The sequence below is a fragment of the Lipophrys pholis genome (genome assembly GCF_963383615.2).
Source record: "Lipophrys pholis genome assembly, chromosome: 6".
NCBI classification, from domain to species: Eukaryota; Metazoa; Chordata; class Actinopteri; order Blenniiformes; family Blenniidae; genus Lipophrys; species Lipophrys pholis.
In genome coordinates this window covers 17124347-17185294 of record NC_137629.1, presented here as the reverse complement: position 1 = coordinate 17185294, position 60948 = coordinate 17124347, and the positions used below count along the sequence as shown (strand labels likewise).

Genomic DNA, 60948 nt, shown 5'->3' with positions numbered 1-60948 from the left:
CTGTGGACGACCAGGGACCCACGACCATTCCGGTTGGTCCCCCTTGACCCAGAGACCTGTGGCTTAGAGAATGGACAGTCTGCCACCAAGCGGCCAGTTCTACTTAAAATGAAAACCGTAGCCGGTTGGACAGCGTCGCCTCAGGATACAGCGTAAAGGTTTGTTACCTGAAAAACTGGAAAGTTACCCGTTGGAAAAACTCCACTTCCAAACGGGGAGCATTGAAATAGTAAACGAGCTTCATGTCAGTTCTGCGTCTTTGTCACCTCTTATTGTTCGACGTACTTAAACACCAAAGGCTGGACTGGGAGAAACTTTAGGTTCACAAGGTCGGATATCTATTATGAACCTCACTTCTACACGTTTGGAGCAAACAAAGTACTGTGTGCATCATTTATCTCACATGGATGCAAAATGCCGCCCTGTTGCTGCTTAATGCTTTTCTAAATTCATGGTTTGACGGTGTTCATGAGTATTCCTTTCTCTTGGTTGCTGGAACGTCCCTACTCCCCCGTTAATAGCGACCGTAAGCAATGTTGCCTTGTCGGGAAACACAATGCAGAAGTAGTATAATCATGTACACTTGTAAGTATTCCAGTGAAATCTGAGATTTCCGGATCATTGGACAGTGTGTCTAAAATTCAAACTCAACATGTTCATTTCATTGACATAATATTCATGTTTGATAAGCGTTATTGTAGCGTAATATCTTTGTACGGGACTTCTTCTTTTTTTTTTTTTGTATAATTCTGAATCAGCTTCTAAAAAATTTTCAATCTTGTATCTCAGTGGCTTCCCACCGCAGATAAATGTCTCCAGGTTTAGTTTGCTGGAATTTAGATGAGCAAATGCCAAAGAAAACCCAAAATGAGACGCTTTTCTCTAATGTAGAGGGAAATTGAGAAATTGTTCATAACTTATATTATGAAGGCTGGTGCTTTTATATGTTGATGACAGTGGGCGTGTCCACCAGGGTTTGACATCTCGGAACATGTCTGCAGCCTATATTTGGGGTAATGAAAAAAAAGAAGAAAAAAAACCCCACTAACCGACCACCATTTATAAGGATGAATTCCGCTGAGTGAATATCATGTTTATTAATTTCACACTTGGACTTTATGCACAGAAAACTTTTGGACTAAATTTCAAAATATCAAGGCATCCTTTTAACAGCAAACATAGATTATAAAAAAAAAAAACCAACCAACAACAGAGAAAAAAAAAAAAGAGTCAAAAGCACGACGAGTTAGAAAACATTATTGTACTAATGAAAGGAAATACAAGCACATACTGTAACTGTTGGATCTGTGTAAACCGGGCGCTTGTGACATGAAATGACGAGAAAGCTAGTCGGAAAGCTTTAAGTGAAATATTGATGCTGAAAATGTTATTTTTCCATAGAAATGTGTTCGTAATGTGTTCAGAAATGCCGTGTTTTTCTTAACTCCGAACTCAGAAAAAAGAGTTTTTAGCTTCCCAACGCAGCTGGAAAAGCTGTTTTTACTCAGGAACCAAGACGTCAATGCACACAGGCAACACAATGGCCGACCTCTACGTATGATCGACTCAACAGTCAAATGCTAAATAAAACATTGAGGTTACAAGTCACATTGTGTGCAAACATATTTGAATAGCAACTCGAGGTCTTCGAAATTCTTCAAATTAGAAATCAGAACCGTTTTTTTTTTTTACAACTTCTCCACGTCTCCGAAGACAACATGGAATTCCAACGGAAACACATCAAAAGTAGGTCAAGTTGGCAAATCACACCCTCCTTTATTCAGCCACTTGAAGCCAAGACGTTCAGATTTTAGCTTCACGATTCACATATTCATATTTTTCTTTTGTTTTAAGACGAGCACGCACTTCCCACAGCGCCTGAATGGGCCCGGTTATGCTGAGATTATGGTAAATGGATCCAAAGTCGCACGGTCCGCCGCCACCTGCAACCCTCAGCAGAGTAAGCGGTTCAGAAGATTGATCACTGGTTGCTTCTCCCAGAGTTCCTGTGTTCTGTTGCCGAGCTCCGATTGAGCTCAGGCGTTGTTTGTACAGTGAAAAGCAAAAAAATGCAAATCTCCTCTTGAAGTCACAGATTTGCCGACACAGTTACATTGACTACAAATCTTCCTGCGATGTTACGGTAATGTCAATCGACTCATGTGGACCAGCTGGCTGATCCTTGCCTTTGTAGAGCTACACGTCTCCTGAGAAGACAGATCATAAATAGATATCAACGCCTCAGACAATGGCTCTCTGGGTTTGCACAGTGTTTGAACTGAGGTGATCAGGCATTCTGACTGTCAGCCCATCTTATATACGGATTTCTTTTCTTTTTTTTTTTCCACATATGGCGTCCAGATATATTAATAGCGTCGCTCAAAAGGGGGCTGCAGTGATAAAATGTGGTTAAGTGTGCCGCTCTATCAAAATGACAGCATCGTACCGGGATACTGGATTGATGCCTTATTACACAAAGGCTTCCTCGCATCGACGCTGAGTTATGAGCGGCGTATTCTTCCACTTGCAGCCCAGCAGGGAGCGGCCTGAGTGAAAAGGCACGCTGACGCTCTCCACACAGTAAATAATGCATATGACTATCTAGTATTTCATGCAGCCTCTATTACCAAGAACTCGGGATGTACCTGGACCTTTCTGAACTCAGGTTTGCTCATACTACAAGTCCAGGCCAGGCGGTACAGCATCACAAAGGACTCTCTACTGTCTTTATATACAACGATCAACCAAATATATTATGACCTTATGGCCTCATTATAGTGCAGATTCCAGTTTTTCATTGAGTCAACATGAAATCTGAAGGAGTGTTGCGTTAGGAACAAAGAAGTTAGCTCTGGATCCTGTGAGGACTGGGCGTTCTGAGTTCCACCATCTGCATTAATGAGTCTTGGCCACCTGTGACCCCGTTGCTGGTGGATCAACTATTCCCTCCTTGGACCACTGATCAGTAAACACCAGGAACAGACCACGAGAGCTCCAGTGTGGGAAATGCTCTGACCCATTTATCCAGCCATCATAATTTGGCCCTCGTCAAACTCGCCTTTATCTTTACTCTTGCCTGTTCTTCTTCTACCACACCAACTCTGGATGGCAGAATGTTGCTATAATGAAGGGATGATCTACGCTTTCCACGTCACCTTTGATTGGTCATCATGTTACGGTTGATTGGTGTATGTTTATACGCTGATATGTACAGGGGTCACAGTATTCTCGCCCGCGCTTTCACACTAGAGGCAGTGATGCTGATTCGGACAGCACATTGTGTAAGGCAGCCAAAGGAGGGCCTCTCGTCCTTGAGAAATAGATAAGGTGAGCGGGAGCCATTTGGGAGTCGTGTAAGGCTGACAGAGGGTGTTTCAGCGTTCATACACGAAAGGGAAAGCCAGCGAAGCAACTCTTGCCACAGGAAAAACACAGAGAACGCGTGTTTACATCAGGAGTGAGACAAGAAAGGGGAGCCTTGCCTGCGCTTCTTTGTAGAAGAGTGCATCTCTCCTGCAAACCGGTAAGAGGATCTTCAAAACTCAATAGGTGACACAATGTCTGACAACCTATAGATGGAGCACTTTCAGGAATTCTTGTTTGTCAAGGTTGTTTACTGGGGGGCCGACCTTGCACGCAGTTCAAAAACATACATATTTATCATTGCCCTCCAATTCCCCTTCTGTTTGACAAAAAAGGCATCTGGTGGGTGTAATTCGACACCAGACTCAATGCCATTCTACTGGGGCAGACATATCACCCCTAAAACATGCTGCTCAGTTCCTAGTTTGCCTCTTTGACTGCAACATATGTGTGTAAAACAGAGAGGAAAAGTTATATAAGGCCCTTTTCAAATTCAACTCTAAGCTCTGTCGCCATCTTTATTCAATTAAAAAATGTCCACTGAGGTTTCCCATAGATTTGCGAAGTCACCATGATCTGGAGGTTACTCTCCTTCTCGTGAGAGGTTGAAACAAAGACAGGTCTCACTAGTTCCCTGGAATAGTCCGCTTAGGAGGCTGTCGAAGTGTTTATTGAATAAGGTCACCCCAAGCAGGTAAAAGACTTGGATATGCTACTTGCGCCCCGATAGGCCATTGACGCTATGACCGAGGCAGCTTCTTAAGGCAGTAGGGAGAAGGTCGAGGAACGCTGGGGAACACTATTACAAACAGAGATGTGGCTGAACAAGAAAACAACGACCTGTCAGTATGCTGCTGCTGCTTCTATCGACTGTGATGACCGCCGAGCCAAGGCTGCTTTTGACAAAAACCTCAGTAACATTTATTCAGATTGTGATTAAGCTCAAACGCGTGGATGATTCCTTTACATATATTGCAGTTTAAAGGGCGACTTCATCACATGGTTGGATTGTTAACAAATTCCCTCGTTTCCTTGAAGTGGTCTTCCTCCAGAGGAAGACTCCCGATGATGCTTCTTGCACCAGCAATAATCTCTTGCTCCAGACCTCCTCCACTTCTTCAAAAGACATTTCCTGTCGTCTGAGCGTCGGCTCCCCTCTCCTCCTCTCTCCTCTATCATCCCTCTACACTTCTTCTTGACATGCACGGTTACTCTTCTCTCTTCCCTCTTGCATTTCGCCTCCCACGCTTCCTTTCCCCCTCAGCAGGGACAGTTGCTCTTTGTCTCGGTCTCTTGTGTGAGTCGCACTCTCCCGTCCTCCCTCTCCACCTCCCTGTAGAGCAGGGACTTCTGGGCCTTCAGCCGGCAGGCCAGCGACATGAAGATGGAGTCCACGTTCTGGCTCTCCCTCGGGTCTTTCGCCGACGTCTCAAACAGCAGCATGTTGTGGGAGTCGGCAAACTTCAATGCCATGTTGGAGGGAACCTCGGGAAGTCAAGTCGAGAGCTTTATTGGTCACAGGCAGAATTATACACGGTAGAACATGCAGTGAAATGTGGTTTTGGCACCTGATCCAGACCTGAACCCACGAGCAATACACACCAACCTGTATTTGGTCCACCAGGTCACACTTGTTTCCCACCAGGACTCGAGGTACTGATGATGACACTCGATGGCCATTGCACTCCTGCAAACAGAACAGGGAAAAAAAGAAAAAGAAAAATTGCAGCCACATTTATGGGATACTCTTAAGAAGAAAGACTTTTCTTTTGTTTGTTTTTTTAGTTTGAATTTCTAAAAAGCTACTAGTCATGAGACGTCAACAAACTGCCATCAGAACGTCTGTGACGCCTCTGTTTATTGTCAGTTCCGATAAAATTAGATTTTTCCAGTGATGGAAGCTGTCAGATCATTGCTTATGGATTTTATGCAGCTTGGAAACATATTTCCCAGATATTTAAAGTCAGTGGGCTATTCGTGAAACTTTCTGACATGTGTCAGTGATACCCGGTCTGCTATGTCTGGTTTGAAGTCGATGATGCAGTCAGATCTGGTTGTATGATGGTGTAGTAGTCAGTACTCTAAAGTGGCTGCTGGCGATACATTTCTCAGGTGGAGCTCTTCATTATTATTCAATTTCAGCCAATGTTAACTACATTTAAATACAGTGCGTTTATAAACCACATTACAACAGATTTGACTTTTTTAGATTGAGAGAGGCATCAGTGATGAAAAGTATTGTACCTTTAAACAGCTAGTGAATAGAGGGCACTTATTAAGAGGACTTTTTAAATAACATACTTGTAAACAAATACAAGCAGATACTTCATTAGTCAATTTTAGAATATGAATGTGTTTTGGGGCTGGTTTACTTGAAAGGACAGTTAGTCTGAGTTTAGTGGGAGGGCTCCATGGCATCCTCTATTGGCCTGCCGCCACAGGTCCTCTCACCAGGTTTCCTCCAGACACCCAGTTATTTTTCTGCAAGTTGAAGCCTCTTCATCCATAATGTTGAGTCCTCGTCATGCGATGCTTTTATATCTCTACATGTAGAAGTTGGGAGATTGACGTTTGCCTTTAGATTTCGTGTTTCGATTCACATCGGTCCTCGCGGACATACATCGTAGACTCTAAGATGTCTCTGTCTGAGATCGGCTGGGTACCGATCCTCTTCTCGTGCCAGTTTCGCATTTGCACTCAATAAAAAAAATCCATCCTCCGTTTGTCCTTCTCCCGATGTGCCTGACCCTTTCCTCGTCAAGATCAGGTTGCCTCGTCTGGTGTTATCGTACCAAGTCCAATCCTCCGTATCCACCCAGACTGTGATATTTTTATCCTCCCTTGTACCTCTGAATGACCACTGGTGTAGCGATTAATCAGCTTTCCTTTTGCTGCTTTCTTGTCCTGAGTCATGTATTTGGGTCTGTCTGTTTTGATTTGTGACAACATCCATAGATTGTGTCTCCCTGTGGTATAAATAATTCAGCAGGAGAGGGGATATGTAGATCAGAGGGGGTAGTACCCGGCATATGGAGTGTTTCCCTTCTGGCAGATGGCATCCTCGGTGAACGCACAGCACATAATGAATGATTTTTTTAATATTTCATAACATGTATGTTATCGCTTGTTATTGTATGTATTAGGCCCATTTACAAGCTTGAGGGTTAAAGGGAATGTTTTGATTGCGACTGGATCTTCCATTCAGTTGATTAGTCATGAAGTAAAAAAACAGCGGCAATCATAACTCATTCGTCTCTGAGTTTAATTTAAAGGACAATCTGGACAATCCAAAGCTCCAGTGTCCTTCTTTGCCGAGACAACCCTGGTTATTTGTCCTTCTTTTGGTGCTTTATGCTTATTAAGTCACGTTAAAGTGTAATACCAACCTCGATCCACGTCTGCAAGTTGCGAAAGGAGGTCATCTTGGTGACATCGTAGACAAACACCACTGCGTGGACGTTGCGATAGTAATGTTCCACCATGGATTTGCGGAAGCGCTCCTGGCCCGCTGTGTCCCAGACCTGCACCTGCAGAAATAGACGAGATACGGCAGGTCTTAAAAACATGAAGATGACACAAGTGAAAATGATCACAAACTGTATTTTAAGCTTTGAGTGGACTTCAACCATCGACGACGTAAGAGGAAAATACAGCGCACAGAATGACAGGATCCAGACGTCTCACAACAATCCCAGTTAGCAGGAAGCCAAGTGTAAGTATGAATCTGGCTGCATTAGATTATCAAAGCCTGTAAGTCCTTACAGAATCCAGCAGCGGCACTGCAACACGTCAACAGGAAGTGGTGCAGAGTTATTCCTCACTACACAGCCTCAGGAGGGAGCGGTCCAAACGCATGATGCGCTTCTCTACTTAATCATTAGCAGAAGTTTAAGGTGGCGTTTACAGCAAACAACCAAATGATCGGTTGCGGGTTGAAGCATTGTCAGTGAAGTAATTGATTTGCGATTTTTTTTTCCAGTATATTCAAGAACGGTATTACACAGCCGTTTCTCAAAGGCATTCTAAGCAGTGGAGCACATGTTTCTGTGGACATCATTTTCAAAGCGATTCCACACAAACGCATGACTTTTCTGAAATGATGTAAAAACGATGCATTTCCACGTTGTAGTGTAAACGGGACCTACATCTGCGTGTTCCTCAATCCGATGGTTTCGATTTGACGAAAAGGACAAATTTGCAGCAGGCATTATTTTCTCCACCACATGTAAAAAAAAGCCTCTAAAACGTTCAACGTTGCTGGATGTTTCTTCTCGCTCTATAATCGGTAGCACTTTGATTATTAACAAGGGACGGTCTCATAGCACTCAGCTGTGGCCTGCAGCGTTAAAAGACCAGTGAGGCATCTGCTATTACCGTCTGAAAGCGATCGGTCCTGCTGTCAAGCAATCACAGAATGAATGCAGAGCTAATGCTGCGCACAGCTTCACAGCTCAGCGGGTGACATGCGAGCGATTAAATGTATTCAGACTGACAAACAAATCAAAGTGTTTATTTTGTCATTTGTAGTGTGTATAAGTTGTCTGCCTTGGTAATTTCCCTCAGATCAGGCGTCGGTAACCAGCGGCTCAGGAGCCACAAGTTCTTCTGTAACAGTGACCTGAAGCGCTCACAACATACAGTATGTCGAAATAAACGTATTTATTGCTGAGCAATTTTGTTGAACACATGACCAACTTTGAAAAAGACTTGGTTGGAGAGGCTTTTCATAAGTTAATCAGGGTAAAATTTGGAATAACGTAAAATAAAACAGCTATAATACAGAAAAATGGCTCAAGAAGTTAAAAGAGCTAAAACTGCTAAAGACAGAGTAAGTATATTTGTAAAATTGTTTAAACTGTTGAAAATGACTGAATAAGGCAAATATTCAAAAACCAAAACAAGAAAAAGCAACTCCTAAATAGTTTTGAGGTAAAATGTCTCAAATAGTTAAAAATGAATAAAACGTGTAAAAAGGCTTAAATAGAGAAAAAAAAAAAAAGATAAAAAGGTAAAATGGCTACAAAAGATAAAACAGTTAAAAAAGAAAAATAGTTGAAATTGCTAAAAACATTTAAAACTTGGAAAACTAGCTTGGAACAGCTAAAACAACAAAAAAATATTTAAAAAAATAAAACAGCTACAGAAGGATAATCACACAAAAATGGCTAAAGAAACAAAAAATGGCTTGAACTACTTTAAATGGCTTTAAAGGTAAAAATATCTCAAATGTTAGAAATAACCAAAACAGTTAAAAACCATCAACTTTTTTTTTTTTTTTATCGATCTGAATTGAAGCTCTTTAAATTTTCATAAATGTCCCATCATCTTAAGTTTTGGTAAATATTGCAAAACTATACATTCAGGTTGTTTTCATTTTCACTAGTGTTGTAGTCCAGACCAGCTAACCAGTCATAAAGGTTTGAAAACCATTTCTCTTGACCGAATGTTTCTTAGATAGAAATAAAATCTTCCTTCACTTTGAAATCATGCAGGTGATTTGACTCCATCTGAATCCATGACCAGTATTTAATTCGTGAATGTGAAATACTTAGAAATGAGTGGCCGAGTCAGTAAGTGAAGCGAAATATCTTTTTACTGAAATGCCTCGCTGTGGTTTAATCTTACCTTCAGTTTGACACCTCGCTCTGCTCATCTATACTTAGTGTCCCTTTTTTTCTATTTATAGTGTTTCGCAACTCCTCGCGTTTGTCGTTGCCAGTCTGAGAGTGTCACTTTAATTCACCTGCCAGAAGAACTAAAAAAAGAAATAAGCCAGCGACACTGAATTATTAATACGTGTTGTTCCTCCTTTGAGCTGTGACTGAACAGTTCAACATGAGGCTGGTTCATAACCTTTTTAAAAGACTGAGGAGCATTGTTGGTACGTTTGGACACATTTCTCCACAGGGTTGTTTAGAAGAGGTTATTATTTATGGTAAATCAAAGGTAATCCATTCATTAAACTTGGCAAACCGTCATCACCAGGTTGAGTTAGTATATGCATGTAGTGTTTTCATGGTAACCATAAGATCAGTGCTGTTGCTTGTTTGTGTTTAAGAAGACAATCCACTTCAACTGCATTAAACACATACATTCTGTCTAAGAAACCAATAACATTTACTTTAATATGAGACTCGGCTCTCCAGGGTGACAGTCCTGCTCTCAGGCGCTTCCTTCTAACGTTTTCCTCGGCTTCTCTATATTACTTCTCTACATTTTTACTTATTGCTCCCATCAATTTACAGTTGGACTCTTCTATCTTGACCTGTGAGTTCATAACCAAACCAGAGATATAATCGCTCCAGCAAGCATAAAGAAAATACAGTTGGATTTTGCAAGTTGACCTGTAGATTACGATCTCCCCTGGTAGAGTCTACAAGAGCGGCTGGGTTTTATACATTGAAGTGGCCTGGGGTGTTTGGATGCATCAATCTCAGAACTTCAATGTGGTAAGTCCCAAACCTATGAAAACAATATAGTACATTCACAAAGAGAACAGCTTAGTACAAGTCTGCATCTCACGGCTCTGGAGGGACTCTCTCAAACTTTTTCATCTTCTCTTAAATTTGGGATTCCTAAACATTTGTTTTATATTTTAGCTGTTTCAGCCATTTTCAGTCATTTAGTTTGTTTGATTTACTTTTACCTTTTGTAGTCATTGAAGCTGATTTAGCAGTTTAAGCTTCTTTTTTTTTTCCCAGACACTGTTTTTTTTGTTTTTCTTATTTTAGCTGTTTTATCTTTTTGAATCAAGCCACTTTAACCATCAGAATTGTTTCAGCAGTTTTAGGTGTTGTGAGTCTGTTACTCTGCAGCTATTTCTACCAAGTTTAGCCATTTTGGCTTTTCCCCCCCTTGATACCTTTTCGGAGGGTTGTAACTGTTTTGGACATTTGAACATTTTACCTTTTTAAAGTAGTTTCAGTCAGGGGATTGGAAGCAAAGTAGGAAACAAGCTCCAGATAAATACTAGGTGGTAGAACGTGGCAGAAAGAGTATGTAGCAAGACCGTCTCAATAATTACAGTCGTGTCAAGTGTACTGTACTGTACAACATGGGCTTTTCAAGTAGTAGGATCAAGGGTATAATGTTCATGTCATTGTACTGGGGTACTCGGGTTCATTGTACTGATCTCCCATCAACCGGGATAGACCAACCAGTTTCCTCAGGACGAGACACCTCACAGGACTTCTTTGTGTTTTTCCTCAACAAGCAGGGACAAACCACCACAGACTGAGCGACCGGCTCCTCCAGTCTGGACAAGGGGACAAACCAGGACGCTGCAAAGGAAGACTCTCCTGAATCACCAGCTTCGTCTTCCTGTCCTCAGCCTGCAGAACGCCAAGCCAACCACGGCTAGCAGGAGGTGCTAACTGCTACAGAAGCTAGCAGCGTCTCTCCAGCCCGGACAACAACTAAACTCCTCTAAAGACATGAAGGAAGCGGTACCAAACAACGGGGCTATGCTATGCACTGAACTGTTTAACTCTGATGAAGATGTGTTGATTCTATTAATAATGATATGAGGACTAGTTATCAACCTGTAAACCAACGTTAGCTCTGCCACACACACACACACACACACACACACACACACACACACACACACACACACACACACACACACACACACACACACACACACACACACACACACACACACACACACACACACACACACACACACACAGTGCCTGCATGTTAATCTTCGCTTTACTAACTTGTTAACTAACAATCCTACACATTTCACATCAAAGACAACGTCACACCCAGTAACCGAACACCGTCTGACGACTCCAGACGTTTTACAAAGCAAATCACCTTAAACATCAACTCATTTTAGAAACGGGCCTTAAACAGAGACACACAGGAAGCAATGCTAAAGACGAGCTTCCCTATTGTTCTCCCAACACATGGTGGAGACCGAGGACAGCCTTCCTGCCTCTCTGATAACCACCCGTCTGAATGGAGCTCATTGTGAGCCGCCATCTTGGTTTGTAGTTCCATCACACGCCCCCCCCCCCCCCCCCCTGTTAAACAGGTGGTGCCCCTGAGGTAAATATGCCAATAACATAATTAATAACCATCTTTGATAATTATTAATCATAACTGCTGCCCTGAGCCCAAACTGCACTACATAAAAGGAACCGTGTGATCCTTATGAGGTAAGAAATCCCTACAGTTATGGGGTAGTTAACCAATTCTGTCATTTCAGGACATCAAGTGAACTGATAGTCTCTATCACGGAGTCACGACACTCTGGAGGCAAACATTGTTGTTACTGCCCATCTACTGAGCATATGCGGAAGAACTATTTACTACAGTCGTGGCGCGCACGTGCAGTAGCAGCATTTCGGAAAAGTTGTGTTTTCCCTCCGTTTCCATGGAGATGGAGTCAGAGCATTTTCAAAAAGTTTCCCCTTGGCAGCTTGGTTTCAAAAAGTTGCATTTTGAGTGGCTCCAAGCACCACTGTCATGTAAACGGCGAACCCGAACGCAACACGTTTTCTGTTTTCACACGAAGATATTAGTGTGTAAGCGGGACGTAAATCTCTCCTGACATTACCAAACCAGTTGAGAAGGCAGAAAGGCACAGAACAGTGCAAACAGAACAATCTACTTGGATTACAAAGGGATGAAATTTGTCTTTTCTAAGTCCGGCCCGTGTGGGTGCAGGTCTATTTTAGGCGGGTGAGTCAATGTTTCATACACTCTGACCTCACAGGTAGAGTTAATGGTGTTTGTGAGTCAGCATTAGGGGGCATCTGGAGGTTGCAGACGGATTGTTCTACTGAAACAGAAAAGGGGGAGGGGAGCGCACCAAGAGGTATACTCAAGTCTGCTGTGGTGGTTTAAGATGAGTGAGGAGAGGAAACGTGTGCAAATTCCTCAATACGTGAACATATCTCAAGAAAACCGACTGATAACTCTTCCTACGTCAATGAAATTATTAGAGGAGGGTGTTCCTATACCTTTCTAATCACAATTAACCCTATTCACCATCGTACTTCGACTCACATTGATTTTTCAGCATCTGCTGGTGCACCTGATGATCTGGGGAATCATTCATACTTAATTTCAAGATCAACATTGTACCATTACAGTACTCTCGCCATCATTTACACTGTTTGGGAGTAGCTTCAATGGCAAATAGACAATTTTGAATTTAAGGGTTGAAGCAAATCTGTCACATTGTTTTTTTACTATTAAAGAGGCTCACATTCTGCAACCAGCCTTGTTTTCATCTAATAGTTTTTTTGGTGATTTTCAATGAGCTTCACATAATCTGCAGAAATGTCTTCTGGTACAGAGAGTTAATCAAATCAATCATCAATGAAGAAGCCAGATAGATGCAATGCCATGATTTTCTTCTCTGGGCTATTGTTTAGATGTCAGGACAAAGACTTTGCTGTCTAAGAACTGGATCTTTTACACTGAGAACCAAAAGTCTCCTGTGACACGAAAAACAGCTCGTGAACGGACTAAATGGAAGAAATGGTCCGGTTGAGTCCAGCTCTGGGAGACTTTAATCTGCTGCTGGACGACAAAAGGAGCGGAGGGGGAGGAGGAGGAGGAGGAGGGGGAGGAGGGGGAGGCTGGGAGGCAGGAAACACCGTCGATCGACCGTCTTTACCTTGATCGTCTCCCCCTCGATCTCCACCGCCTTCTCCCGGAAATCCACGCCGATGGTGGCCTCGGTTTTGTCGGGGAAGCTCCCCCCCGTGAAGCGGAAGGTGAGGCAGGTCTTCCCCACGTTGGAGTCCCCGATGACGATGATCTTAAAGATCCGCGTCTGGATGCTGAGCTCCAGGGAGGAGGTGCTCAGATCCACCGAGGAGGTGATGCTCGCTCCGGCCGCGGCCGCCGCGCCGCTGCCGCTGCTGCTGCCGGCCCGGCTCCGACCGGGACCGGCTCGCTGGAGGTCCATGGAGGACGTCAGGATGGTCACATTGTCGTCCGCCCGGTGTCTCCGTGCGACGCCTCTCCCAGCACCTCCTCCCCCTCCTCCTGCACCCGGAGCTCGGGTCTCCTCCTCCGGGGAATCGTTGGTCATGATGCCGGAGGAGGCGATGCGCAGATCGGTGTGGAGAGGAGAGGAGGAGAGGAGGAGAGGAGGGGAGAGGGGGTGGGAGGCTGGATGGATGAGAGGAGGAGGAGGAGGAGGAGGAGGAGAGAGGGAGGAGGAGACCACGCTGGTTCACTAGCAGACTGCCGCCTTAAAGGGGGAAGCAGCAGAGAGAAGATTACTCAATCATTGTGTACAAAGCAGAAGTTCCGCTTTTAAACACCGAGGAGTAACGCGACACATTGTGCTTAGTCACATCATCCTCACCAGAAATATCTGCCCGCTAAGCTCTTTATTACAGACACAGCAAACTGGGACGAATCGCAAATGACTGCGATGAACCCATTGGGGTTACTGGTAAAACATTTTATATGTGAAGATTCATCCGGATCATTTACACACAATCTGACAAACTTGAACATTATAAAACATTTCAGTAAATTCATCCATCTCCCATCATTTGTTTTGGATTATGTGTCAATTTAAAGATGAATTACTGCAGAGTTATCAGCGTCTTTCTCACAGGCCTAAAGATAATATATTCTAAAAGATTTAAGCCAAAATGCGGATTCAACCATGTCAATATGTGTTTAATCATCCATCCATTCGTCCGCCCATCCATCCATCCATCCATAATCCATAATCTATAATCCAGACACTAATGCATGTAGAGAAGGAGTCCCCCAAGACCTTGTTTCCAAACTCACTTCCCAATGGGCCCATGTTGCTGTCAGCACACGATGGAGTCAAAAGCAAACAATTGCTGTGCTTCTATCAGTGGAGCTATTGTTCTAAAGGCCTAAATTAGTAGGTTAGTATTGAAAGACAATGTAAAAGGCACTGTTTTGTTCTGGACAATGTTGCTTATACTTTTGTAATTGAGTGTTTCATTCAAAAAAACTTCTATTTACTTGCTAAAGTAAATGCTAAAACTCATTTGCTTTGTAGGTTGAAGAATAATGTCTTAAATACAGTTTACACGTCAAACTATTATTCAGTTTGAATACCTATGGATCAATGTAGATGCATCTCCCCTTTTTTAATGTTGCAACAAAGAGACGAAGTGAATCAGATCACACACACACACCTCTGTGGTCATGTGATCTCACCAGCCAGTGACATTATCACATTCCATTAAACAGCATGTCCATCGTGCAAAGGATTTCAGCATTCCTAGAGTCCAGGCCCAATTTAAAGGTGGACCGAGGAACAACAACACCCTTTCAAATTAAAATTATTACAGGTAAAGTACTGCAATGAATTTGAGGCCCAAAGCACCTGCCCTTCATGGTTACTATTTCACTAAACTCCGGTTCCCTTTTCACGAGCTGTCTGCATGTTCTTTTGTTTCTTCTCTTTGTCATTGGCTCTCATACAAGGTTTTTTTCTAATATCCATCCAGATTAGGGATGGACAACCTTCGTCAAGGTGAAGGCCACAGAAATGTTGTCCGCTCTAGCAGAGAGTCAAATTGTAAGAGATTATGTCGATTGGAGCTCAGAGTTTAATGTATATATATCCAATGATAACAATTTTACCATATTAAGCCAATACTTGCATTTGATATTTGGGTTCAGATGTGACCTTCTTCCTTGCTTGAACATAATTAAGAAATTGTAGGAGGGATTCACATTTTGTTTGTCCAGATTATAGAGCAGGGGTGCCATAATAAGGCCTGTAGGCCAAAACTGGCTCGCGAGAGACTTTCATCTGACCCAACACCCACCCAAACAAATAGATAAGAATTTCAAAGAAGACATCAACAGTTTGATATTATTTTCTTAGCAGTAATGGACATAACACATCACTGAGACCCGAGCTGACATATCAACGAGGCAGCCCTGAAAGACAGCTACTTTGTTGTGAGCAAACGAGCATCAGCCTCAAAAGCACTGCTGTCACTACAATTAAATGGTTATGTGAGAAGTTTTTGGACGTTTCACTGTATTTCGCACCAGAAGTTTTCATTAAAAATTGTTGGCAAAATCTAGACATTTTTATCAAGTATAATCTGCACCACAACTTTAAAGTTTAAATTTAAACGTTATTATGACACAGGTTTACCGGTCTGACCCACTCAAGATGAATTTGGACTGTATATTTACCCCTGAATTAAAATAGATTCGTTGGATCTCGGTCAGTAATTATTTTTAAAAAAAGTCAGTCATTACATTTTATTTTTAATGACAAAATAAAAAAGAAACTTAATTTCAATAACTAATCCTCAGCCACGTAAACCTCCCCACAGTGCCCTTATTAACACATCTCTCACTATGATCACTATCTCTGAAAGCGAGTGCAGATTCCACTCTATTCATTTTGAAGGAGCTGAGAAAACAATATCAAATAGAACGTGACGGCTTTTTCCCGAAGTTCTAATAACGCATGAAATTCGAAGTTTGGACCATTAAGCAGGATGCAAGAAAAGAAGGGTCTCTGTTTACTCACCGTTTGAAATGGAGCCTCACGAGGAGACGCAGTGTGTCTGAGCTGCTCTGCTACCATTTTGACTCACAGCTCTAAGAAACACACACGCATACACGCAAGCCTACACGCACACACACACACTCTTGTTTGCACTCCCTGTCTGTTGATATCAGACTGAAATGCAGACAAAATTACCAAACAGTTGTGCTGTTTTCTTGCTCTAAAGTCAACACACACACACACACACACACACACACACACACACACACACACACACACACACACACACACACACACACACACACACACACACACACACACACACACACACACACACACACACACACACACACACACACACACACACACACACACACACACACACACACACACACACACACACACACACACACAGGCGTGCCAATCTCTGTGTTCAACAGACCGTCTCACACACAGACACAATCGTGCGCACTCTCTCATACTCAAAGGGACACACATAATCTCCTGTCGGGCACACGCGCGCACGGCGAACACACACTTGAACAATCCCGACGCTTCTGTCTGACAAAGCCGCCTTCATCCTCAGTAAAAGGCCCGTTTGTCTGCGAGCGATGCTCAGTGGGACATTCATATTCTGGTGAACACAAACCCAGAGTGAAATATAGCAATGCACTTACATACTGACACACACACATTCAGATTCACACACACACACTCACACAACTCTTTGGTGGTTTTAAGACAGGGGTCTTTAATCTGCGATGACACTGTGCAGAATGAGTTTTAATAGCAATAGATTTGACTTTAGCCTCTGTTTGGCTCACGCCCCCTCAGTAATCAGCCCAACATGGCGGGGTAAGTGGATTTGATTGTCATGAGGCCACTCCTTCAGTTTCTGTCTCTTCTTATCAGGCACACTGATACGAGATGGTGGGGTTTAAACTGCACCTCCTGAAGACAGAAACAAAGATTTGTGATGTAGTGATGACAGAGAGAGCTGTGTTAAGGGGCCGGGGACCGACAGCAATAAGCACGTGGGAAATTCAGCGTAATGATGAGTGCTGGTGTGCGAAACAGCTGAGTGTGAAGATGTACAGTGTCTGTTCGGTTCGCCTTCGGGCCCGTTTACACGGCAATGATTTGAGGTGAAAACGCAAAACTTTCCAGTCGTTTTGGGTGTCGGTATACATGACAATGATTCTTGGAGCCACTGAAAACACAACTTTCTGAATTTGGCTCCCCGAGGTGAAACTGTTTGAAAACGCTCGGGCTCCATTGCGTTTTCCACTTTCTGGAAATGCTCGGGGCCCATCTCCTTGGTGAAGGTGGAAACGCTGCTACTGTGCATGCACATCACGGCTGTGGTCAATAGTGCTTTTGGACATGTTTGAGTAGATGGACAATAACAATGTTTTCCTCCAGAGTGTTGTGACTCTCAGTCCATATTCTCCTGGTACTTGGTAGTTTTATAGTTGACAGTCACCGTAATAATAATCCAACTTCATCGTCCGTCCATACGAATGTCTGTGTACTCGCCATTGTCAATGTTTAGAATGTATTGTCCTCTGCGCACAAGTGTGTGTGGTTTCATTACAAAAACAAACTACAGTATCCACTTGTGATCCAAAACTACAGTTTTTCAGTAGTTCTACCATTGCTGTATAGACAAACATTGTTTTCAAAACGCTGCAGTTTTCTGAAACGAAAACGCAAAAAACATGCATCTTCACTTGAAACAACGTTGTGTAAATGAGGACTTCGGCACCAAAACTACCCAAGCACCTGTTTTCCTCCAGTAGGTACAGTAGTGTCCTACAATCCCATACTGCTAATTTACCAACCGACCAATTTATTTCATACGTAGGCTGATGACCTCTATATTCACCTATAATATAATCTATGGCTCAGCTTGGAATTAGCAAAGAGGACACCACTGACTGATTAAAAAAGACAATACATATCTGTATTTTTATTCTTTACTTATAAATTACATACTTTTTTCACACTATTTTTCATGTGCATTGATAATCGCTCACAGCCTACCTGTTAGAAATCATTCCTTCTCACCATAATTGAACATGAATACATAATAATGGTACATACATTAATTAATTTACTGATACACAAGCTAAAGCAGCAGTGGGGGGGGGGGGGGGGGCGTTTATGATATCAAGGAAGTTAAACACGGGCAATCTTTAAAATATGGCAGCCTTTCAGGTTATTGTGGACCAGATCTATGTCAATCCTGATTTTGTCTTTTGATTAAGTGCCAACTTTTTAACTATTTGTGATTAATGTCTCTTAAGTGTCTTATAACGACAATACTTGTATATCTGACCTGAAAAGTAACAATACTTTCTGAACAACATGCAGATATGAGGTGCAAACGACATTCGGTAATATCAATCCCATCCGAGATGACTTATTTCAATTATAGAACAAGTCATATAAAAGGGTAATGGGAAGTAGAACTATAATCCCGAAAGGAGACTGTGGAGAATGAGGTCAAGAAAGCAGAGTTATTAAACTTGAGAAAGAACGTGTTGAGTTTAGAAAGTTCAGACACATCAAAGAGAGAACTGAAGCTGTGTTGCAAACGGTGACTGTTCACGGAGGCTTTCTTGTTGGAACCTGAAATGCACTGTCTAAATGTCAGGCTGGTCTGAATCTTCTTCTTTTCTGTTGTGGGGAATTACCAGTACAAGTTCAATGTCCCTCAAACAACCTGCAAGTACGTGGATTTGAAGTCTGTTCCGAGGGCGTTCTTTGCGTTACACTTGTAAATACCAGAGTTCATGAGCACAGGATTCTGTATGATCAGACTGCCGTCCTCGCTCATATGAATTCCTCCTTGCACTGTGTACCGATTTTGTGGAAGCAAAGTCGTCCGCCCAGGTAACGTCCATGAAATGTCTGGTTTGGGAATACCAGTTGCAATACACTTCAACATCACTGGTGATCCCCGGTTGACCCTCGTGATGGACAACATTGCACTGGTGATTTGGGGAGGGAACACCATCACTGCGACTGGGTAGGACAATGTTGATGAACCAAAAGAGTTGGAGGCTTTACACATGTATGTTCCTTTGTCGAAAGTGGCAACCTGCCTGAGCTGCAGGGTCCCATTGGTGAAGAAAGATATCCGACCGATTGTCTGTGGTTTATCCAAAACAAGACCATTGGGTAGGGTCCATGTGACCGTTGTCTGCGGCCACCCATCCACAGTGCATGGCAGGTTAAGATTAAGGCCATAAGTTATCTTCATCCCACCTGGACAATGGAAAAATCGACAGAAGGTAAATTTCAAGTAAGAATGATAAAAACAACAATTGATCAAGCAGAGATTGGATGGTGGTCTTGCTTCAGCTTAAGTCTAGCCACAACTAAAAATGAAGTGCAAGAAGAATTGGTTCATTTATGATGAGACCATCTGTCAGTATGGGTCAGATCCATCTACATATTCCACTATCAAGCTAATGAATTTGAAGCTAGTTCTTATACCATGACTATATGGGTCTTAAGCAGCTAACCAAGACAGCACCACAAAGTATAATGTTTAATTCACAATTTGGCCAACTGAACCTTCTTTGGGACTCTATTGCTCCCATCCCATACTGTTGTAATCCATTAGCAAAATTTACTTTATAAAGATTGCAAATTTTCTTTTTTCTTCTGTCAACAAACTCAATTTTCACCAATTCTCTCAACTCAAATTTGCCAATAACATGTTGAATCCGGCCACAGTTTTGACACAGTTAAGTAGATTTTGGCTTCATCATTGGAGATATGAATACATACCTGTTAATCCTCTGATCAGTGGCTTTCTGCCTTCTTCCAGGGCATACCTTTTCTCTGCTTGCCCTGCCACATTTTTGGCGATACATCGATACACTCCCTTATCAAGAGCAACTGGCTGCGAGATCCGTAGCGTTCCGTTACCTAAGTGATGGTGGAAGCGTTGCAGTCTGATACCAGGCGTTAGCATTGTCCCGTTGGGTAGCACCCATAAATACTCGGGGTGTGGTTTGCCCCGAGCAGGGCACTCAAGGAACAGCTCCAAACCACCTTGCTTTAATGGTAAGATTTCAATATTGGGGACAGCAAAGCTAGGTTTCTCTGCTACCGAGGCCACCTCGAGCTCAACCAAAAGCGAAGATTCGCCCAAATGGTTTTTAGCTACACATATGTACTTCCCCTGATCGGTTTTCCTCACCCCCCTCAGTTCCAGGGTCCCATTTTGGTGAACTTGAAATCGACCTCCCAGATAAGGTGTTGTAAGGGAGAGGCCAAACGGAGTGACCCACCACACTCTTGGTTCAGGCTTTCCTTCCACTTTGCAATGCAGAGGGGCTGTTTGGTAGGAAATACCCAAAACCTTTGTGGCACTCTTTCCTTTCATGCCATTGATGAAGGGTTCCTGGGACTCCACTTCAATTTTCATCTCTTTAACATCATCACCAGCAGAATTCCGTGCCACGCATGTGTATTTCCCTTCATCAGCCAGGGTAACTTTCTTCAAAATTAGTGTTCCATCATTGGTAATCTGGAATCTTCCCGATGATACTGGTATCACATCCTTGTGTGGTGAAATCCATATGATTCTTGGTGCAGGTTCACCTGTTGCTTGACAGCTCAGTTTAGCTGATTCTCCCAGTTTTACCATGAGCACCGACTGTGATCTATATCCAATTTTGGGAGCATTTGGCCCAACTTTGACATTCACTTTTCTTTCATCTTTGCCCAGCTTATTCTTGGCATAACAAGTGTAGTCACCCTCGTCCTTTTTACCCATCTGCTGGAGGAGTAAAGTGCCATTGCCAAAGATGACGTAGCGACGATTTCGCAAGCCGCTGTCATCTGACTGAAGAGCATTGTTTATTAAAGTTCCGTCTGGCAGACTCCAGGAAACCTCTGGATCAGGCAGGCCCGTTGCAACACAGTCCACCTAAGTAGTAAAATACAAACAAAAACAAACAAAACAAAACCGTAAGTTCCTGCCCAACAGTATGAGCCGCCAAAGAGTCAAAGCAGTATTCGTCTGTACTAGCACTCCAACAAACTGCGGTGTCTTTATAAAATGAAAGCTTTATGCACAGAGTCAGGTAAGTTAACTAAATACTGGGTTGGCACCACAAATATACCTGGAAATTTTCTCCGAAGGTGATTCTGGTTTGTGTCGCCCTCACTTGTTCAATCCTGGGAGGGGTCATCAAAACCTCCAACTGATGAAGCAAATCCACAAACAATGGTATCGTAAAACGGAACTTCATGCCACACATCTCACCAAATCTTGAGTTCAATGCATCATGTCAGCTTCGTACTTTTAATCCTGCAGAATGCCTCGTTGAAACGTCACTTCACTTCAAATATAGTAATGGCTTGGATTTATATAGCACTTTTTTCGAGGTGACTCAAAGCGCATACAGAAATCATTAATCATTCACACCAGCGGTGGTGAGCTACGTCGTAGCCACAGCTGCCCTGGGGCCTGCTGACAGAGGGGTGACTGCCATTACGGCCCCTCTGACCATCCATTCACACCAGGCAATGTGGGTAAAGTGCCTTGCCCACAGACACAACAATAGTGACTTGGATAGAGTGGGATTATTGGACAACCCACTCTACCACTGAGCCATGGTCGCCCCAATATCTGTCATCAACTGCGTGGCTCATATTGCTGTAGCCAGCCCATTCACAGCAGTATGTCTTTACTCTTTTTCAATGAACTGAATGATGATGGAAGGTTTATAATATGCTTTAAAATGACATTTTCTTAGAATCAATCCCAAAGCAAGGATTCCTACTGAAACTACCATTTGTGGGGAAAAGAAAAAACCTGTCATGCATCTTTGTCTCAACTACCTGGAAGAGCTCCATGTCCTCCCCATTGGGTCGCTGAAAGACACACAGATAATTCCCACCATCCACCTCGGTTAGCTGAAGAATCCTCAGAGTCCCATTACGAAAAACCTTAATTGGTCTCTCCGGACTGGAGGCAGAGGAGGAAAGAGATGAGATCAAGATTTAAGCAGCCAGTCAACTTTACACTTATCACACCTCTGGGCTTGTGATCCATCTCTTATTCACAGCTGGGCAGTTTCATTTTGCTGAGTCACAACAGGAATTTCAGTTACCTGTATCGATGCTCCAGGATGCTTTTGGAGGGCAGCTGCCAGGTGGTCCCTCTGGTGGATTTGCTAGACTCTGGACAGTGGAGGTAGACAGAGGAGCCGTACATTGCTGAGACGGTGTGTTGACGTGATGGAGTAGCATGGCGGTGGGGTGGAGGGATGGGACGAGGAGGAGCTGCAGGAGGAGGTGGAGGAGGAGGAGGAGGAGGAGGAGGAGGAGGAGGAGGAAGAGGCTGGCGGGAGGACGAGCCAGAGTCTGCCCTAACTTCTAGCTGGACTGTTCTCTTAGCCATTCCCACTGCATTAGTGGCCAAACACTCATACCTGTGAAGATTTAGAGCAGCTTAGTGACATTCTTTAAACAATCGACTGATGAAAAGAATCAAAGATTTGTGATGCTTGGATCAGGAAGTGATGATTGAAGTCTATAAGAATGATAAACATTATACCACGTCTCAGCTTTTGATCAATATTGGGCTCTTTATCTGCTGTTTGAGACAATTGTTTGGGAAAAGCAACAAACCTGCAGGTTGTTTCGAGGAATTTCAGAAACATGGGTGTGAATATTACTATTATTAATACTTGATCTGTTTGTTGCTTTTTTCTCTCCTTCTCTGTCCTCTTGTTTTCTCTCTTTCTATCCTTGAACACGAAACAGAAAAACAGAAAACCTCAATTTCTGAGCCTGGTTCTGCAGGTTTCTTCTCACTTAAGGTCAGTTTTTCCTTCCCCATCGTCTCCTCTGATCGCTCATGTGGAATTGTTGGGGTTTTCTTTGTGAAAGTGCTTTGAGATACTTGCTGTTACTTGCACTTTGTAAAAGAAACTGAATTGAATAGTTACAAAAGAAGCTACTGTTGCTAACAAAGCCCGTTTCAGGTTTTCACTTTGAGTGTGTATGTAAACTGGGTTATAAAAGCAAGGAAATATACTTTTAAACATGTTATATTATCTTTGATTATTCCTCTGGAATTGCAGTGGGTGCTGAAAACCAAAGATTTGCGTCAGGTTTACAGAGGCAGGAGGTCTTGTCTTCTAAAACCAGCAAAAGCGGATGCAAATTGTTCTAGTTCATAAAGACTAGTATTAAAACATCACGGTTACCAATTTTGATCACCAATATATATTTTTCAATGGCGGTGGAGGCACCTGGCATACCTACGTGACTTAGTGTGTTTGTAAGTGCTGGTTGAATGGTTAGGTTAAAATACTGGAAAATGGAGTAAGAGAAATGTGACATTTCCTACCTCCCACCTTCAGATGGCAAAACATTCTTCACAAACAGTGTCCCGTTAGGGAAGACAAACAGCCTGCGTCCAAGAAACTGTGATGGTTTAACATGAATGCCTGCTGGGAGGATCCATTTGAGCGCCGGCACCGGTTCCCCCTTCACAGAGCAGTGGACATACACATTCCTGCCTGGTCAGAGAGGATTTTGTTAGATTAGTATGGGCATTACACCTTGGTTTTCTTTTGATCATGAGGATGGCTTTGGGATATCCAAATGTCTGTATCATACCTGGTGGAACAGTCACAGTGTCCACTGCTCCTTCACTTATGCTTGGAGGCAGAGCAGCCACATGGAGATGGTAAGTGATCGTATCAGCCCCTGCTGCATTGCTTGCGATACATTTATAGTCCCCTTTACTGGTGAAATTGACAGAATTAATTTGTAGGGTTCCATTTTGAAGTAGAGACATTGAAGAGAGCAGAGTGCGAATAGTGCCGGGTTCACGAACAAATGTCCTGTCCGGGAGAATCCAGGAAATTTGTGCAGGTGGTTTTCCAGAGGCATGGCAGTCGAGAGCCACGGTTCTGCCTACGTAGATTGCTACCTCTGTGGACTTGGGTGGTTTGATCTTTGGGGCCTCAGTCTGAACAGCCAAGGTGATGACCATTCGATCAGATCCAAACCGGTTTTGGGCCGTGCAGAGATACTGTCCTCGATCCTGGAGCTGGATGTTTTTGAGGAGAAAAGTTCCATTTTTGAAGACCTCAAAGCGAAGGCCATGCTTGGTGTTGGCTGGAATGGTAGCACCTGAGAAGAGGAGGAGAGAGATATGACAAAGAGCATGCAGAAGTTCGGGCCTTCAATTTTCCTCTTCCTCTGCCCTCTCATTTATCCGAGTGTCTGACCTGTGGAGACTTTGGTCCATGCAATGCTCGGTTGAGGGTTTCCTGTTGCTTTGCAGTGGAGGAACACATCACTCTCTGCCAACACAGACACACTCGCTGCGGTATCCGTGGTGATGCGGGGTTTCACCCCACCATTTCCACCTCCGACCCCCCAAGGGAAAGGAGGCGCAGCAGTGGGACGGCGAGAGCTGATTCGTCCGGCTACATAAAATAAATCAAAAGATCAAATCATACTGCTCATTTGATGATACTTCTGATCTTTCACTAGGAAATGTTGTAACATCATAGCTTTGCACAAACCTCCAACAGGCCACCAACTGCCGTACATAGCGCCTGAGGTCGTGGAGTGATGAGGGAAAGCGGTTGGGAAAAAACCGGAGAATGATGATGAGGATGGTTTAGCGGGGTGCGGGGGCTTCAGGGTGTGAGAGTAAGAAGCAGTGGGTGCTGGTGGTTTGGGTTTGTAGGATTGATGTAGGAATGGATGAATGGGTTTAGGTGTGACTAAGGGCAGAGGGTTGTGGAAGCCAGTGCGAGGTTTGGGCGTCACCATCCTCCCAAGCTGAGCAATACGGTCGAGCTGCGCCTAGAAAAATAAAATAATGTATAATCAAAGTAAGTCATTTCAATTCAAGTTATTTATTATTCATTTGGACTGTCTATTTGGTAATTCAATCCCAGGTTTCTAGTCAATAGGTGTATCTCAGGCCTATTTTTTACAGACACCTGTTTGCTTTCGCGTAAAATTAAATATGAAAATACATTTAATTAAAGAATTATACGATCAATATTTGGACTATATGTTTAATCAACTAGAAGAGATTGATATCTTGCATCTTAACTTCCCAAAGCTATTGAATCAGCGTAAAACTCCTTATAGAACTGTTAAAGCTGGCAACACTTTAGGTGTTTTCTGGGCAAAAACGGTTAAACAATGTGTCTGGGCCACATTCAACAGCGATATGAGGTATCCCGAAAGCGTAAGGGTTTATTCGATCCTGTTTCCAAAACCCACACAAAACATGGACAAATGCCTCTTGTGGATGAAGCTGTGTGGCAGACCACACAAACTCAACGCTACTACAACCAGGATGTCTACATTTGTTCCAAGGTACGGCGATGTCTTGTATAATCTCAGCAATCTAGTCATATAATATCACTCACATAACAGTAGCAGTGATGAGCTTCCTAATGCTTTTTCTCATCCACGTCCGGTTTAAAATTTTGCACACAGCCCTCCGTTGCATAATGCCGACATTGCTGGAGGCTCCTCAACAAAATAAATTCATGCTGGCTCCAAAAGTCTCGCACCTGTTGCGGTTTGGTTTCGACACTGGCAGCTGCCACGTCAACATGCCGTCGGCTGCGACGGCTTGTCCGAGGTAGCAACAGTAACTAACAGTAACTAAGGGGGGGGGGGGCGGGGCTTAGACAAAGGTCAACTGAACAAACATTTTGACTCCTTAATAAAAGTTGTTGCTTTTCATCATGTAAGACATATTTCAATTACAAAGAGATACAGGTTTGTTCCAGAAGGTTTGGCTGTGTTCACACAATGACTCACACACCACCTACTACGCCTACTTCTGATTACTCAAGCTTCCTGATTCATTCCTCTTCAGGCTGAATCAATTCCTACATTTATACTGGGGCTGCGAAAAACATGGGGAACTCAAACAAACCCTCATGGTACCTGTCTGTATCGGTTTCTCAGCCGTGAGAATAACAGTTGATCTCTGATTTGGGTCCTGGTGTCCATGTGATGATTTTGCTGATGATGTTGGCTGTTGGAGAGTGTGAGCCTGGACTTCCCCGCTCCAGCAACAGTAGGCGTGGGCTTGACTGTTTCCGCTGTGATCTCTGGTCGGTTGGTCACAAATGAGCCGTGAGCCCAGGGGTGTGGGAGAGGCCAGGGTCGATAGGTGGGAGCAGGTTGTGGCCCAGGACCTATGAGGAGAACCATCCGTTGGAGCCGGGATTAGGGTTACGTATACTAACCTCACATTCAAACCGACAAGCAAAAGAACTATTGATCTTTCGACTGGATTCATTTAGATTCTGTGGCTGGAGAATTGTCAGAAAATGAGCAGTGAGGGAAAGTGTCTGCTATGTTCTTCAAGATAATGTCTAAGCAATTTTTTTAAAATGTGCAAATTAGCTCATGTTACCAATATGTGACACTCTGATTTTTGAAATTTTCTAGATATAACCAGTCGAGAACAGAATCTGATATGGATTCTTAATTAATGGAATGAGCAGTTTTTACTATCTTTCCACCAAATACTTTTTCCTTGAGCCACAAAATATGTTCAGTTTTTAAAAATAAGATGACACAGCCTATAAACTGCTATATTAGATTATGTTGTTATATTTACCAACTGGAGTTTATGCTGCTTTCATGAAATTTAAAAGATAGAATTAGCAACTCATAACAGTTTAAATAACGTAATCATTGTTTCAGCCATTTTTACAGTTTTTGCGGTTTCGATTATTTTAGCAGCATTAGCCATTTTTTTAGCCCTTTCAGCCGTTACGATATACAAAGGCTAAAGAAGAAGACTATAGAAGAGTGAGAGCCATGGGTGGTCGACTCTGAGCCAAGGAATTTGGGTAAGAGAAGTGCACATGCCATATCCTGTCATTGGTGATAGGGTAGGAAGGGAAGACTTCATTTACCTTGCCGTGGATGAGGAAACGACCGTTGACCTGGCCAGGGTGGGTAGATGGGGTAGTGCTGATGAGGATTATAATGTGAAGACCAGCGGGAGGTTGGTGGGACTCTGGGAGGCAGTGAATGCCTGTCTGGATTCACTTCTACCCGTCTTCCCGCATTTCTGTCTGGGTTTGGGTGAATGATCTTGGATGTGACTGCTTGGCCTCTTCCCTGGTTGGTTGGATGGAGCCAGGGGTGAAGAGGCTCCATCACAGGAAAATGGTGAATTTCGGGTTTCACAGTGGGCAGGTTAATTCCTTTCTGTGCTCTTTGCGTCACTTCATCTCTTGTTCTGTCTCTTGTTGAAAGTGTGTTCGAGGATGATGTTCTCCTATGGGTGGGTGTGTTCATGTCAGGTGAGAGTCGAGTGTTGGTTCTCAACCTGTTTTGTGTTGTTTCTCGGTTGCTTTCCCGAGTAGCGTAGCTCTGTGTAACCTGCTCTCCTATTGATTTTTTGTCATGTCCCTCTTGGCCTTCGACGTCCATTTTATGTTTGCCCACTGCTCTTATAGCCTCACTCTCTTCCTCTCCTGTAGGCTTGTTACTATTACTCCTACTGTTCTCGGTTTGTTTGCGTATGCCTACTTTTTGTATCCCAGGGTGCTCTGAATGAGTTTCTTTCTTGCTCTCTTCAACACTCTGTAGAACTGGATTGTCTATCTTTGGTATCGCGATCGTATTTGGATTGGGTAAATTGTGTCCACCTGAGAGATCATATTCTTCAACCACTGGAGGAGGGGTAATGGTACCCTCAGGATCATGAGCGTTATCAAGAGTTTCGCTCTTTAAATTGTCCTCGGTATCCAAAGTGTCACTATTCTTCTCATTATATTCTTCATAGTAATCACCTTCATCTTCCTCTGTCTGATACTCAGCAGAGAGGTTTTCAAGGTCTTCCACTGTGGTTAATACACGTGTCGTGGTGGTGGCAACAGTAGTAGTCGTTGTGGTTGTTGTGGGGGTTGTCGTGGTTGGTGTGGTGGTTGTTATCGGGGGTACAGTTGTTCTGGGCTTGTTTGATGAATGGGAGAATGGGTTTGAATTCGGTTTGACTCTTCTTAATGGGGGTTTCCTACGTCTATGATAGGGTCTTCTCCTGTTTGACTGGCCGGAAACAAAATTGGGGTTCCTCCTTCCTTCTTCAGAACGACTATTTTCAGACTGTTCAACCTGCTGGCGAGTTCCAGGAGGTGGGGTGTCTATCATAGGTTTTTCTGTTTCTTCCATCTGATCAACACTTTGTATTGATGGTGACGTACTTCTTGGATGTGAAGGTTGTAAAACCTGCTGCTTACTTTCCAGTGTTTCAGAAACTTTATTGTCTTCCCTTTCTTCTGAGTGTTCCTCAGTCTCACTGTTTGTTGGGTGTATTCTATCAGGAGTGATCGTAATGTGGTTGTTCATTGTGGTAACAGTCATAGTAGTGACAGTACTGGGCTCTTCCAGTGATTGCTCTGTAGGAAAAGCAACACTTGGGTTCGCATTAGCTTTCGCTAATATTTCTGCCCAACGACTGGGATCTAATTCCTTAACTGACTTATTGGGTTTTCTCTGTGACTCTTTCAGTCGTATCCTTTTCGAAAACTTTTGCTGTGTTCCTACCTTCTCAGGAAGTTGTGTTGCATAAGGACGTATGATCTCCTGATATTCTCCACCCGAACCCTCGTCTTCCTCCACCTCAACTGGAAAGACAGGCTGCTTTTTTTCAGTCTTCTTTTCAGAGGATGGTTCTCCTCCCGTCACTTCCACAATGTGAGACAACATATCAACTCCGTAAAGATTGGAGGTCAAGCAGCTATACTCCCCTGCATCTTCCAGCGTCAGCTTCCTCACTACCAGAGTCCCATTTGCAAACACTTCTGCTTTCTTTGTTTTTTGTGTTGGACGAAGAACTTCATTTTTTGGCATGTACCACATAGTCTGACTGGGTTGAACTGAGGTCACCTCACAAGGAAGAGTGAAAGAGTTTCCCCGCTCAACTATAACTTTCTGACCATTGAAAGCTGTCGGACCAAGTGAGCGTTCTTTGATGGCGAGTCTCAAAGGCATCAAGTCAACACCTGCTTTGCTCCTGACCATGCAGTGGTAGAGACCCGAATCAGCCAAAGTGGCATTTGAAATCACAAGTCCCTCTTGAGAAATTTTTATTTTCTCATTTGCATCCTCCATAAGTGACAAATCTGGAAGTATCCACTCCAACTTCACCTCTGGATCAGAAGTGGTGACACCACACTCCAAATTAACTTTTGAACCTTGTAGAGCAGCTTTAACCCGGCCTGGTGAACCTCTGCGGAGTAGTGCCCAGGAAGAAGCAAAGTCATTGTCATCTTTCTGGCCTCTGTGGCTGTTGATTTCTTCTCTAATTACAGTAGAATAATCCATCACCAGTTTCTTGGTTGTTGTCTGCTCTCTGTTCAGCTTCAATGTGACTCTGGGTTGAAGCAGCCACGAGGGTTCTCCCACCAAATAACCTTTCAACTCTGTGAAATATGGGGAGTTTTCATTCACAGCTTGGGCGTACTGATAGGTTATTCTGCTTGAGTTTCCTCTGAGCTGACCCCTCTCCAAAATTGCAGGGCTTTCATAGTAATATGCCACCAACTGCCACAGATTTTGCAACATCTCCCGATCGATTTCGCACTCGAGGGCCGTCACCAGGGAAACATTGACAGACACCTCCCCAGGTGTGCTTGGATTAACCGTCCAGGTCATAGGCGAGCTGTCTTCAGGATGTCGCACATCACATGCCACGTGCGCATTGTTTCCGTGGCTGTCTGAGAGGACGATGGTCACATGGCCCAAAGGTTTTTCAAAGTCCCGGGTGTAAGGGAAGTCGGGCTCTACTTCGGATTCCGCCCACACTGGATTGTCCCACTGTTTGAGGGGGGACTTAAGAGCTGGTCGTTCACAAGTGAGTTTGTCTCGCGTAAGCTCGAGTATGTTGGTGCCGTTCAGGGGTTGAGGGGAGAAGCACTGAGGGCAGATTTCACTGGTGCCACGTTCCTTCTTGCATTTGATTACACCTAGATGATAGTAGAAGAGAGAGGAAAACATACAATTGAATTAAGATTGAATTCTAACAATCTAAATCACAAGATAGAAGAGATGTGGTAAGACGGGGAAATGTACACAGAAGTTTATGTCAAGACAGGTGTGTCAAGAACAAATGCAAACATCAAAGAATTGGGCTTTTCAAGGTGTGGGAATATGAGAACCTGTTCACAGAGCCTGAACCACATTGAAGTGTCCCCTCCCCCAAGATTTTAAGTAATATCATGGTGTCACATGTTTTGTCTGAATCTCAGAAGTATTTTAGGTTTGAATTAGGACTCCTGAATAATGATAGGCCAGCATTTATAAAGCCTGCAACTGTTGTAACTGCTACACTTGTGAGACGAGACGTTATATCAGACATGGGTGAATTGTGAAGACATGTGGCCCCCTCACCCAATTTAGGGCCAATATCCTAAAATGTACTGGTTTCATAGTTAAATCATCATTTGAATCAGATTTGGAATTACATTGTAATTATGGGTATCTGCTGAAATGTTCTGAAACCTGGTAGACATCATTCCGATCCAGTGTCACAATTTGGCTCTGTCGAGGTGGGAATGAATTTCTTTGCGGAGATTAAAATTATCCTTTGAATATTGTCATTTCTATCAGGATTTCTAAAAATGAGAACATGCAGTTAAAAGGTCTCTCCATAACCACTCATTTGTACTGCTGCTCCAATCACCTGGAGCTTTCTGGTGCCTCCAGATGAGGCAAACTAATTAAAATATTAAATAAATGGGTTTCAAACCCATTTTAGTTCACCGGCCACATGCAGCCCAATTTCCTCTGGAGTGGTTCACACCGTTATAATGCCATAATAACCTTTACATTTACAAAATTTTGTTTGTTGTGGTGTAGGGTATACGTGATGAAAATTTTTATATTTTCACAAAACTAAACAATTACTATTGAAAATGACTACAATATCAAAATAAAGCCAATTTTAATGAAACCTTCTGGTTCAAAATACAGTGAAATGTCCAAAGACCTTCTCCTATAGCTGTTGCTTGATGCATGTTTTTACAAACTCATGGCTCAGAGGCTAATGCTACTTTGCTAGCGATGAGGTGGATAGCTTCAATAGCATCGATATCTCAGTGGGTTTCAGTGTTGTGTTTTTGTCCTCTAATCTTAAGAAATGTGTTATAAAATCAATGTTTTCTTTGAAATTTGTACAATTTGCTTAATGGTTTGGCAGAATTAGAGCCTCTTTGCCGGTTTTTGGCCCATGAGCCTTATGTTCGACACCCCTGCTTTATAGCACACAGTGGTATCTCAGTTGCACACATTTTCACCTCCTGGAAATAAGTTAATCAGAGGTTTAAACAAGCTTGAACACAACACTCACAAACCTTTATTTATGGAGGAAGTAGGCTACGAAAGCAGTGAAGCACTGTCAGATATGCTGCTCATACAGACAGCTGGCATGTGGCGCTGCTTACAGATGTTTTGAGAAACTGCAACTAAGCAGTGACAGATGAGAAAAAAAGTGCACGTGTTGTGAAAAGCAGAACGGGAGAGCAAAGGGAAAGAAAAAGGTAAGTTTTCGGTCAGTTTTACAAAGTGTGTACAGAGGATGTCCTGTGGGTCGACTCCATATGGTGTGCAGATGCCTGATGGGAGAGGTGGACTATTTTCATCTGGCACTACATTCTGCTTCCAGTCAAAGATCGTTGTTTGAAGCCCAGAAATACACAGTTTTGACAAACAGATATATTATAAGTTCTTCCACTTAAGTAATCCTGGTTTTACTCTAACTCAGGAGTTTGATTTAAAATGACACCGTATGTTCTGTTTAACAAGAACGTGCCTATTCTATTCTATTCAATTCTTAAGATGTCAAACGTAAGGTCTGGGGTCTAAAACCGCCCCCCAAGAGTTTCAAATCTGGCTGCCAAACCACCATGCAAATTGGTTCTTTTAAACAAGTTGTTTAAGAGTAGCAGACACAACACAACACTGCGACCTGAGCTGAGATATCAGTGATGCTGCCATGAAAAATAGAAAACTAACAGTAGCCTCAAAGTCATGCTGTCAGGGCAGATTTGGAAAAAACATGCATAATGCAGCAGCTGTAGCAGAAGGTTTCTGGACATTTAAGTGTATTTTGCACCAGAAGGTTTCATGAAAATTGGCTTCAGATTGAGATTGACACCAGTAATTGTTATCCCAGAATGCCCTTTTACCATCGTGTGCTGAGCTCCACTTCACGAGCCAGTGGAGTTGACAGTCGCAGGTCCAGGGGTTTCCGTGTAGAGAGAGGAGCTCCAGTCTGGGAGCTGTCTTCAGCGCTGCTGCAGGAAGCTGCTCCAGAAGGTTATCTGAGAGGTGTAAGTGTCTGAGACAAACACAACACATTATTTACTTGATTTGAGTGTCTCGATTGAAAAAGTGTGATTTCCCTTTGAAAAAATGTTAGTGCTTCAAGAACTGTGAGAAATGCACTGTAGAGGCAATCAGTGTGATTTGTGTGTGTTTCCATTGACCAGAACTCATCTGAAACCAAACGTCTCTTGTTTGTCTTTCTTACTTGAGTCCAGACGTCCAAAAGCTTCCCAGCAGAGACACTGTTATGAATGTATGCGGGTGGATCTCTTTGAGGACGTTTCCCTCCAGCTGCAGGAGTTTCAGAGAGGTCAGGCCAGAAAAGGAGTACGGCTCTATAAACTCGATGAGGTTGTGGTCCAGGTGGAGGCGGATCAAACTGACAAGACCCTCGAACAGACCTGGATTCACCGTTGTTAACTTGTTGTAGCTCAGCTTCAGGATCTGCAACGGAGACATTAGTAATATGCTAAGATTCACTCCACATTAATACTGTTTCAACCGATTACAAGCACAATCTGGATATGTGATTGGCCTATAGTGATGCTGCAGCTTAAGAGTAATCACAATAAGTAATATAATAGCTGTAGTGTCTTGTTTTTAATTCTGGGAATTTGGCACGGGTCTTTATTGTGTAGAAAATGTTACATTAGGTTGTGATTGAACCCATCTGGACTCCAACATGACCCATGGGATTATTAGCCAAGCCAACACGGTGCAGTTAATCACTAAGTTAAATGCAACTTAGGTTCTGGGAGTTGGATTTGGCTCTTAATGTGTATAAAGTTTACATTCTGGCCTCGACTACCTTCATTAGTGTTCATTGCCGGTATAAATCTCTCACACTAATGACTTTCATTGCTCATGGAAGAAACTGATTATCATACTTTGGGGGTAGAAGTTTATCTGACTTACAGGGTGTAATAAAAACCCAATCTTGGCAGTGAAGCTTTCTCTCCACTTGTGGCCAAATCAAGTTTATTTTATTTTCCAAATCGTTGCAGGCAGATCTGTAGAAAGGCACAGATGCAAACACTTTAGAGAGCTTGAAAGGAATCAGACGCGCCACAGCCGTTACTCTGAGTTTTTAATTACTTGGTCTTCAATTTCTGTTCTTGTAACTTGGATTTATTGAAGCTGCCGGACTGAAATGTAAGAAAATACAGACCGAAGTCAATTAGAGGACTCAGGAATTCTTAATGATGGTCGAGAAACAATTTCAGTGATTAAGTTCATGGTTGAGATCATCTTTAGTGGATTTTCAACGTTAAGTACCCCGTCAATGCATTTAATTCTAAGACACGAAGAGAGGGATCTATAATCCACATCTCTGGTGGTTCCATGTAGCAGTCACTAAATCATATTTAAATCAATATTTTCATCTAAAAAATTTTTAACTCTTAATTGGAAAAATTGCTCTGTAGCATGCAAATTAAAGAAATAAATAAGCATGACATTCTAACGTGTCACCAAACAACAAAAGATAATGGTGAAACTCCTAAAACGCAAAAATTTTTATTTCTAAAATAGCTGAAATGATACGGACCGGGAGTCATGCACAGTAGCAGCATTTAAAAAAAAAAAATTGCGTTTCCCCCCGCTTACACGGAGACCGATTCGGAGTGTTTTCGAAAAGTTCCACCTTGACTTCCACTCTCAAAAAGCTGTACTTGTAGTTCCGAGCAGTATTGTCATGTAAACAGACCCCCAAACACAACAAAAGTTTTACGTTTCCACCTGAAAAAGTTGTCCCGTAAAGAGGGCCGAAGATGGCCATGGTTCTTGATTGTACTTTTAAATGTCATAAATGTAATTCAAACTAGAGTTTAGGTAAATGTGGCAAAAACTTAATAGTATAAAAATGTATATCTATGCAGATTCTCATTTGTCTCGGAGAGACGCTTAAAGGAAAATGACAAAATGTCTTCCAAGATATTTATTTTGAAAATCATGTTCAGCAGCTCCAGACATATTTGTTAGTTAGAAACTGGTCATAAAAGTTGCGGACACGAGCTGTATATCCAGCATCCATTGTAAATGTACGTACACAATATCCAGGCTGTATGGAAGACACTCCTTGAGCCTACAGGCTTCAGCGCTAAAGTTAGCGTGCCAGGCTACCAATGACAGGCGAACCCTACCTGTAGTGACCTCAAGCTGTAAAATGCCCCGGCATGTACTGTGCTAATGTCGTTGCCATGCAGCATGAGCATTTCCAGTTGCCGCAGTGACCTGAACTCTGACCCCTCCACCTCCGTCAGGCTGTTATAGCTGTTGGGAGAAAGAAAATAAACAGACTCCATTACTGCGACGACAAGACAACAAAGGGTCACAGTGAGGAAGGAGAAGGATCGCGAAAAAACCCCCGATGCTGAGATTGTAGGTAAAATGCCAGAAGGCATGACCTCAGAAGACCTTTGACATTCAGATTGAATCCAACACAAAGGTTTTCCATGTGCAAGATCAAACAAAAGGTTCTGAATTCTACAAGAAGCATGTGTAGAGAAAGAGTGTCTTATATTTCTGTCACCCTCTTGTCAAACTCGTCATAAAGAATTCTTTGGAAACCTTCCAGAAAGTCTTCACATGACGACATGCATTGTTCTTAAGGGTTGATCGTGATGCCAAGTGCACTATAGAAGAGTAGGAGCCAGAGATTATTCACCGCCACAAATCACACTATCTGCTGGCAAGAGCGGACGATGCTTGACAGATTTCAGAATGCGTCAGACCTTCCAACGGCGGGAATCGCTGTAGCAGTATCTGACAGTCTCCTTTTCCTCGGTGCATCCTGGAGTTGTAAAAACGCAGACATCGGGGCATGCGTGCGATTCCCACAGTGCGACTGCACCCCTCCTCAGCCCAACACACATGGGAGAGTCTGGAGTCTGCAGCTTTTCCATCGCTGTCCATAAAACAGCCAACTCACAATATATCATTGAGTGGCCACTTTCATCCAGAGTGTCTTTCAGTCCCCCGATGTGCTCACTTTTAGTGTCGGTTTCCCCCGTTGGGAAGTGAACTTTGAACCCTGGCAGAGTTCCTGCTTTCCTCTTAGACCTTAACGAAAGCTGAAGCATTCCTCCGGTGGACTTCAGTCGGAGGCTGAAAGACTTAAAGACTCAACTGTCATATGGAGGAACCTTTGAGCTCCATGCAATCAGACTTACATGATCGCTTAGTAGCAGCATCAAACACAATGAAGGTTGGAGTATGATTATTATCCACACAATGCGTAGTGGGTGGCCCTCTGGTCTATGGGTACATTACTAATGTCATCATGCAGTTTGCAGGTTCTCATTACACGTGTGGATTTCCTCGGTATGTTCTCTTGCATGTTCTCTCTGTAACACTCTGGAACTCTAACCTGCCGTCACATACGGACATACTATTTACTATCTATGAATCTCAACAGTCGTTAACAGTTGTACTTAAAATGTAAAGCAAAAACAAAAACAGCAGGGAATCCATGGCATTGAACCTTAAATCACCTCTTGGTGTTGAAGACATGTAGCATGAGAGTTGAAGGCAGATGATCACAAGATGGTTTAAGCTCCGTTGTTGAATTGATTGGTCATTTTAAAAGGTGAATGGGAATGAGTCTCAGGCCTCGTTTCCACAGCAACGTTTCAAGTGAAAACTCAGTTTTCCCACGTTTTCATGGGGACGGCTCTTGAGCTTTTTAAAAAAGTTGTTTTTTCCGTGGCTCTGAGCACCGTTGTCATGTAAACGAACACCCAAAACACAACAAATATTTGTTGTTTTCACTTGGAAGTAAACCGACCCTGAGTGTTTTGTCAGGATTAGGTGTGGAGGCCAAAATCAATTTTCTAAGGATCAAAGTGTAAAAATTAAAGTCATAAACATGTTTTGTTGTTTTGTTTAAACTGCTGATTCTGCTTTATTTACTGGACGTCGCACTGTTTACATAAAAGAACACATATCGCTTGTATCACTAGTGAAGTACCATTAGCATACTTCAACGGTGACTTTATAATAACGTACGCGCTGGCTGCTGCAGGAATCACTGTGATCACTGCTGGAGAAGATTTCTGACCTTTCTCCAGATCCGTAGAGCTGAATGAGGACAAAGTCTTATCATGTGTTGCTTTGGTTTTTTGTCACAAAACATAAAGAGAAAATACAGGACATGGTTTTTTTGACATTTCACTGTATTTTGCATCAGAAAGCACAATTTAAAATGGTGCCAGTTTAAATAATGCAAATCTTTCTTAATAAACTCCACTTTTTCAGGTTATTGAAATGCAATTGTCAAAGTACAAACAAACAGAAAACAATTGAAGTTGTGGTTATTTAAACATTATCATGCTGTCATTTACTCGTTTGACCTACTCCAGATGAAACTAAACAGTATGTGGCTCTTGAAATAAAGTGAGTTTGACACCCCTGATGTAAATTTATCCCTCTTTAATTTGTAAGTCCAGATTTTTACAGCTACAAGGAAACTCAAACTTGCATTGTAATGCATTCCCGATGTGACAGTCCTCATATCTGTCAATGCTTGCTCATTAAAAGTTATTTGACTCCCCTTTAATGTTCTCTGATTCGCACGTTCTGTTTTCCATTTTTCATCCCAACCAGCTAAACCCTGTAAGCTCCACTGTCCCCATGTTAAAAAACTTCCATGCGCGATGAACCACTTGTCATAAAACATCAACAATTATCTCGTCACAGCCATAATTCCTTCAGCTCGCAGTTGTTTTCACTTCAGTAGGTCATCTGCATCATTTTCCCTGCCACCCTCTGAAAGATGATGCACATCTGCATTTATCAAAACGTCTCTTTTGGTTTCAAACATTCTTGAACGTAAACCAAAGTGACACAGACTTCAAACTGTCAGTGAGCGACCCAAACATGTCTGGTTTGAACCGGCACCGAACGCTTCGCATTGGACGCAGAGTCTCCCCGGTCTGCACTCCAGTTGTCAGGGTGGTCTATTGTTTAGAAAGCTCGAGCGTGTTCTCACTCTAAAGGTTTGGTCCTTTTCCAAAAGTCTCCTCATGTGAAGAAGCGTCCTAAAGACATTCTCTTTGTTCTCATTGGGACGTGCATTGCATCTGCCACACACACACACACACACACACACACACACACACACACACACTACAAAGCAATGGGACGCATTTCTCTGCAGTGAGGTCTTTTGGATGAAGCATGAAATAGAAAGTTTAAATTACACTGCAGCGTTCAAAATACTGTTCAAAGCACCAACTGCTGCAATCAAGAGATTTCTCCACAAAACTGCGGAGCAGCACGTCTGAACTGCACAGCCAGGAGGTGCGATCCTGTACATGACAACCTCTGCAGCAGGGATTGGCAACCTCAGGCACGGGTGCTACAGTTGGCACGCTGCAGGAAAGTCATTTGGCACACGAGAAAAGGCCCGCTTAATATGTATACTGTTTTTAAATCAGTCTCATCGAGGAAAACCTCTGCCAAATTTCACAAGGGCAAATGAGAGAAGGCAGTCAATGACATGTCTATTCACCTCCTTCTCTCAGTACACCTGGGAAAATTCCTTTCAGCGCCCGACATACCGATCAGATGATACAAAGGACAACAAACAGACAGATACAGTGGATTGCAAAAGTATTCATACCCATTGAACCTTTCCACATGTTCTCACATAACATCCCCAAATATAAATGTGTTTTATTGAGATTTTATGTGATAGTCCAAGCCAGTTGTCCAAATAATTGTGAAGTAAGAGGAAAATGGACACATTGTTTTCAAAAATTTGTCAGCTCCGAATGGACGATGTGACCAACCAGGCCAACAAGTAAGGTATGAAGAGGAGGGGGCCGAGAGCTGGACCTTGGGGAAGACCTTGGGCAAGCGGCGCACTGAGGGATTGTCCTGCTCTCCTTGGTCTACTAACATATCTACAACAGCACATATATAACAACCAGTTCAGAGGGTGGGTCAAAGCTTTACGGGAACAAGGAGGAGCAAAAGCAGATGGATAGAAAGAGGCTGAAACTCGTGGCATGTGCCATTGACCGGGAATATTGTTCATATCCGTGATATGCTAGTGTCCCAGGAAAAGACTCAAAATGTACCAGTGACTTTGTTGAATTAAAACATTAAAATTCAGGTTCCTATGAATTTCTCAGGAAAGTCTCAGAAATACTTCAGCTAAATCTTATTAGAGCTGCTGCTGAATGATCAGCTAAAGGTAGTTATCAGTGAACTGGTTTATTTACATCTGCTTTTATGTGAAAATCTCTTTGGTATTTTCCATTCGTGTTTTTTTCTTTCGTGGTACTTTCCCGATTCTCCATTTATAAGGGTACCTGTTTCTTTATGATCTATCTCTCATTTTGTTTTGCCTTTGCACAGCCAATGTAAATCATGTACATTCTTGTTTTGGTGTATCTGGGGCGCAGTGATAGGAGCAGAACAGGAGCACATATGGAGACAGTTTGCCTCCTGCGGACCACAGCTTGGCAACGTATCGCACCTTTTCTGACCAGATCCTTCACAACATAATGCTTTATCACGTCATACAGTACATAAATCGCTGAATAGCCAGAGAGCGACTCTTACTATGTAATAACACATCTGGAAGTCTTTCCCCACAAAATCACCCATCGTACAAACAGGAAACCCTCTTGTTCTGAGTAGTTTGACCGTGAGGATGTTCATCACAAAATGTTTGTTTTTCATTGTTTTCCAAAGGACATTTATGTAAATTGTCGAGTGTTTGCACAGGATACGCCGATTATTTATTGTGCCTGATGTAATCCATAATCTCCTTCCTTGTGGATGGCTCACATTAACTCACAAATTGACAGAGGTGTTATATTATCTGAAACATATAGATTGCAGAGCCTTGACAGCAATGTGAAACATGTTCCGTTAGCACTATCCAAAGCTGTTGTCCTAATAGTTACTACTTCACTAAACTCCTTTTTACCTTGATAATTCCCAAATGCCTCAGACCCTGTGTACACGACAACATTTCAAGTCAAAACGCATCGTTTTTGCTTTTTCAGAAAAATTTCATGTTTACATGGCAACGTCTTGAAAGTGAATTGCGTTTCCACAGAAACAGCAGAAAGCATGGAGGGCCACTAGTGGGTGCTGTTGATTGTTTTCATAAGGAAAGCACAAACAGATGTGTGCAGAGACTAACACGCTTTAAACATTAATAATGGGAGTAGACGGACATTCATGTGGACAGATGATGAAGTTTTATTGCTATTGCGGGGATTCTTATTTATAAAACAACCAAGTCCCAGGAGGATATAAACTGGGAGCCATAACATTGTTCTCATTGTCCATCTACTGGTGCATGTGTGCATGACCAACCTGAAATGCATTTAACATTTTCTGTTCTCACTTGAAAATGTTGTGTGAACGGTGCCTCAGTCGTAATATGGAATACAACCCACTCTGAGTGACATAATCCACAGTACCCGTGGTTAGTATTCGCAGCTTTTATAAGAGCTGGCCGCTGGTCTCTGTCAGTTGGTAGTTCAGCTGTTTAATTGCTGCTCCTTGGCATAAATAAAGAGCAACCACCTCTAACAAACTCATGTAAGTTGAGCAGAACTCAATGGCATTAGACAAAATAAAGTTTTAGTTTATTTTGTAAGTAACTGAGCACGTTGTATTCCCTTGTAAAGTAACTTTTCTGAATGAACTATTTGCTCAATTAACACACTCATTTTCAGAAGTTTGCAGATCATCGCCCCCTTCCTCCGCTATTCAGGAGGGCAGCTCCATTCTAAACACAAAGCTCCACATGGAAGTGATTTGGAGATTTATTCCCTCCTGAGGTATTTTTGTGCCACATGCTCGTGCTAAGCCTTTATCTTCTGGGCGTAAAGCAGATGCTGGGCTGACCCACAAAGAAGGGCACCTGGAGAGTACCTCGATGATGACACTCTCGTAAACAAAACTAGGTTTATTTAGGTCTTGTGGCAGTTTGACGTAAAACGATGGGATGTCAAGTTGTGATATGTTTCCATGACCCCACCTTTTGAGAGCAATGCCCCCGGAGGAAAACAGACAGACTATAAGGTATAATCACCATGCAACCCCAGCCAGCCGAAAAGCCCACGCCTCAGCAGTTCAGTGTGCGAGGCAGAATTGATCATTTGTTCGCTAAAGAAAACATTCCTCCGACGGCACGTTCTCCACCACTTCCTGTTGGGTGTTTGGTTTTCCTCCCCTCGGACCGACGTGGGTGAAAACCCTTCTGTTCACATGTGTGTTGATTCACTTCCTTACCCCAGGTTGAGCCTCTCCGTGTCTTTAGGAAAGGTGTTCGGTATGGCGGAGAGGTGTCTGAACGTACAGTGGACCTCTTTAACCCCCGGACAGCTGCAGCTCCGCGGGCAGGACGGCACAGAGTGAACAGGGGCAATCTGCAGGCGGCGTGAAGAGAAAGGAGCAGATGGTAGCATGGGAGGAACGGGTGAGACGGGATAGCATTATGAAGGTATCGGTAGAGAAGTTAAGATAATATACCACCATGCAATCGTCAACCAATGACTCAAAACCGGGTACTTTCTCAATCGAGCTACACATGCAATGGTTTAATCAAGGGCATATCTCTACTGGACTTGTGCAAGGGGTTGTGCAGATTTACCATTTGCCATAGGAGCGACGAGAAGAGCAGGGGGAACCACGCTGCAGCCACCCTGCAGAGGATGTTGGTGCACCACCACAGCGCCATGACTGGATGGCTCTCTGGTCGTTCACGCCATCAACACACCTGCAACAAGTTCAACAACAAATGAAGAAATGAACAAGTCTTAGGAAATGACCACCTTTATATCTCCTTGCATCAACCAGGATTAGGGTGGTCCAAAAAACCCAACTTACAGGCTCAGTTCAAGACACCCCTTACCAAGTTAAGCATTTGGGAGAAGTTTAAAGATTTGGGCTGATTGAGTCTGATATCATTAGCGCTGTAAAACAGGTGCTTCAGAGGCACCTGTGGTATCTGCCAGATGATCTTGATGACTGCCTTCCTGCTTCAGAAAAATTGGAGATATGCAACAGAGAGACGGAAAGTCAGAGGGAATGACAACTTGTTCTTCAAATTGTTGAAGGACACAGAAAAACTTGTTCCAACACAATCCACCAGGAATTGTGTTGTTGAAAGTTTAAATGAAATGTAACTGTCGTATCTGTTAAGTTGTACTATGTTGTTCGACTATAATTCAAGGCTTATTGAGCACAGCTGTTAAGATAAATTGTTATGAATACAATTTCATGTTAAAACTATTGTTAATGTGTGTATTACACAATATGTATTTTGTAAAATTGCATTTTGAATGAAAAAACTAAACTTCCGATTCTGACCTAAAAATGTCCTCCACCTGTGGAATATGACCGTCAGTGAGCATCGTCTTCCATGAGGAACTGGAACCTAAAACTTTGGCTACTTGTTCCTGGCAACAAATGTAGAAAAAAAAATGGAGGGGTGTCTTGCTTTCCTGCATCACTTTCATTTGTTGCTATTTGAACATGGAGCACCCTGACCAAGTTACTTTATTCTGGATGTTTAAAAACAGATATTTGCTTTCAAATGCAGTTCGGTGCATGCAGTGGATGAAGACTTGGGAACCCAAAGGCTCTGGCACAGAAACAGTTTGGCTAAAACTCTGACAAACTGGATAAGAATGGTAACAACTGTGGAAGGTATTGCCTATTGTCCGACATCAAGTTTTCATAGAATCACATGTTAATACTTACAGGAATGAACTGAAACGTTATGTAGAGAACATAACTGGACTGTAAAAAAACCCAAAAAAACCAGAGCGCAACATTCCTTGACATTCCAATGCTACAATACAACTTCTAAAATAGTCATAGTACCTCAATTATCAACAATGGATGGCTGGAAACATAGAATAGAAACATCAGCATCAGTAGAGTGTTCTAATTTTCTTCTTATCTTGATATTCTATCAGAGAACGTCAATGGAACAGATCTGTATCCGATAGTAAAGAACTGTTGGCTCAGATTGAAGGAGATTGGAAGCTATACTTTCTGCCAATCGGGGCTCAAATGTCTTTTCTTGAGGTCAAGCAAATTTGAGTATGAGAGCAAATGTGTGAGTTATCTGTGGGTATGGCACACCTGGACGTAAAGAAGCACAACCCTGCGAGATCTCATTGTAACTTTGCTGTTGCCAGGCTTTCTGCGGAACTCCACGGCGAGCAAGGAGCAAGACGACACCAAACACGCAGGCAGGTCTGAATCTGCCATAAAGCATGAGAAAGAGTGGAAGAGTCGGACGAGATCATAGAGTCTGTGTCAGGTTGAAGCGGTCTGTCTTGTTCTAAAGAGTCCAGGCGTGTTTTAAAGATTCAGCGTTGAATCGAAAGATTCCTCGAGGATTTCAAACGGTCTGGTCTGATCTAAAGAGTCCGGGCGTATGTATTACAAGAGTTTGCATTTGTTGAGAAGAGTTGGCGCTTACTTCACCTGGGTCTTATCAAGATGTTTTTACGTATTTACGCGAAGGTGTCAAACATGCGGCAAAGGGGCGAAAAGCGGCTCACCGCTTCGGCCGGCAGGATGACTTTGCAAGGCCGAAACATCACCATGGAAACATTCACTTCTTTTTAGTTTTTTCTCCTCACAAAAAATGACGGCTGTTTCTCATTTGTTTAGTGAGGATTGCCCAGTTTCAATCAGACTTTAACACATAACACCGGCACAGAGTTCTACAGGTGCTCAGTGAAAACTAAGAGCACCTTGTGCGGCTCGTGGAACCGCCGGCTGCCAGCGAGAACACACACAGAATGGAATCATGATTATTTGAGTAGAATTGCTCAACAGCTTACAACAGTGAAACTAAAATACTTCAATATCAGACACATTTTAATTGGGTATTTATAATTGTCAACATTGTCATAATAGCTTTATTAAGGTGAATAAAAGATTGCTGCAAATGCTGTAAGATAGAAAAAAGTTATGGTCGGTACAAAATAATAATATTGTTCAACACCTTTATATTTTGTTTCATAATAATTATTTTAAATGATTGTTACGTTATGTTATGTTATGTTATGTAACAATTTCTGAGCCAATGAGACTCACAGGTTTAGTGCTGCCAGTGGGAAGAATGAACAGACATTCTACGTAAACTGCTCTGTTTTCACCGTCACTTTTTTATTTCTTTGGAGAGCGCAATATGATCCCTGTTTGTCCTCGACTGTCTCCGTCCCACCCCTCTTTTCCTCTCATCTTTCACAGTCTCACCCGGCTATCTTTCTCGTTTGTCCCACTCTCTTCACTTACAAGGTTAACCCTCATCTCTGTGTCTCAAAGTTTCACGCCTGAAATACACACATCTGATTGGCTGCGCGGTCTCACGCGTTTACGACTGATCTCACATGCACTTGTTCTGTGCGTTTTCCTCATCCATTCTGAACCCTTCCCCGTAAAGACTGCGAAAGCTGCACCGGCTTAAGAAAACAGGAGCGCACCAGCTGCAGGAATTATTTTCGCTGAAAAGTTTTCAGCCGTTTGCCAACTTTGGCCAGAAGGGAATCACAAAGATGGAGAGGATTTCAACTCTTTCCACAGATACAAATGCATCTCAGGGGAATTATTCACCCTTTTTTTCAGAAGGAGGCGTCGTTAAAAAGTGACACCTTGTTGAAATCTCACTCAACGTTCCTCATAAATATCAACTTTACAGTTAGGAAAGTATGTATCTATGTACATGTATATATAGTAGACGTCTTTTAATAATGCACCTCTTCACTCTGACATCAAGAGAAATGTTTGAAGGTGTTGGCAACGACATGCTTTTATACTTTTTTATCTATTTAACTGGTCTGACCCACTCGAGAACCCAATGAGATCGAGGCTTCCATTTACACAACATTTTCAAGTGACTGAGAAAAACTTTGAAAGTGTTCTGGACGTCCGTTTACACCGTAACGTTGCTTGGAGCCGCTAAGAACACAACTTTAGGGAAACGGCGACAGCTGAGAGACGCTCGAAATAACGACAGCGTGTTGTTCTCTGCACACGTTGGTCTGGTTTCAATACAAAAGCAAACAACAGCAGCGTCAACCCGCGGCCCAGCGTTAAAAACTCCATTGTTTTCAGTGTTTCTCCCATTTCCCCTGCAAATGGACATCAAAATGTTGCAGCGTAAACGCGGCACTTTTTATCGAAATAACATTTCAAAAACGATGCGTTTTCACTCAGTTTGATTACGACTGTTCGGCTCCTGAGCCGTTTTCTTACATTTCAATTTGGAAACCAGAGAATTCTATTGGGACACGAAGAGACGCCGTCTCAGTTTAGATTCAACAGGAACACGGTGAAGGAGATAAATTATCACGACGCATTTAATAAATGCTTCATATTCATTTCAAACAAGCCCATGCTGGTGCAGTCACAAGCTCATCCAGAAATTCAGAAAGGCAGCATTAGAAAGTGAGACAGAGAGATCGCATTGGTGGAGAGTAGTGAGACAAATATTCATGATTTAATAAGCTGACAGCAGCTCCACCAAAAGCAAACTATTTGCCCTGAAGGTGGATAAAAACATGTCGGAGAGGTTTGAACACTTGTTTAAATCCTGCCTGTCTTCGCTACACCTTCCTCTTCAGGGACTGGAGTGAAAATCCTCCTTTATCAAGCGTAATTGTGTGTATATGTACACAAACACACACCCTGGATTAACGTGTCCGTCACTCAGAATTGCAGACAGCTGAGTGGAAAACAACTGGTTAATGTATAAGATGTGGTTTTGCTGCAGCGCCAGGTGGTTTGGTAATGACTGTGTTGGTTTTAAATATCAGTGTTCCAGGCCAATTACATTCAACCACCGTTAATGTATCGCACACGACTCACAAACACCGGAGCATCCATCACCGGTCGAACCAGAAGCACCAACATGGCTGAGGCCTTTGGCGGCCAGTTTGGCACTTTGGTGTTTTTCTCTCTCAGAGATGTTAAGTTACTTAACAGGTAGGTGTGTGTGTGTGTGTGTGTGTGTGTGTGTGTGTGTGTGTGTGTGTAGTTTCTCCCAACTGAATTTAATTAGAAGCCACAAAATCTGTTTAACCATTAAAAAATCAGGATAAAACATTTGATAGTTTTGTTATAAATAGAACATTTCTATAGCTTTCACCATAACTTTGTGATGCTTTCTCCACACATCACTCATACAGACAAACCAGAATCAAGTGAGTAAATCTTTTCCACGTTGCGTGAGACCCTCTTTTATTTTTAATACGTCTCTTAAATCGGATTTCATTGCAGTTAGCTTAGCAACCAACGTTTATCACCTCAAGTGAAAGGCTTTAAGGATATGATTTGTGTAAAGTTAAGATTAGTTTTGAGTTTTTGGGGCGGGATGAAGTATTTGTTTACATGTGTGGAGAGAAGAAAGTTAAAAATGTGACCTGCTCAGATCATGGATGTTATTATCATTCCAGTAACGGTTTTATAATCCTTCTCTCTCTCTCTCTCTCCCTCTCTCTCTCCCTCTCCCTCTCTCTCTCTCTCCCTCTCTCCTTCCTGATCTGACAAACACATTAGCCTCCAGGAGCTGGGTCAGACTCGCTGCTTTAGCGGTGACAGTTTGGATCGAATGAAGTCGGTAGTTTCCCACAGAAACAATATCTGCACATTGTAAGAAGTCAAAACCGGTGAGGAGTTTAGCAAATGGAGCCGTCTTGATACCAAAGACAACTCTTTTCTCAAGACTAACCCCTCCTCAGTAGAAGAGAAGCCTCTTGGCTTGTTGGCTTGGCTAAAATAGCAGATTTTATTTTTTTATTTTAACGGCTGTAATTTAAATGGGGAAAAAGTTCGGATTTGACCTCATTAAAGCTCAATGTGAGTGTTGGCATGCTGAAACGCTAATGTCTACCAGGTGTGATGCTCATTTATGTTCACCATCTTTGCATTTTGGAAACAGAAATGTGCTGATGATTGATAGCACGCCAAGTAGGGCGTCATGACTTTGGTAAAATAAGATAGTAGGAACATTTTCAATAGTTCAAATTATAGCAGGTATGGGACCGCGGGACACATGCAGCCTCTGTCTGTTTTCTTTCTGGCGCTTGAAATAGTTGTTGCTGATCGCCACGCAAGGAAGGAAAAAGAACCATATCTGAATCAAATATTAATTACAATAATTCTTTAAATATTTAACAAATTGAATGCTTTTCGCAGTGAAAATAGTCCAATGCGTGCATTCTGATTAAATTAGCTTAGATTCATTTCAATTACTTTAAATTAATTCAGTTCAAAGCTACACATCCCTTTTTAGGTTTACCAAAACAGTACATCAGATTACTAAGGATGAAACCGACAACCAATACAGATCAAATTGGAGCCACGTTAAATACTCTTTTATTACGGTCAGATCACTGAGCTAAGTCATTATGTGTCTTCAAAACAGGATGTGTGCTATTATATGTTGTTAAAATAATTAAATCAAATAACTATTAGGAAAGTAAACATGTTTTGTTTGGCTATTAAAGATAATGACACTTCTATACTAGATTGTTTCTCAGAAAAGCAGTTTCAACTCTATTTGAACAAGACCTGCGAGAAATTAAACTGTAGAAAACAATGTTCCATCATTCAAATATCCACAACTCCAAAAGTTATAGGATTTTTGATCTTCAGTTCACAGACTGAATTGAAACGTTTGATTCCCTTGAGTAAAGTTAAGATCTTATATCTAAGTGGTGATGTGATTCTGATCCCTGTCATCATAATCTAACACATGGCTGTACCAAAAAAAGAAGATAACCTTACAGAATTATAAAGTAACTTTTAGATGAAAGTAACTGCAACTTCTGATTCACATGCTGAGGAGTTCAGTTTTAGTGGTACGTAAAATAACACAAATACCTGGGCTGATCATGTAATGAGAGCTTCTGTGGTATATATGTAGTTATATATGTAGTTATACGCATACACAAGGCTACAAAATGCAACAAATTTAGGGTTTGATTTTCTTTTAATATTTCACTGTATTTACACCAGGACTTATTGTTGATGGTGGAACAATATTGAAAGCAGCCTTCATTTTCTGTATTTAATCCCATTTAAACTAAAGCATGTAATTGTATCTATTTTCAGTGAAACAGAGGAAAAACGTTTGGAGATGTAAAAAAAAAAAGAAAAAAGAAAAAAAACGAATTAAAGATTATTATGCTGCCATTTATCTTGGGCAGTGGTGGCCTTCAGGCTAGAGAAGTGAACTTGGGATGAGAAATTTGCGAGTTCATAGCCAAAGTTTACAAGTTCAAATCCCACTGTGGGTCCCTGAGCAAGACCCTTGACCCACATCTGCTCCCCGGAGCGTCGTAATGTGGCTGCCCACTACATCCTAGAAATAGGATGGGTAAATGTGGAAAAGGGACTTTCCCCAAGGAAATTTAAAAAGTATGATTAACTAGATGTTAAGTGGTTTGGCCCAGTAAAGTTCTAATTGGGGTGCATGTGGTCACAACTGAAATGGGCTTGAACCCTCTGATCTGAAGACAGAGGATGGAAACATTGATGGTAACTACAGATTCTATGCAAATCATAGGCTGGCCTCTCCAATTGGGTACAATAGATATAAAGTGGACAGGAACTATCTCGTCTCGGTAGAACTGAGCTTGGAGGTCAAGTCCAGGACCGAAGCTGAGGCGCTGTTTAACAGTCACTGTTGTGGTAAAGGATTCTCCAGGAGGGAACGTTTTCTGGCTTGAACTCTGGCCCTCTGGGCTCTAATGACTTTTCCATCTCCCAGCCAAGACCAGACAGTTATCATGTTTTAACAGCCGGCTTCAGACTGCGCTCACAGGACACGCTGGACATGACTCCCCATGAATGACACATATTGTCCACGTGAAGGACACTTGGTGCCGTTTATTGGGTGTTACATACAGCTGTGCAGCAATACCGAATCATTATAAAACTTATGATGTTGGTAAGGTGAGATTTAAACCTGTTGAGGCCGTTTCTGCTACTTGGATTTTACGGTGCCATAAAGGCGTCCCTTTGGTGTTCGTCTCCAGTGTCGGGAGCCGTGCAATCGCACGTGGATTCTAGCTTCACTTGGCTTCACCGGCAACGATATGGGAAATGTAAACACACTGAAGAAGTTAGAATGACTTCAAAAGCCAACAGAATGATGTAGAGTCAAGGATATTCATATGTCTGAAAAGTAGCGACAACAGAAAACAGATGAAGAGACGAGAAAAGGGTTTCCCTGAACTCTGAAATCACGTAGCACTCCTCCGAGGCTTCGACCTGACAAAGATAAAGTGCTGCGCTTAAAGCACAGAACTGTCCATCTTGCTCTCTTCATCCAACATCATATGTTGTCTGGCACATTGTGTGTTTTTTTTTTTTTTTTTTTTTGGTCTTTTCCGTTCATCCCATTTCTCTGTAGCTTTCGCCTCAATTCACAATCATTCCCCTTGTCAAAACAAACAAATTGAATCAGGTCAACTGGACTTGGTCACTTCTCTTGGAAGATGTTTTGCCATTTATCCAAGTGGCTTCATCAGTTCCTGCTGTTCCTTTGATTAGGCTGCATATTATCATACATTATGTCTCCGCGCTGAGATCACTTTGTAAAGTTGTGTCACATCATTCTCTGAAGCAGCTCCAAGAAAACAACAAACAACTGATCTTTTATCTTGCTTTATCTAACTCAGACAGGACTGGAGAGGATTCCAGCAGGTTGTGGTCGGTTCAGCTACTCTGGAGAGGTCTGGTAATGTTCACGTGACCTTTTTTAGACCATGGAAGGAAACCCAGAGCCAAGCTGCACTGACACCCTGGGAGAACATGCAAACGCCATATGTGAAGACCCGGACCCAAACCAAGGATATACTGGCTTTGAGGCAAGAGTGCTAATCATTACATCTCAAGAAGAAGTAAGATCACTTCATTGAACCACATTATCCTAAACTATACAAGCTAGGAGCCGTGGGCCGCCACAGCACGTCGCCTGGGAAACTGATGGATCAAGGGTCCCAATCGGGGATTAAAACCTGCTAACGTCCAGTCCCAAGTCTCTCACTGCAAAGTTCTCCGCCTTTAACCTGTCCTATTTTGAGGACTAGTGGGATCTCGTGGGTCCAGGACCTTGCTGAGGGACCCACAATGGTAACTTGTCAGATCTAAAGCCACTCCCCCAACCTCTCCTCCACTGCTACCAAGAGTTTGGTGCTACCTTTGGGGATCGACTGTGATATTTACAACGAACTCACGAAGAGGTATAAGGTGAAGGGAATAATGTAACTGGTTAGACGACCTTAGTTTTCTATGGGAGGGGAAGAAGTTGTTTATACCAACTCAACACAAAAACGGATGAATTTTGCAGATTTCTGGAGTTTATCATAGGGGCAGTCCAGAGGCCATAGAAGCAGACAAGAGATCAGAGGCTTGCTGGTTTGAATCCCACAGTGGACAGTTGACCACTGTGGGTGCCTGAGCACGACCCTTGACCCCCGCCAACCTTCCCAGAACACCTCAATGTGGTTGCCCACCACATCCTACAAACAGGCAAAATGCAGAAAAAGGAATTTCCCTAAGGGGAATAATAAAGTGTGATTAGTTAGTTGGTTTGTTCCCGTGATGGTCGGATTGAAGGACGAGGGCTAACACAAGAACAGTAACGGAACACGATCGTGAACGGAACCCTTATTCATCGATGTAACCAAAACAACCACGTTGAATTGAACTACGCTTGTATGTTAGCGTGTAGCACCATTAGCTAGTTCCTCGTCAACAAACTCCTGGTGAGTTTCAGTCACTTAACTTTTATCAAAACCCAACTCTCTTTAGAACCTGGTGCATTCCTTGGAAAGATGGGACCCTTGCCAATGCGTCTTTATGTCAAAAACATTATGCTGCTAGCCGGCCAAGTCACAGCTGCCGCGTTCAAGATAACACATGTCAAGAGACGTCCACAATATGATTCCCACATGTTTTCCATGCACGTCTGTACGATCATGTGCGGCCCATATATCCTCATTCAGAAATCACTTTCCAGCTAACGTGCAGAGCGGGGCTCTCGGGCACTGACATCGTCTCCACTGCTTTCTGACCCACAAACAACTTCAGGCTTTCTATAAAATGTTGAGTCTATATTTATGTGCTGCATATGACTATTTTAAGCCCAGCCACGTCCAAAGAGACATCTGGTTCTTGGTAACATTTGAATCTATTGCGTATCAATCGGACCTCTGAGGGTAAACCGCGTCAACCGTGTCGCTAATGCCGGCTAAAAATATGCAACGAATGTACATTTGTCTTCTTTTCCATGAATTAAAAAAAAGGTTTTACAGCTTAAATTGAAAAAAAAAAAGAAAAAAAAGAAAACAACTGGGGAAAAAAAGGATTTTGATTAACGCCTGAATTATTTGAAGTGCCAGATTCCTTTTGGATTTTCCTTCCAAGAGTTGGTGGTAATTCAAAGAGTTACGGCATGAGCTGAAGCAGCGGCATAATCTGAAAGCCTTTGTAGAGCCCTGCAAGCTTTTCCTCTGCCTCTCGCTTATTACACATGAAAGCCGGCCCTCTTTACTCAATACAACAAAGCCCCGTGTGTCCAATAAATCCTAAACGGTGTATTTATATTGACCATTTTTTTGCCTCAAGGGCTACAAAATGGCACTAAAATGATTACGTGGTTGTAGTAAATAAACCTTCAGCTTGAAGCCACATCTCTCTGCACACAGTATAGCAGATAAATATCAAAGTCCTTGACCACAATCATACTGAGGATGAATGACATGTATGACACATTGTTTGGAAGACCACAAAAAAAAAAGGTGGTTTTTTTTCAGATGAAAATTTCAATGTAAATCAATTAGGAGACGGACTGCAGTGAAGCGAATCACATGTCACAAGACACAGTGCATGAAATCAGATTTAAAAGCTCGACGTCATTCTGGCAAATGAAACGCGGCTTGCAAATATGGCAAAAATCAAGCAATTGAATAAAGAATAAATTCAAATATTTCACCTTTGGCAGCGCTTAAATCCCAGTGAATGGACACAAACTGCACGAGATGATCCAAATTGAAGTCTTTCTCTTTACACAGAAAAGCTAACAAAAACTCAACTTTCAGCAACTGCATCTGGGAGCATTTAAACAAGTTCTCATTACCAAAAAAAAAACAAAAAAAAAAACAAACCCACAAGAGACTCACCTGGAAATTCCTCCAGAAGAGGGAAAGCGCAAACAGTTGGAGCAGCGGAGAGAAAACAAAGTCCTTCAGGTCAGTGGAAAACTTTTTACAAGAATAGAAAGACGTAAAAAGTCCAAAAGAAGAAAAGGAAAGTATCCAGTCCAAGTCCTGTTGGTGTTTGTTTGCCGCCTTGTAAAGCCACTGAAGTGCTGCGGAGGTCTGAGTGAGGGGATGGAGCGCGCTCTCTGTGTGTGTGTGTGTGTGTGTGTGTGTGTGTGTGTGTGTGTGTGTGTGTGTGTGTGTGTGTGTGTGTGTGTGTGTGTGTGTGTGTGTGTGTGTGTGTGTGTGTGTGTGTGTGGATTAGTTTGACCCTCTGTTGGTCCCAAAGGCATCTGGATTTCAGATTAACTTCTTTCCCCTCGTTCTCGTCCTGTTCTCTAACTGCGCCGTCAGGAATGCTGCTCCTGCATCCCCTTCCACACCTACGCTCCTTCCCTCGCCTCCTCCATTCATCTCCTCTCCCTCTCTCTCTTTAACCACTTCCACTTCACGCACACACTCCTGCTGGAAGCATTATCACTCTATCTTCCTTTCTCTCTGTTTTCCTTTCGTGTCACTCCTCTGAGCGTCATATTATTCCTCTATTCTCCCGCTCTGCCTGTTTTTCTCTTCACATGCTTCCACCTCTCCTGCCCTCCCTCTCTCCCCTGCTTCCTCTTTCCTCCCCTGCCTTAAGAAAGTGTGCGAATACATATTAGCCAGTTGTATTAATCCATCCACAGACATCCAGCCGGCAGCGACGCTCACTGACACGCACTTTGCACAAAAACTTGGCAGCCACTGTCTTTTCTTCATTTGATATGGCTGCTGAAACGCACACTGAATCAAACAGGACGGGGAGGTTTTCACTCTTCAATGGCTCCTTAAGCCATGATACTATATATAATAGCTGCGCCGGTGAAACACCACGCCACTGTGACACAGAGGTTTTTTATTTAATCTCCCCCAAATGTAAAGTCTGGCCCGGGTGATGATGTCACTGGTGGCGTGCAGCCGCCTCAGACGTATTGTGCACGTAATGGATTTGATCCCGTCGCTGCATTTGGAAGCATTTAAGTCTCCGACCTGCTCATGTGTCTGCATGAATAGACCCGAATGTTACAAAGCACCTTTTGTCAATGACCCCACCCCTTGTTTTACTTCTATTTAGTTTACCTTCAGAACCATATAAGGCCGTTAAAGTGTCGTTTACAAGCCTATGCTTGTAAAAAGGTGTGTATATACTGTGTTTTCCTCACTGTTCTGTTCCAAGAAACATCCACCCCGTGCAGAATCGGGGTTGCCCTGTTTGACCTTTTGAAGTGAAAATGCATCGTTTTTGTGTTTTCATTTCAGAAAAGTTTCACATTTACACAACAACTTTAAAATACGAAATGGAAACGAAACAATGCAGTTAGCATGCCAGGCCACCAGTGGGCGCTGGCAATCATTAAACTCTGGAGGGCACCATTGTTATTGTTGTCCATCTACAGTACTGAGCATGTGCAGACAGTGTTGGGAAAGTTCAAAGTTCAGTTCACAAATTTTAAAATGAACTATTTCAGTTCATAGTTCTAAATTCACAGGTCCAAAAATGAACTAGTTCATAGTTCTTTTTTTTTTTCTTCAATATGTTGCTTTGAGCTCTTACCCTCAGAATACTGGCATTTCCCCATTGTTGCCACCCATTCAGTCCACACTAGTAGCAGCTGCAGCTCCCCACCCCGACAATATGTTCTCAAAAACATGCTGCTTGAATGGTCTTTTTGAATGAGGAATTGATCAAAACAAAATGGACAGTCGTCCTTAAGGTGCAAAGGAAAATATACCAGGCAGGTTCTACAAAGAAATTACAACATAAAATAGTAAAACCCTGAAGGAATTTTTTAGTTACTCACACATACCTTGAAAGGCCAGCCGGGTTCAATGTGACGTCTCAGGTTTGATGTTGACGTTGTTGAGTTGCTTCTTGAAACCCAGCAGGCAAAGTTTAGACATAATAGTAAGATTTTTCCCACCTGGATCATCACTGACTTTTTCATAAAATTATTTTAAGTACCGTGATTTCCGGAATATTGAGCTTTCCGGAATATAAACTGCACCCACCAAATTTAAAAAGGAAAAAAAGAAAAAGACATTTCGTATGCACCTGAACGCATCACCCAAATATCAGCAGCATGAAGCTCTTTAACCCTTTAAAAGCCGAGCCGTCCGCCGCAGGGTTCAAAGAATGTTTAAAAAAAAAAAAAATAGCGGCTTATCGTCCGGAAAGTACGGTAACCATACGAAGATGGAGTATTAATCGTGGAGGCAGAGTCTAAGGTAGTTCTGCTGTCTTCTATTTGTTTTTGCCGCGATGCTTCGCATTTTGATGACGTAGGCGGCGGTGCGACTCCGTATTGACTGCTGTTGCCAGATTGGCTGTTTTCCTTCTACATGATATGTCCCGTTTACGGTGAGCTTTAGCCGGGTTTTCGACTGGGAGGCTCAGAAATCTGGCACCCTCTTAAACAACGTTGAACTACGAGAGCGCCGTTCACAAACGCCAGAATGAGCGCCGCTCACAGTGACGTTCATCAGACAGAAATACAGAACGCTCAGTTCACGTTCGCCTAAAATATGAACGAGTTCATGAACGAGCGTTCACTGAACTCGTTCAGGCACAACATTGTGTGCAGATGATGCGTCTGCACAGTAGCTTTTATTGTGAAGCACTTTGTGACTCCATGTCTGTGAAAAGCGCTATAGAAATAAAATCTACTTACTTACTTACTTACTAGCAGCGTTTCAGAAAAGATGCATTTTCTTAATTTTTGTGGAGACAAAGTTGGTGCGTTTTCAAAAAGTTGCATTTTCCCCATTTCCACAGTAACAGTGTTTTCAAAAAGTTCCAGTTTGAAGCTGCTTTTAAAAAGTTGCATTGTCAGTGGCTAAATGGGTAAACGGGGCCTCGCTCCATATGAGCCGCACGTTTTATTTATGTAGCTGGTTTATGGTGATCACTGATGAAAACAGTGATATAGTTGCTGGAGTTTCAGTCGACTCTTCAACGTGGTTGATCCATCTCTCTTTGTTCTTTTAGCATTAGTATTGTCCAAAAGAAGAAGAGTAGTTCAGTTATTTCCCTGAATGTGTGTTTACAGAAGAAGGAGCTCTTCATTGATCATAACCAACCTCTTGGTACCTCTCAATCATCAGGATGAACACCCACAGATCCAGTCATTAACATTAGCAGCCTTGAGTAAATACGAACTTCCCTTCCTGCTGGCAGTTTGTCTCAGCTGTTCTGTCGCTGCTTGTTTTCAACAGTTCATAAATCTGTTTCTTTCAAGAAGCACTAACATCCAGATTATACGGCAATTTCCTCCAACTAGAAGATGGAACCTAAACTGAGCTTCATGAGTGAATCAATCATTAGACTGACTCACACTGTGCTGACAGCAGCACTACAATAATACAGTTATGTGCACATTGTTAGGTCTGAGGGAGCCTGTTTAAAATGAGACATGCAGGTAAGTGGTGGGTTTAATGTAGCTCTAAGCTCAGAGTGTCAATCACAACATGGTCCCAAAGTCACAATGATTCAACTGTATAATCTCCATAAAGGGTTGAGTAAACAATGAAACATCAACAAATATCGTATGTATAGACAGACAATAAGATAGAAGTAAGTTTAAATGCACCTGGGGACATTTTTTAAGTAAAATTGCTCTCACGATTTCGGGTCATGTTTTTTTTGTAAATCTTAATTAGACAAGTGTAATTTTACATCAATCAGCCCTTCCTCTACATTTTCACTCCATCATTATACATTCAACTGTACGTGTACACATGAACACGAGCGTCATTCATCAGCTCATCTTACTGATGATGATAATGATGATGATGATGATGATGTCTGGAGCCAAGTCTCACTGGCATTCTTGGCTCACCTCCCATTGAAACCACACAAAAATTACACATACACATACACACACACACACACACACACACACACACACACACACACACACACACACACACACACACACACACACACACACACACACACACACACACACACACACACTCAAAATGGCCATTTTAATAGTGTTCATCCTTCTTTATCTAACGGAGGCTTGAGGCAGCTGGAGCTGATCCCAGCTGATGAAGGTCATCTGTCCATCACAACACAGACCCACAGAGACACAGTCACATATTCACACTTAGAATCTATTTGGTGTCACTAATTAAGTCAGACTCATGTAATTATCTTGAACGTGATGACTTGACATCGATGGATCAATGTCTCCTCAAAGCTCCACTCATTGCCTCATGGAACTGTGGTGTGATTGCTCTGTTCATGCGGTTCTTTTGTGGGAGTCTAAACCAGTGATTCTCAACAGTTCAGGGTGGGTCACGGACAGCTGGTGAAAAATGAATAACCCCTTAATAACCGCACAGTTCCCAATAGACGTTCAGCGCACGAGTGCAAGCCTCGGGGTGCGCATCTCCTGGGAACTTGTGAGCGCAGGTTAAGACATTTTGTAAAACACGTTATTACATGTGTCTTTGTTGACACAGAAGTATTTCTGCAAACTGCGCATGCGCACATCCAGATTTGCAGTAGCAGTCTTGAAAGACGGGCACTGCGCATCCAGAGACACCACCCCGGAACCGACCTCCGTCCGCCGACCCTGCCTCCCCCCCGGTGGTGGACAACGCCCTGCCGCGACCCCCAGGACCCCCCTCCCACCACGGATTCACGAGGGCCCCGCCAAGCATGCCGTCTGCTGAGGCGACTGCTAACCCAGCCGCGGTGTAACCCAGTCCCAGGCTGAGCAATGTTGAGAATAAAAAAGCCTTAAGGAATATATATTTAATTGACTGTTGTTTCTGTACTTTTGCACGCACTGAAAAATATCCTATTCTATTAAGAAGTTTTTTCTTCGCACTCTAAAAAGATGTGGAGAGTGGCGTTGGGGTGGTATACGGCAATATGCATCTCGTGATGGACTTATTTTGAAAAAAAAATATTTTGACAGGCACGCATCAGAGACGTGCAGTAGCGACGTCTCTGATGCGTGCCTGTCAAAAGCTTTTCACGGTAACCATCATTTGATTGACATTCACTTTAAATTTCTTCTGTTATTTGGATGCAAGATGACGAAGCGCAAATATAACCTGGAGTATTTGAAATGTGTGATTGTGTCGTCTGTGCTCAAGTGCTGGAGCATGAAAGCATTCAAACTGAAGCTCCATTCAGAAACTGAGCATGATCTGAGAGGAGCTCTGTCTACTGTCACCCCAGATTTTGAAACTTTATTGAGAGAAAATCACGTCTCCAACTGTCTCATTCACTCCCACAAATGACCTGGTTAGTTCAAAACTTTTTTTATTTTGAGCCGTTTTGACATTTATTTTATTCACTTTCGTACATGCAGTTGTCATGGTCCCCCAGGCCACCAGGGGGCCCCCAAAGCTGTATGCGCAGTCCTGTCTAGAGGCCATTGAGAGTCACCAACTGACTTAATACACAAGATTCTGGACTGCGTGAGGAAATCCGAGCCTATGGAGAAAACTTTTGCCCAAAACAACCCCTGTTCCAGCATTACCTGAGGACGAGCTGGGTCTTCAGCCATCAAGCTGTCAGACATTAGAAGCTTTGTTAGGGACAGACCTTGTTCCCTTGTGGTCTTTTGCCATGTGAGTTTGTTTTGTAGTGTACAGAACACAGAGTGTGGTCTGTGCTTTGATGTCTGGCGTTTTTTTTCTTTTCTGGCTAACCTAGGAATACTGCCCAACTGAATGACTCTGAATAGGATCAATGACGTTGTCTGAGTCTGACTTGTCTCATGGCAAAAAACTTCCTGGTAAACAGGCCCCGTTCATCTGTTACACTAGTCTGGATGAAGCATGAACCCGAAGATAGACGTGTGAATAAATGACCAGCAACATCTTTGCTCCTCAAACATAGATCAGGTTCACCCTCCAGAATCACCTTCCTCATTCAGCAGATCTTCATTGGCCTGTTAAACTGATGTACTGCGACCGTCAGACCCCTTCATCCATTGGTTGTCAATACTCGGCTGGTATAATCACAACGAAAACAAGCACAAATACTCCAACACATAGAATTGTGGAGGTGATGCTGTTGGTGATGTTCACAGCTTTTTATTCAACATTGTCGACATGAAGGCAAAGAGAACCAGGTTGTGATAATGTTTGGTTTTCTTCTTTGGTCGTTTAGAGCTCAAGCTTACATACACACTTTTAATTTCCTCTCTATAATTCCTTTCGCCACAAAGTTCAGGGTACAGTTATATTTTTCTTTCTTAACGTCTTGTGATCCCCTTCGGAGAACCTACTGCTGAAACTCAAAGCTCCTAAATTCTTTTTCATTCAGCCTTTGTCCTCTACGTGTCCACCTCCAGATTTGTGTAACCCGCCTGCTCTTGCTCTTTGTTTCTTTACCCTACATTATCATCCTATAGTCTGAGAAACAGATTACCCAGCACATATCCTCTTTGAAAAGACGTCTCTGGCTTATTTGACGGAGGGGAGGCTTCGTTCTGTCAATATTAGCGGGTGGATTACACAATTGTTGACCGTGGCTCAGTGAACGTCTTGATTCAGCTGCTCTGACTGAAAACTGAATCAGCCAAACATGACTGACATTGTGAGCTGCCAGTTACATGTTTGGTCAGGGCAAATCATGACTTTGCTTGTTGGACATGAAAAACCATCAGGAGGTAAGAAAGAAAATATTCTGCACCAACTGGTCTCATCCAACGTGAGCTGGAAAAAGCTCCAGCTCCCTCCAACTTCAGTTTAAATAAAGTCAATATTATTTATATTTGCATCTTGCTTTGTTTAATTCATGTTTTTACTCTTTTCCTTTTCATGCTTGTTCTTGGACTGTGATTGGACGTCTTTGTTCGCCTGCTGTTTCCCCCTCGCCTGTGTCTCATTGACTGTGCTGGTCCATCTTTTAACGCTTGGTGAAAGACTTGGCGTTTGGTCTGGTTCTGTCAATAGCTGTCTGAAATAAAGGACTATGTGTTTGGGGAAATAAAAATGATCGCAACCTCAAAGCTTTTTATACTGTTCTTCACATCCAACCATTCATGGACACAATTACACACCAATTGTGCAAAGAAATGGTGGACGACCATCAGGAGAAACTTTGGTTTCAGTCACAATGACCTTTCAAAGAAGAATATGGACGGACAAATAGATAGAGACATCGAGACATGCAGACTGAAGGAAAGCCCCCATCCTGATGGTCTTTGGACTCTAGGTCATTGGAATGGAATAAAGAAAATATAGAATTGGTCTTGATGATAAGAGCTCTATCTATCTATCTATCTATCTATCGATCTATCGATCTATCTATCTATCTATCTATCTATCTGTCTATCTGTCTATCTGTCTATCTGTCTATCTATCTATCTATCTATCTATCTATCTATCTATCTATCTATCTATCTATCTATCTATCTATCTATCTATCTATCTATCTATCTATCTATCTATCTATCTATCTATCTATCTATCTATCTATCTATCTATCTATCTGTCTGTCTGTCTGTCTGTCTGTCTGTCTATCTATCTATCTATCTATCTATCTATCTATCTATCTATCTATCTATCTATCTGTCTGTCTGTCTGTCTGTCTATCTATCTATCTATCTATCTATCTATCTATCTATCTATCTATCTATCTATCTATCTATCTATCTATCTATCTATCTATCTATCTATCTATCTATCTATCTATCTATCTATCTATCTATCTATCTATCTATCTATCTATCAAAGAAACTCTAAGAATTCAACCATAATTAGACAAGAATAAAGCTTAATAATCATCACAAAGTAGAAAAAAAAGTAGTTTATATTTTGTAGCCATAGTTGCTAACAGTAATAGTAAATGTATGCGTACTTATAAAGTCACTCAAATCTGTTTCAATGTTTTTCTCTAAAGCCTGACGTGTAAATCTATTGACAGTAGAAGAGGTAAAGTCTAAAGGAGGTCAGTCTGGGCTGAAAAGACCCGTGAGCAGATAAATAATCTCCCCTCCAGCTTGCCATAACAAATGTGACTCAGAGTGTATAAACGCTCAGCTGTGGCACAGTTGGTAGTGTGGGTTGTCTTCAAGTCCCAGGCCTGGTGGTTTGATTCCTTTACGCACCTCCTGTGTGGAACTGTCTTTGGACATGAACTCCACATAAAGTGTATTGATACTGCTGATGTGGTTAGACAACTCCTGACTGAAATAATCTGCTTTATCATGTCAACAAAAGTTACTTATGGGGTTGTGCCAGGCTTGGTGGTGTGGTGGTCTTCAATATACTGAAAAACATCAGTTATGGCTCCAGTGTGGCTCAGCTTAGAAAGTTGTTTTTAGAATTGCATGGGAGAAAGACTCAAGGTTGAATCTGCTCCCAATGGAGACGACATTGGAGACGACATTGGTGCTTGAATATGTGTGAATACGTCCTCTTGTCTTTGTTGTTTTTGTCCTCAGTTCACTTTCTGTGTGTACCATCCGAGAACAGAAGGAACCGAAGCACCTGTACGTGTCTCATCCATTTCTCTCTTGTCACGCACTCTCCTGCCTGCACTCACTCCCGCTCGGCCAAGATTCCTTCATCTGACGCACCATAAAACACAAACGCTCCCCTCCTGCACCGTGTTGCACTATTTTCTGTTTTCACTCGCTCAGGTTTCTGCTTGGGGGGAAAATAAAACCGAATCTTTTTTTTGGTCGGGAAAAAAAAGAGAGGTAGGTTCCAAATGTGCATCTCCTGTTGTGTTAAAGATGAAATGCTTCTTAAGATAAAGTTACAGTGAAGGATGTAAGTTTCTGTATCCTATTCACAGAGGAAAAGACACTAAAACTTACATTTACCTTCATTACAATTACAATGACATCAGTTACAGTTTAATTAGAGAAACAAATCTTGTCCAGGAATCAGACTAAATACACAGTATGTACATTGATCTACTAACGGTCACAGGTGGGAGAAGGACTCAACATGCTGGACAGAGCACAAGAACACAGATGAACTGCCAACAAGACACAGAACCGAGGCCCAGTGAAAGGCCCGGTTGAAAATGCAAATCTTTTGTTGTGTTTTGTTTGTCCGTTTACACAACAACAGTGGGCGGAGTCACTGAAAACGCAACTGGAACTTTTTGAAAACGCCCCGTCTCTGTGTAAATCGAGGGAAAAGCTACTTTTTGAAAGGCTGCTACTGCACACCATAGCCGGAGGTAAATAGTTTTTTTTCTGCACATGTGTGCAGAGATGGATAATCACAACAATGTTTACCTCCAGAGTCGTCATGACTCCCAGTTCATAGTCTCCTGGGACTTGGTAGTTTTAAAGTTCTTCCTGAAACGTGCAAAGTATACTTATAGATCCCTGAAACAAATAAGAATTAATCCAGGAGAACCTTCAAATGCCAGAAGACTATTTTGTCAAAGGGTTTTTCTGCCAATCTGCCCTCCTACAGCATCATCAAGGAGCACTACAACCCATCTGTCCT

General features: G+C 42.5%; 2 protein-coding genes across 2 annotated transcripts; both read right to left on the bottom strand.

The window, feature by feature from the left end:
• Window positions 1-2306: 2306 nt before the first annotated feature.
• On the bottom strand, window positions 2307-15950 carry rab33a (RAB33A, member RAS oncogene family). Its single transcript, XM_080465058.1, has 5 exons — window positions 15878-15950; window positions 12998-13579; window positions 6750-6890; window positions 4970-5050; window positions 2307-4848 (listed from the first exon to the last, which is right to left on the bottom strand). The coding sequence occupies exons 2-5, from the start codon at window positions 13415-13417 to the stop codon at window positions 4624-4626; spliced, it is 867 nt and encodes a 288-aa protein (XP_080321184.1). The 5' UTR covers window positions 13418-13579; window positions 15878-15950; the 3' UTR covers window positions 2307-4623.
• Window positions 15951-17799: 1849 nt separating this feature from the next.
• On the bottom strand, window positions 17800-52031 carry LOC308110569 (matrix-remodeling-associated protein 5). The gene is made up of 17 exons (XM_080464949.1): window positions 51397-52031; window positions 40836-40961; window positions 40475-40611; window positions 34360-34489; window positions 32424-32662; window positions 32080-32231; window positions 26800-29859; window positions 25817-26070; window positions 24424-24709; window positions 24124-24324; window positions 23507-24025; window positions 23235-23406; window positions 21991-22311; window positions 21719-21845; window positions 20998-21078; window positions 19655-20801; window positions 17800-19126 (listed from the first exon to the last, which is right to left on the bottom strand). Exons 2-17 carry the CDS (start codon window positions 40920-40922, stop codon window positions 18573-18575), a joined length of 7467 nt encoding a protein of 2488 aa, XP_080321075.1. The 5' UTR covers window positions 40923-40961; window positions 51397-52031; the 3' UTR covers window positions 17800-18572.
• Between the last annotated feature and the right edge of the window lie 8917 nt (window positions 52032-60948).

Bases quoted from the DNA above. Each gene is read 5' to 3' on its own strand.
- rab33a (XM_080465058.1), bottom strand. From the start codon at position 13,417: ATGACCAACGATTCCCCGGAGGAGGAGACCCGAGCTCCGGGTGCAGGA. The intron at 5,051-6,749 runs GTTGGTATTACA...TTCTGTTTGCAG, and splicing joins ACTTGCAGACGTGGATCGAG to GAGTGCAATGGCCATCGAGT. The intron at 4,849-4,969 runs GTTGGTGTGTAT...TGACTTCCCGAG, and splicing joins ACCTGGTGGACCAAATACAG to GTTCCCTCCAACATGGCATT.
- LOC308110569 (XM_080464949.1), bottom strand. From the start codon at position 40,922: ATGGCGCTGTGGTGGTGCACCAACATCCTCTGCAGGGTGGCTGCAGCG. The intron at 24,325-24,423 runs GTTTGTGCAAAG...TATTTTATGTAG, and splicing joins CAGTTGGTGGCCTGTTGGAG to CCGGACGAATCAGCTCTCGC. The intron at 22,312-23,234 runs GTAGGAAATGTC...AAATCTTCACAG, and splicing joins TTGCCATCTGAAGGTGGGAG to GTATGAGTGTTTGGCCACTA.